The sequence below is a fragment of the Callorhinus ursinus genome, unplaced genomic scaffold (assembly GCF_003265705.2).
Source record: "Callorhinus ursinus isolate GAN/ISIS: 27379988/994484 unplaced genomic scaffold, GSC_fseal_2.0 scaffold1, whole genome shotgun sequence".
NCBI lineage: Eukaryota > Metazoa > Chordata > Mammalia > Carnivora > Otariidae > Callorhinus > Callorhinus ursinus.
In genome coordinates, this window is record NW_027397063.1 from 120694843 (window position 1) to 120766931 (window position 72089).

General features: G+C 40.2%; 1 protein-coding gene and 1 long non-coding RNA gene across 8 annotated transcripts in view; both read left to right on the forward strand.

Annotated features, from left to right (window-relative positions):
• Positions 1-24197: 24197 nt before the first annotated feature.
• Positions 24198-59211, forward strand: LOC141370963 (uncharacterized). The gene is made up of 4 exons (XR_012375496.1): positions 24198-24327; positions 33588-33746; positions 38225-38313; positions 59132-59211. It is a non-coding gene; the product is annotated as an uncharacterized lncRNA (long non-coding RNA).
• A 3989-nt stretch (positions 59212-63200) lies between these two features.
• The window catches only part of PIK3R4 (phosphoinositide-3-kinase regulatory subunit 4), a 93762-nt gene continuing 84873 nt past the window's right edge, over positions 63201-72089 (forward strand). For 3 of the 7 annotated variants that reach the window (XR_012380591.1, XM_073900275.1, XM_073900276.1), the window contains exons 1-2: positions 63201-63739; positions 64539-65315. Coding sequence is in view for 6 of the 7 variants with exons in the window: in XM_073900275.1 (XP_073756376.1) it covers positions 64583-65315 (733 nt within the window). In the remaining variant the exon portion in view is untranslated. Of the gene's footprint in view, positions 63740-64535; positions 65316-72089 lie in introns of all 7 variants that reach the window. The other 4 variants (XM_025882366.2, XM_025882357.2, XM_025882375.2 and 1 more) reach the window with 4 other exon arrangements.

The window sequence follows — 72089 nt, forward strand, 5'->3', positions numbered from 1 at the left end:
TTATTGAATTGTAAGTGTTCCTTGTATATCCTGGATTCAAGTCTCTTACCAGATATATGGTTATCAGAGATATAGGATTTGCAAATATTTTCTTCTAATCTATGCATCATGTTTATTGTTTACTGTGTCCCTTTGCTAAAACATAACCTCCACAAGGCCAGACATCTTTTTCTGTTTTGCTTAATGATGTATCCCCAGTGCCTAGAATGGTGCCTGGCACGTAGCCATTGTTCAATAAATACTTTTTGGTTGAATATATTAATGTGTTTTCAAATAGCAACGGCTGTATGAAGTGGCAGTGATGTTGTTTTCCTACATGGAGAAAGCAGTTCAGAATGTAGTGCTAAAATCATCCTGTCAGATCCAGAGGCCCTAGCCAAACAAGCTCCTAAGCTGCTTGAGTGCTTTTTTCTTACATGTTTAAGAGGTTTCTTTTTTCATCATTTATAAAATAAAGAAAATAATATTTCAGTATTTACTTCATAAGTGACATGCAAGTGAAATGAAATAATGTAAGTGATGTGTGTGATTCAAACTAGATAGAAGTCGATTTCTGTCTCACATAATAACCTTGGACAATCAGGTCTTTCTGTCCCATGAGGTAGGCTCAGGCATCATGTTTCTTCTATCTTGTTCTTCCTCCACCTCCTACAGTGTTGTCCCTTATGTCATTAAGCTATTGCTGCATAACAAACTATCCCAAAACGTAATGACTTAAAACAATTTTTTTTTCCTTATGGTTCTTAAGATCTGCAATTTAATTTGTACCAGGTAGAAGTTTCTCCTACTGGTCTCACTTGGGATCACTCATGAAGATAGAGTCATCTGGTCGCTTGACTGAAGCTGGATTAAAAGGGCCTACTCATGTGTTGGCTGTTAATTGGGCATCTGTCTCCCTGTGGTCTCACATTGTCAAGGAGGCTAACTCAGGCATCTTTACATGGCAGTCACAGGGTTCCAAGAAAGAAAAACTATATGTTGCATGGCACCCTTAAGACCTAGCCCTAGAACTCTGTTATCATCACTTTCCCCATTCTGTTTGCCAAAGAAGACTGAAGGGGTGGAGGAAGAGACTTCACCTTTTGGTGGAAGGAATGGCAAGGTCACATTGCAGAGGAGCATACATATATAGAGGGGATGAACTTGTGGCTATTGCAATCTACCACGCTCCCTTCCCTGTTTGATTGAATCTCTCTCTCTCTCTCTCTCTCTCTCTCTTTTTAAAGATTTTACTTACTTAGTTGAGAGAGAGCACAAGAGCAGGGTGAGGGGCAGAGGGAGAAGCAGACTCCCCGCTGAGCAGGAGCCCAACTTGGGACTCAATCCTGAAATTCCGGTATCACGACCTAAGCCAAAGGCAGACGTTTAACCAACTGAGCCATCCATGCACCCGAAGCTATCTCTTGAGTATCACATTTGTGTTTCAATAGCTCACATGTAATTGCCAGAAGTGAGTTCTGGGGCTACCTTAAGCCACTCTAGACCTACTGAATAAGGAACCCTAGGGGTGGGCTCTGCAATGTATATTTTAACATCAGGTGATTCTGTTGCACCCCAAAGTTTGAGAACCGTGCTCTGTTGCATACTGTGGTGGTGAGCCCAAGTCCCTTCTTGAGGGCCAATGTAGCCAGTTCTCAAGCTGCAGGAAATCTTCACTGCTGACATAGCTGTGTTCCTCACTGGGAATTGCTCTCAACTTCAGGGACCTGCCTCGCCCAAGGTTACACTCCCCACCAGCACATAGTCCATGGCCAATGACTAGCTGATGTAGGGATACAAAAGCCCAACCTCTCGTCTTAAATTGGGACAATTTTTTTTTAAGATTTTATTTATTTATTTGAGACAGAGAGAGAGCCAGAGAGAGAGCATGAGCAGAGGGGAGGGACAGAGGGAGAAGCAGACTCCCCACTGATCATGGAGCCTGAGACAGGGCTCAATCCCATGACCCTGGGATCATGACCTGAGCCGAAGGCAGACATTTAACTGACTGAGCCACCCAGGCGCCCCAAACTGGCACAATTCTAAAGAGCTTTCTCAGCTCCAGAGCTTGCTGTGGATCAGTGGAAGCCTCAGTTATGACCACATTGCAAGTCAGCTTCTTTCTTTCTCCAATCCTACTCTCTTCACTCTATAGATTTAGCTCTTAGGAGCACCTCTAACATAGCTTTTACACACCCAGCTCAGAGCCTATTTCCGAGGAACTAATCCAAGACATATTTGAAATAACATATGCACAAGGATTTATAATAGCAGAAAATCGAAACAAATGGTAGAGGACTGGTTAAATAAACTATGCAGTCTGTGAAGAGAATTATCAACGGGCATGGAAAGGTCCTGAAAAAACAATGATGATAAATACTAATAAGAATATATCACTTACTGTCTACTGGGCACTGTTCTAAGGTCTTCCTGTGTAGGTGGTGTTTCTGTGCCCAGGTGAAGAAGAATAGAGAACAGGTCAAGGAAGTGTTTCCCATGTATATGAAATGGCATATCAGAAGGCCCAGGGGCAAGAGAGGACTTGCAATATTTTAAAAATTAAATATATATATAGTTATAGATATTACAATAAAATATGTTATACAGTATATACCATGGTTTATGTACATAATTTATAATACATATTATAATAGAAGTATATAGTGTGAGTGGTAAAAAGACCAGAGATAAGACTGGAGAGTTAAGATTTAACCAGTAGGAAGAGGTAGCATGATTGGAGCCCAGGGACCAGTTAAGAGGTTGTTACTCTGGTTCCAGCAGGAAGCAACAATGTCTTGGACTAGGAGAGTAATAACAGATTTAGGGAAAAAATTCATGAGATAAAGTTAATCCAGTTCAGTAACTTGGAGCAGAGGTGGGAGAAGGAGGAGAGGCACATTTGGTTTTGTTTGTATGCTAGTGGTGGGGATGCTCTCAGGAATTGGGTTTGAATACATTAAATTGGGGATCCCTAGTACACATTCAAGTGAAGATGTCATATAAACAGTTGGATATAAGTTTTGAATTCAGTCTGAACTGGAGATTGAATTGGCAGTGTATATATGTTATTTAAAGGCATGAGACTAGATGAGCTCATTTAGGAAATTGGTGTTAGTAGAGAAGGCTTCCCTTCTGATCAGTCTAAAGACTGACAGATCAGTCCTGCATATATACACATATATGTTAATAAATGTATATGAATAAATTAAACTCTGTGAGACACCTGTCTTTAAGGGGAAGATGGAAGAGAAGGAACATAAAAGTGATGAAATGGGAGTGTGGAGACAATGAGGAGGATAACCAGGAGAGCACTGCCCTAGGCATTCAGAGAGGCAAATGTTTAAAAGTGATCAGCTGCTGAGGTACCTGGGTGGCACAGTCGGTTAGGTGTCCAGCTCTTGGTTTCAGCTCAGGTAGTGATCTCAGTGTCATGGGATTGAGCCCATGTTGGGCTCCACGCTCACTGTGGCGTCTGCTGAGGACTCTCTCTCCCTCTCCCTCTGCCCCTCACCACTCCAATAAATAAATCTTAAAAAAAATTGTGATCAACTGTTACAGAGAATTATAAACTGGTCCCTTGGGCTTGCCACTTAGGTCATTAGTGACCTCAACAAGAGCAGTTTGGGGTGGTGGAGCCCAGATTGTGATGGATTGAGTAGTGAAAGTGGGGAAAGAAGGTACAAAATGCGGAAGGAAGGAGGGAAGGAGGGAGGGGAAGAAGGAATGAGTAGGGTGTGTGTGGAAAGAAGTCATTTAGAAAGAAATATACAGTATTCAATGACAAATTCCTCATCTAAAATAATGACTCCTGGGGCGCCTGGGTGGCTCAGATGGTTAAGCGTCTGCCTTCGGCTCAGGTCATGATCCCAGGGTCCTGGGATCGAGTCCCGCATCGGGTTCCCTGCTCCTAGGGAGCCTGCTTCTCCCTCTGCCTCTCTCTCTCTCTCTCTGTCTGTCTCTCATGAATAAATAAATAAAATCTTTAAAAAAAAATAAATAAAATAATGACTCCTGGGGCACCTGAGTGGCTCAGTAGTTAAGCATCTGCCTTTGGCTCAGGTCATGATCCCAGGGTCCTGAGATTGAGCCCCACGTGGGGCTCCCCGCTCCGCGGGAAGCCTGCTTCTCCCTCTCCCACTCTCCCTGCTTGTGTTTCCTCTCTCACTGTCTTGCTCTGTCAAATAATATCTTAAAAGATAAATAAATAAATAATAAAATAAAATAAAATAATGACTCTTAAGACTGTAACTGTATGACTTGGAACAAGTTACTTAACCTCTACTTCATCTTGTAGTTGTGAGTATTAAATACTATAATATATTATGAAATGCCCATAATAGTATCTAAGCACACACAAATGGAAATTCTCAAAATAAAATAAAAGCTATCATTATGATTTTTAGCACTACGTAATTATCATGAAATGCCACATTCTCATAAGATAGGAAGTAAGGCTGAAATTGAAATAGATTTTTTTTAATCTCATTAGTGCCAAAAACACATAGACAAATTAAATAAAGATTAGAGAAGAGCCACAGGGGTGAGAATTCATGTCCTTATTACTTGCTGTTATTTGTCATCCTGATTACTGTCAATATTGTTTAACAGGTAGCCTGATCTCTTAGGAATCAGGGTGACTGAATTTCTGACTGGAAGTGAAATAAATGTTCACCCCTGGGAGGTGTTGTTTCTTTCAGCTCCAAAGAACCAGCTGGTGCTATGAAAACATTTAACTGGATTTTTTCCTCCTCCCTCAAAAAAGCTTCTAAAAGAGCTCATTTTCTTTTCATACTGGAACATTTTATTCACAAAAATCTTGTTTTGGTATCATCTTGTCAAGTCATTTATTTATTTATTTATTTATTTATTTAATTTATTTGACAGAGAGAGAGAGAGAGAGAGAGAGAGAGAGAGAGAGAGAACCAGCAGGGGGAGCAGCAGAGGGAGAGGGAGAAGCTGACTCCTGCTGAGCAAAGAGCCCAATGTGGTGCTCAATCCCAGGACCCTGAGATCATGACCTGAGCCGAAGGCAGACGCTTAACGACTGAGCCACCCAGGCGCCCCTGAATTTTTCATTTTACTTAATATTTATTAATTTAAATTTAAAAACTCACACTCAATTAAGTTATTGGAAACTTTTAAGTAAGTTTTGAACGATTGGAGTGTGTAAATTTACTTTTCTTAACTAAATTTTTTATAATATTAATACAGATTAAGAATTTTTAATGGGGACACCTGGGTGGCTCAGTCAGTTAAACATCTAACTTTTTAAAAAAGATTTTATTTTATTTTTTTTAAAAGATTTTATTTATTTATGAGAGAGAGAGAGAGAGCACAAGCAGTGGGGAGTGGCAGAGGAAGAGGGAGAAGCAGACTCCCTGCTAAGCAGGAAGCCAGACGTGGGGCTCAATTCTGGGACTCCAGAATCATGACCTGAGCCAAAGGCAGCCACTTAACTGGATGAGCCTCCCAGGCATCCCTTAAAGATTTTATTTATTTATTTGACAGAGAAAGAGAGGGAGCACACACAAGCAGGGGAAGCAGCAGGCAGAGGGAGAGGGAGAAGCAGGCTCCCCACTGAGCAGGGAGCCTGATGCCGGGCTCAATCCCAGGACCCTGGGATCATGACCTGAGCAGATGCTTAACCAACTGAGCCACCCAGGCGCCCTGCATCTAACTCTTGATTTCAGCCCAGGTCTTGATCTCAGGGTTGTGAGTTCAAGCCCTGCAGTGGGCTCCATGCTGGGCATGGAACCTACATTTATAAAAAAAAAAAAAAAATTTTTTAATGAAAATTTAGCATCTGAATTGAGCTGTTTTGTATGTGTAAAACACAACAGATTTTGAAGACTTGCTACGAAGAAAAGAATATATGGTATCTCAACAATATTTCATATTCATTACATGTTGAAATGATATTCTTTGGGTATATGGTGTTAAATGAAATATATTATTAAAATTAATTTTACCGGGATGCCTGGGTGGCTCAGTCAGAGTTAAGCATCTGCCTTCAGCTCAGGTCATGATCCCAGGGTCCTGGGATCGAGTCCCGCATCAGGCTCCTTGCTCGGCGGGGAGCCTGCTTCTCCCTCTGCCTGCTGCTCGCTCTCTCTCACTCTTGCTCGGTCTCTTTGACAAATAAATAAAATCTTTAAAAAAATAAATTAAATTAAATTAATTTTACCTACTTATTTTCAGTTTTTGTTAAGCTGACTACTGGAAATATTTTAGTTACCTATGTGGCTTGCAGTATGTTTCTATATACAGATTCCAAGCTTCATTGAAATCTATCAAAACTACTAAAGAGTATGTAAAAACAGTTTGACTCTCAATCTATTTAAAGATAGTGGACTTAAAAATTATTGTGCTGGGCACCTGGGTGGCTCAGTTGGTTAAGCGACTGCCTTCGGCTCAGGTCATGATCCTGGAGTCCCTGGATCGAGTCCCTCATCGGGCTCCCTGCTCGGCAGGGAGTCTGCTTCTCCCTCTGACCCTCCCCCCATCTCATGTGCTTTCTCTCTCTCTCATTCTCTCTCTCTCAAATAAATAAATAAAATCTTTAAAAAAAATTATTGTGCTAATCTTGAAGCCTTTTTTAGTAGTGTTGGAGAGCAAGAATTCCTGTTTGCTCAAAGGTCCTTCTAGCTGGACTAAGAATCAAATTGTCATGAGACAGATTAACAGGAGAAAATGAAATTTAATAGGCTTACATATGAGGAATGCACATAGACATGGAAATTCTAAAGACAGTCAGGCAGAATGAGGTATATACGTCATTCTGAACTAAGGAGAATGTAGGGGTCTGGGGTTTCAGAGGAAAGGAATGTGGTGCTTTCCTATTGGATGGGGGCTGGTGGCCTGGGCAGTGAAGGAATTCACTCAAGGCAGAACAAAGGAGACAGAAGTTTATTGAATACACCACAAGGGAGCAGCGGGCAGGACAGCAAAGGAGAGACCACCCACCAGGAGGTGGTGGTGAGGGACTATAGGTATAGGGTGGAATGAGATAGTATGGGAACGTATGGAATTTTCCCTTTTTTGGTAATTGCCTGCTTGTAAGTAGCCCATTGGTTAGTGAGGGCCTATGACCATTTCAAGGGCCTATGACCTCCCTATGACCACGGTACTCACTGTGGGCCCTTTTGCCTTACACAAGTTTCCATTGCTCAGGCCTATCGCCTAAAAGTGGCCTCTATAAGGAATGCGTTTCATAGGGTGATAAGAAGAGCAGATGTATGGTAGTTAGATATTTGCCCTACCGTACAGATGGGTCACTCAAATAAAATTTATCTCTGCTAATAACCCTTATTTTGAGAAAGAGCCTCAAGAGCCTCAATTTAGATTCTTCTATGTAGTTAAGGGAGGGCAAAAGTTTCTCTTGAGCCCACAGGGTCTCAAAAGTGCCTTTGGCTCAAAATAATCCACATGCCGAAGTGACACATTCTGTGGGGATCCTGAACCCCTTCAGTAGTGACTGAATCAGGCACATTTAAAAATAATTGTAGTCAAATATTTGCGAATTTGCCCTAAGAAAATATCAAAATACAGAGGAAATTTTATGCAAGATGAAATTCATGGCAGCTTCATTAGTAATCAGGAAAAATTGAAAATAATTTGTATGTACAATAATAAAAAATGGTTAAGTCATAGAACATTAATCTTAATATCATGAAATTATTAAAAATACTTGTGATGCTCATAGCAACATGTAAAATGTTTATCACCCTGTATTAAATGAATAATACAGTATATAAAATTTGTATTTGTATTCAAATTAGGATAAATTTTAAATTATATATACATATATAGACACGAATTAAAGAGGGATATGAAAAAAGAAAAATAATTGATTTGTTTGGGGTTTTTTAAAGATTTTATTTACTCATTTGACAGAGAGAGACTCAGCGAGAGAGAGAACACGACTAGGGGGAATGGGAGAGGGAGAAGCAGGCTTCCCGCTGAGCAGGGAGCCCGATGCAGGGCTAGATCCCAGGACCCTGGGATCATGACCCGAGCCAAAGGCAGACGCTTAACGGCTGAGCCACCCAGGTGCCCCAATAATCGATTTGTTAGGCTGGTGGAAATGTTTTGTGCCTCCTTAACAAAGGGGGACATTTTTTTGGTATAATTATTATATGATAAACATTATAATTGTTATATTATAAACATTTTAACTCATTATGTTTGTGTAATAAATAAGTATATAGTAAATCAGAAAAAAATGTTAGACTGAATAGAAACCTTTAAAAATTTCTTTTAGCAATTGAAATGTTTCCAGTAAATCACAGTATTTGGATTAAATTAATTGGGTGTTGCCATGTAATTCAGGATAAAGCTTCTTTTCCTTCTAAAAGTGTATTGAGGCCAGATGTTCTTCTCAGGGTCACATTACCCCAGCAAGCTCTTACTTACTATACATCCTGTTGGCGGTTTTAGAAAAAAAGAGATCACAAAGGCGCTTGGAAATGTAATGCTTTGGTTGTTAGAAGGAAGACTGGGTTGAGACTGTCAGCAACATTTGCAAATGTGTGAAAGGCAGCATTCTGCCCAGGGAGGAGAAAGAATATCACCCAGAAGATAATTTTGTGCTAATATAGGGTGACAGCACCATGAGGCTTCCCTCTCTTTTCCTAACCAGATTTTTCATTTTTCTTGTTCCAGTTCATTCTGACAATGATGTGCAGCCTAATTACTTTTTTTGGCATGGCTTTAATTGAGGCCCTTTATCCCTTAAACTCAACATTACATAATTGTTTGCATTTTTTTTCTTTTTAACCCCTTCCAATGACTGCTTTAGTCAGTGAACTTCTACTGATTTTAAAAGCAAAAGGTGTTCATTTTTCTATATTTTGAAATTTAAAGTAACCTTGTCTAAAATCAGTTAATCAGCAAGACTTGAAGGAGGGTTATAAAAAATGTTATTAGCATATGCAAATCATTAATCATTTCTATATTATAATGCATTTGACCCACATCACTTCATAAACCTGGCTTTAGAGGAAAATTAAGTGATTTGTTGGGGGGGGAACACAATTTGAATACTGAAGAAGGACAGTTTGTTTTAATATATTAACCTTGGAATAATTCTCAAGTGACAGGCTTACAGGTGCTGATGTTTATTCTTTCCTTAAATTTACATAATGTGCAGGAATCATTTTTGCACACTAATTATACTCGACATTACTCAAGCTAGACTATTAGTGTTTTAGAGGCAGTTTGGCTTGATGGAAATAAAGCAGGCTTTGGAATGAGAGAATCCTGGATTTTGTTTTTGTTTTTTAAAGATTTTATTTATTTATTTGACAGAGAGAGAGACACAGTGAGAGAGGGAACACAAGCAGGGGAAGTGGGAGAGGGAGAAGCAGGCTTTTCGCTGAGCAGGGAGCCCGACGTGGGGCTCGATCCCAGGACCCTGGGATCATGACCTGAGCCGAAGGCAGACACCCAATGACTGAGCCACCCAGTTGCCCCTGAATCCTGGATTTTGATACAGTCTCTGTTATGTCATGCTTGAGGGCGAATAACTTAACCTCTTCGAACTTTACTTTCTTCATCTTTAAAATATAGGTGATATCACATATCACATGGCACTGTTGCAAGCATTAAATTGGCTAAAGAATGAAAAACACATGAAGTCTACTGGTACATAATAGCTTCTCAATTAATGGTAGCTATAGTGGGCCCTGGCCTCCACTAAGATTGTTACTCTACTTTAGCAAGACATTCTGAAACACCGAAGAGCACCCAGAGAAGAGAAATAAAAATCCGAAAGTAGAAAAGTAGGTAATTCTCAAGCAAGTTTTAAGAAATCAAAGGATTTCAAATTACTTGAAATGAATGGATGACAATTGCAGGTATTATCTAATAGCCCTCTTCAAATACACAAATGCGTGTGATGAGTGTGGGGGGGGGTGAAAGGAGTTCATGTCTTTTCAGCTCCATTCTGAATAAAAGAAAAATAAGTTAGCTTAAATTGCACAAGAATTTAGGCTCAACAAAATGACTACCATTTTAACTGTGAAATGTTAGAACCAATTCTAAGAGAGATTTCAGAATTTCTTGGGTAGACATGGGTGGTTGCCTACACAGTGTCCATCTCCCCTTCCCCTTTTTTAACAGTACCCAGATTTGGGCCACCTGGGTGGCTCAGTCAGTTAAGCGTCTGCCTTTGGCTCAGGTCATGATCTCAGGGTCCTGGGATCAAGCCCCGTGTTGGGCTCCTTGCTCAGCAGGGAGCTTGCTTCTCCCTCTGCTGCTCCCTCTGCTTATGCTCTCTCATTCTCCCTCACATAAATAAATAAAATCTTAAAAAAAAAAAAAAAACAACAGTACCCAGGGTCTCCCTTGCTTATCTATTCCTCCTTCATGCAGCCCAAGAGGTGTTTTTTTTTTTTTTTTTTCCTGAGAGAGCAGGAGCAGAGAGAGCACCAGTGTTGGGGTAGGGGTGAGGGGTGGGAAGATGGGAGGAGGGGCAGAGGGAGAGGGAGAGAGAATCTGAAGCAGGCTCCATGCCCAGCGCAGAGCCAGAAGTGGGGCTCTATCTCACGACCCTGAGATCATGACCTGCACCAAAGTCAAGAGTCGGACACTCAACCAACTGAGCTACCCAGGAGCTCCAAGTCCAAGAGTTTTGAGAAGGGAAGCTCCCTCTTCCCCTAGTTCTAGCGCTGGGTTTGCAGTTGTCGTACGTTAGTGAACACATCCATTGCCCAGGTGGTCATGGGAGTTAAGATACCTGATCAGGGTCAATTTCAGGACTGTTGCTTGAATTACTGGGAAATAAGTTCTCTTTTTAAAGAAGGGTCATTGTGATGTTGAGATGTGAAGCCTGAATCTGTGGCAACCATTTCAGGATTATGAGAGAAGCCAGCCCAGTGGAGAGAGAGGAGAGAGACCAGAAGAAACTAGGACTTTGATGATATTGTAGAGCTGACCAGTCAAACCGTCGCCCACCTGACCTTTGGACTGGCCAGGTGCATGAGCCCAGATCTTTTTCCATTGTTCAAGTGGTTTTCTCTTGTTGCAACAGAGGATATCCTGAATAGACATACATCCATTCTGAAGTTTTATCTCATTTTCAAATATGCTTATGTTTCTTCTCCCCCCAAATGGGTTACAACCATTCTGAGGAGTAGCATTTATGAGTTCTGTTTTGGGTCTCCTGCAGCACCTAATATCACCTTTGTGCAATAAGCCCTCTAGAAATGTTTGTTCACTGAGGATCGTGGCTGACTGGTCGTCTTCAAATCATATTTTATCCTACAAGTCTCAGCAGGTGCACAGAATAGTTTTCAGCTCATTTTCAAACCTTTTTCTCATGATGGGCTATCACTGCCATTATCTTTCAGACTGGGAAAATGGTTTCTCTGAATGAATTTGCTACCTTTTATTTAGCTCTCTGCCACTCCAGTGTTGGCCGGAACATAGACTGTCTCGAAAAAAAAATTAAAGGTTTTAGGGGAATTCTACTAAAACCATCGCAGCAGTTATAGCTCATTTTCAAGAGGTGCTAAATATCTATAGAAATAAAACTTGCAACTCCTAGAACTCTTGGAAAATTAATATTTTAATTCAACTTTATGCATGGCTTGCTATTGCAGTGTTACATAGAATGGAAAAACTGAACCATTACCTAATTTTCCTTCAAATAGCTTGTGATGTTTGCATTTGAAATATGTCTATGGTAGGAAAAATTATGTGTGGCATAAATGTGATTGGTATAGTTCATCACATGCCATGGGCTTCAAAAAGCAGCTTTGAGTGAATGTCAAATCCCGTTCCTATGTGTGAACCTACAATGTCCTGCTATGCCTAGATGTTTGAGCGTCCCTGTCATTATTTTCCTTCTAACAGGTGTTCTTATAAAACTAAAGCCACGGGAAGCCTTCCTTTTTGTCCTTCCAAAAGAAAGCTCATGACCTTTGAAAGCTTTTGCAATTAGTTTATGTACATATGTAATAATAATTTAGCTAACTCTTTTCATTTCTCTGAATCTACTCTGGCATAACAAAAGCCCTCTCCATCATTTCCCATTGAAAAGGACAAACACAATGGAAATCACATTTCCATCCCCCCCCCCACCCCCCCGCCAACTGTGAGGCGCATCTAATTCCAAGTAGAGGTTGTAGCACTCGGGACAGATTACAGAAAATGTCCTGGTTTGTTGGACTCATGATATTCATAGAACTGAAGTTCTTTGTTTTTGCCCAGAATAAATAAAGAGCAAGGGCTGGTAAAGTGCAGGCTTATTGCCAAGTTCCTGACCTTTTAAAGACTTGCAGAGCCTGGGAATGTGTTCTCAGCCTAGTGAGGATTCAAGGCCACAGGGAAAAATCAAACTATCAGGTCTGACTGATTTTTCACCAGGATGTCCATAATCCCTTTCTGAAGCCTTTGGTAAGATACTATACCAATTCTGTTCTTAAACATTTTTCCTAGCTCCCTGTTTGTAATGACCTGCCTGTTGTCCTGCCCACATAACCCCCTCCGCACCGCCCCACCCCCGCCCACACCTGTGGCAGCCTCCATCCTAAATAACAGTTGACATTTACGTAGTGCTGACTATATATGAACCACTCTTCTAACCACTCTACATATGTTAGCTCAGTTATCCTAATAACCCTGTGAAGTACATACTGTTATTAGACCCAATTCACAGATGGGGAAACTGATGCAATAGATCACTCCACTAGCAAGTGGCAGGACCAGGATTTGAACCCGGGCTGACTAGCTCTGGGAGTCTATACTTTTAATGGCTGTGCTCCATAGTCTCACAGCTGACCTCGGTTTGGGATCGAACTGAGCAGCAAACAGGAAAAATTATAGGGCCACATCAGTAACCTGTCAGGCCTGAAGCTCAGACTTTTTTTTTGTTTTTTTGAAGATTTTATTTATTTATTTGACAGAGAGAGACACAGCAAGAGCAGGAACACAAGCAGGGGGAGTGGCAGAGGGAGAAGCGGGCTTCCCCCCCCCCCCCCCCCCCCCGAGGAGGGAGCCTGATGTGGGACTCGATCCCAGGACCCTGGGATCATGACCTGAGCTGAAGGCAGACGCTTAACGACTGAGCCACCCAAGTGCCCCCTGAAGGTCAGACCTGATCTGCTTTGCCTTGAACTTCAGTGTCCATCATCTCTTATTTTCCCCAAGCCATAGTCCCTGCCCAGTATGGCTAATCCTTTGGAACTAATGAGTGGGGTGGAATCCCTAAAACCTGAGGTTGGAGCTGCCCGGTCCTAGCTTGCTAAGCACTCTTTGCTTCCTTCTTGGCCGGTGGACTCCGCTGCTTGCTTTTCTGCCTGTTGCCGATCACAGACCTCTCAGTGCCTGGCTTAGCCCAGTCTTAGCCCAGTGTGTTAGCTGTCTGCCTTTCCCAGGGCCAGCAGGACAGTTCTCCAGACCTCTTTCATGCCTGTGCTGGGGCTGTCTTGACATCCTCCCGTATGTTTTTTTTAATTAACTAATTTATTTATTTTTAAACATTTTATTTATTTATTCATGAGAGACAGAGAGAGAGAGAGAGAGAGGCAGAGGGAGAAGCAGGCTCCCAAGGAGCAGGGAGCCCAACTCAGGACTCGATCCCAGGATCCTGGGATCATGACCTGAGCCGAAGGCAGGCACTTAACCATCTGAGCCACCCAGGTGCCCTCCCGTACTTTTTATGGTTTGTATTGTTTATGGCCTTTGTCACCCTCAAAAGTGACCCACCAGCCTCAATTCTGACCGTTCATCTTGCTGTTTTCCATTTCTCTGAATGAGGGGGTCTTTGTCCCCCTGCCAGCCAATTTTGCTCTTTCTACTTTTCCACCTTTCCTGTGAACCACACCATTTTATGTCTTCTCTCCATTTTGCTTGTTTTCCCAACTCTTTATGATGTCAACTTCTTTGGTTTCTACCATAAACATCCTATTTTCTCTTTGCATATTCTCTTCTAATTCTCTCTGTCTCAATTTTCATTCCTTCTACTGTTATCTGTTTTGGGATCACCAATTTTCTAAGAAAATGAGTCTTTTACCAACTCTCTATATGCTGGAAAAAACTCATATTTTAGAATGATATTTGTCTGACTTGCAAATTTAAGAGCTTCAGTTTCCTCACCTATGAAATAAGGTAGTATTTTCCTACTACCTTACAGAGATATTGTAGGAATGGCATAAGATCATGGAAAGCACGTTGAAGACTACACTTTGAAGACTACATTACACTAAATAAATGCTAGGCTTTTATTTAGTACAAGGAACACCATGGGGTCTTTAAAATATGGAAAGAGTAAGTAGTTTCTACTCTGCACCATAAACCAGCCCAAGAATTAGCCACTTTGTTCCTGTTCTCTAGTCTTTATAGCAGGCATTGATATACAGAGCAGAAAGGACCAAATGCATGAGGAAACAGAAGAGCTTACAGTAGCCATAGGCATTACATATATGGGTCTCTGGAGTCTCAACATCTTCGTCAAATTCTTCAGCAGCCTCGTCAAGTCCCTGCTTTCTTCACCTGAAGGAATAAAACTTCTTAGACTAAGCCAGAGATTGCAAACTGGTGGTTTACTGGTTAAATTTGGTTCTCTACTATACTTTGTTTGACAGAACAATAACCTTTCTTAAAAGTTTCATATGAATGCCTGCAGATAGTATTAGAAGGTGGGTTCTCCCAGGAGCAGTGTCTGAGCCAATGATTTGGGTGTAAATGATTAGTTAAGAAAGTGCTTCTGACAGAAACTGGTAAAGGTCAGGATGCAGAATATGGTAGGGGAGGAAGCCAAATAAGGATATTTCGGGTGGTATCTCAGACTGAGTCCACTGGGAGCACTACCACATAATTGATACTTCCGAGTTTATCCTGCCTAGAGGTAAAGGACGTGGGTTTTTATACCCCTACTCCATGGGCCATGGATGGCCAGGAAGAGGGCAAGCCATACTCTCTAGGCACTTTTCCTGTCTTTCTCGGGGATTAACTCTAGGGCCCAAGAACAAACCTCTAAAGGTCACAAGGGTGAAACACTAGCAGCAAAGGATGTAGGAGCTGGGTGCTGGGCACACAGAGCGGGTAAATGTGATCTAAGTGTTCTAGGTGGGGTACCAACAAGGATCCATTACAAATGGGGTATGTGCTCTCCAGTTTGCCAAAGCCCAGCCATTCCCAATACTTGTCCTTGGCTAGCTGCAGCACCAGGGGTTCTATAATTGAGGGGCTTGAGCATGGCACTGTGGTTGGAAGGGAGTGCTGGGGGCAGGGAACCTGTCTTGAGTCTATGGTTATTTAGTACTTTATACAAAATGGAAAAACTTCAGGTGTCCATATCTGAGAATGGAGAACGTAATGAAATTATGGGAGTTGGTAGTAAAGTCCTCCCTTCCCAAGATCCCCACCCTGTCTTCACCACCCTATTCAGCCACTTCATTTATTTGGCCTGGCCTCCAGAGGCATTTCAGCTTGGTGATTATATAACTTGTGTGATGACAGATTAATGGGATCAGGAATGTCAGATCTGAAAAGGCTTCGAGTTTTGGACACTTCCCTTAACTTTATAGGTTGTGAAAGGCATTCCAAGAAGTCGTGACTCTTTTATTTTTTTAACATGAGACAGTCAACACTTCACCGTAAAGTGGACTTTGTGTTAGATGATTTTGTCCAACTGTAGGCTAATGTAGTGTTCTGAGCACGTTTAAGGGAGACTAGGCTAAGCTCTCAGGCTAGGTGTATTAAATGCATTTTCAACTTTCAAGGAAGAAGTTGTGACTCTTCTATGATCACAGAGCTAGTCATGGGAGAGACTACGGCAGCACCTATGTCTCCTATCTCCTGTGGGATTGCTTATTATGGAGATCAGCTTTATCCAGAACTTCTACATATGGATTGCTAGGCTGAATCCACAGGGAGACCGAGTTGGATGAACTTATTAAGTTGTAGAGTGCCATGTAAACATTTAAGTGTGGTTATGACCTCAAGAAATATATTGTCCTGCAGAAACTGGTAAGTTTTGAGGGGCAGCAGCTACAGGTTATTACACAGAAAATGGAGGGCATTAAATCTAATTCTCTCTATGATGCCTTTCTAATATCTCCTAAATGTGTTTTATATCCTTAATGTTTGCCACAAACTCACCCGTAAAGGTCTGCTTGATTTTAGTTCACTGGAGCTGATGACTGAGGTAGCTTAGGAAATTGGCTTACGCTTCATATTTAAAAAATGTAAGTGATTCCATAATTGTAACCTTCCAAATTGTTCTAAGTATTAGTTTATTGAGGATACATCCCTAGAAACATGGAAATGCCAATTCAATAAGATAATGTCCAGACTAACATTTAGCACTGTGCTTGGCATAAAGAAAGCAGCCAACAAAGTTTTTAAGAAACAGGAAAAATTAAAGAAAGGACTACAGACTTTTGATTCAGATTGGAGTAATATCTTGAGATGCTTTTTGTTTCAATGTTTTCCAACACCTACATGGGAAGCAGGGAACTTGACCTGGCTACTAATTGAGATAGTTCTCAAGAGGAGATCCAGGGAAGTCAGGCTGACGGTTGGACGTTCTTAAAAAGTGAACCCAGGACAAAAGACTGGTGATGAATTAGAACACAAATCTGTGGATTGAAATAATGAGAGGTCAGGTTGACTGATGGGCTGAAGGTGGAGACGGCGCAGGCATCCTGGGAACCTGGGAAGGCATCATAGAGGATCAGAGAAAGAGGCAGAGTAGAGATTGGAGGTGGAGACTCAGCCCTCTCAACTCCAGCTGTTCTGGAGCATGGTGGACCTGCACTGCTCTGGAGAAAAAGCTAAAAACAACAGGCTTCTGGCCTGAAAAATTGAGGATCACACATTTTGAACACCTGGAAGTCAAATTCTGCCTGCAAAACCCAAGGTTGTTCTGGACAGCTATCAGTTAGTCTGGTGTGAAAAGCTCTCTCATCTATCTGTCTTCATGACGGACATCCGATGGAGTCATTTGATTCACATCGAGCTATTTGACAAATGATGGTGGGTATGACATATTTGACTCTTAAACAATACAAGCGCCACCCAGACGGTCTCCCTCCCTTCCCCTTTCAGAAGGCAGTGTTCTCTCAGCTACAGGGACAAGCAGAAGCTTCCATATTCCTAGAGCTTCTCCCAGCATCTACGTCTTTCATTCTGTTTGTTAGCTACTCTCCTCCTTATGTGTGCAAGTGTTGAAATTTCTTTCTTTTCTTTTTTTTAAAGATTTTATCTATTCATTTGAGACAGAGAGGGAGGGAGAGAGAGAGAGAGAGTGATCATGAGCACGGGGGAGAGGCAGAGGGAGAGGGAGAAGCAGACTTCCCGCTGAGCCTAAGACCTGGAGATCACGACCAGAGCAGAAGGCGGACGCTTAACCATCTGAGCCACCCAGGCGCCCAGGGCTGATGTTTCTAAGGTTCAGTGCACATGATGGGCTGAGCTGCCATGAGGATGGGTGGTTAAAGCCTCCCTTTTTTGCCCCATGGATCATTCAGTTGTCCCAAGACCATCACACCAAGCCAAACAAGTAGAGTCAAATTTCATTTATGAAAGGGCTAAGCAATTTTAGCACAAGGTTTTTTGTTTTCTGTTTTTTAAAGATTTTTATTTATTCATTTATTTGAGAGAGAGAGAGAGAGCATGCAAGCACGAGCAGGGGGGAGGGGCAGAGGACAGGGGAGAAGCAAACTCCCCTCTGAGCAGGGAGCCCGACCCGGAACTCAATCCCAGGACCCCGGGATCATGACCTGAGCCAAAGGCAGACGCTTAACCTACTGAGCCACCCAGGCACCCTTAGCACAAGTTTTTAAGGAAGGGAAGTAAAGAGTTAATTTCTCCTTCCCCTGAATGAGGGGAAGAAGTGGCTTCCCTTTTGCAATTTCCAGTATGAGGTACAGACAAACCACCTCCTTTTGTTAATTATACAAAGTACAGACATACCTCCCAAACACAGACATTCTCTTTCTAGGCTGGAAAACAAAACAAAACCCATTCTGAGGAGTAGAAGATTTCTTCAATTAGCACAGAGTCTTGTCCAGCCCTTGGAGCCAATGGGCCCCCTTGACTGTGTGGAAGTGCATTTGATTTCTGCTCTGCTCTGCTCGTATACCTACCAGCATAATAGAGAAGCTGTATTATTGGTTTTCAATGGCTAATTTATTTTTTATAACGTTAAATACTCTGGATTAGGTTAAACCCTTTTGATTCAGGAGGAGGGAGCTATTTTAACTCTTCTTCGCATCTGCAGCACCCTATATGCAAAAAATGTTCCATAAATGTGCCTTATGGTGATAACAAATAAGGGAGACCGACTCAGGTCTTTTCCTATTTTCATGCTTCTCCTTTCGCCATTGCCAGTCTCTTTCTGGAGAGAATTGCAAAATAAGTCAAGATGTCCTAAGGCATCTTTGCTTTCTGTCCTTGCTGCCTCCCAGCATCATTGCAGAGGGGTCTCCTTCTTTAGGCCCTGATGGTCCTATTCCTTTCTAGTAAAACCTGCTCTTGGTTATCTGTAATAAAATTAACGTGTGCTTGGAGAGTTGCCCTTCCAAGGCCTATAGTTAGAACGGAGGTTACCAACTACAATTCCCACTGGAGCAGACAAATGACTTAAACAAGGAGAGGGTGGATAGCTCCTTCTCAGCTCCAGTAACTGTGACAAGAAAGGGCATGCTGACCTGGTATTGCCAGTTCTTTCAATTTTTCAGGAAAAGCTGGAAAGCTCAATTTTATATGAAAGCTCCAAAATTTTTAAGGGAGGCATATAGCATGATACCATTTAGGTAAATTAGACTACAAGCACACGAGCTAGGAGTGGGTTACTCCTAGCTATCTGCCTAATGAAAATGAGTGGATACGTCCATAAAGAACCAAGTATAAGAACGTTCAAAGCAGCTTTACTCATAAAAGCCAAAAATGAGAAACAAGCCAAATGCTCCTTGTTGAATGCTGGTTCCCTAAATTATCACCAAAATCACCTATTTTTGAGATAAACCTGAGTCAAGAATGACTTTGACAAAATCTTTGTAGTATCTCACAGTGGGAAGGGCCAAGGCAAGATAGTTATTGAAATTTTGAAGTCTGCTCTAAGGTGAGTCTTTCAACATAAGGGAGAGGATCTTGGTTAAAAGTAGGTAAGGGTAATGACATACTAGTTTAGGACTGATGGACACCACAAGGCAAAGGGTTTAAATCAACTAGAAGTATGAATTATTGTTCAATGAGTTTCTTTCAGGAAATTCCTGGAATGAACAAAAAAGGGCTTACAATCTTCTTGCACAAGAGTTTACTAAAATAACAAAATCCATGGGACGCCTGGGTGGCTCAGTCGGTTAAGCGATCGAGTCCTGGATCCTGGGATCCTGGGTCCGAGCCCCACATCGGGCCCCTTGCTCAGTGGGGAACCTGCTTCTCCCTCTGCCTGCAGCTCCCCCTGCCTGTGCTCTCTCTCTCTCTGACAAATAAATACAATCTTAAAAAAATAAAATAAAATAATAAAATCCCACTGTTAATGCCATTGGAATAGTAGAGTCATGTTATGTGGACAGTAAGCCGTATGAATGTAAACGGTTTGGGTTCTCACCTGCAACAAGAGAATGAATACCTTGCAGTATATTTATAAAATGAACACTACTCAGCAGTAAAAAATGAATAAGTTACTCCTACATGGATGAATTTTATAGGCATAATGGTGAATGAAAAAAGGCAGATGCAGCAGAGCCCATACTGTACGATATGTTCAAGAACAGGTAGAACTAATCTATAGAGGAAGACCCTGAACGGTGGGACCTGTGAGGGGGAGGGGCAGGTGCTAGTTGTATTGCCTGTCAGTACTGCCTGAGAAGGAGCCCGGGACCTTACAGTGTGTTGGAAATATTCTATGTCTGGGTGGTGGTTACATGGAGATTGAGTTCTATACCTAAGATTAAATTTCTTTATGGACTTTAACATATATGTCTTACCTCAATTAAAAAAAAACACACACGAACACATTCAAAGAAAAAGATACGTATTATACACATGAAAACAGTTGTTCAGGGCTGGGGCAGGGAAAGACTGGGATGTATAAGGATAAAAGGAAATTATGAAAACAAGCAAACAAGAAAGGAACCTTACAAGAATCAAAGATGACAATGCGTCATGAATAGCGATTGTGTAATGATTCACTCAACTTTCTCCTCTTGGGATCCCAAATTATGTGTATTTAAGAGATGATTTTTTAAAAAGATAAAATCAACTATAAAATGTGCATGTATCAAATATTTTGTCTAACTCATTAATGAGGGAACCAGTAAGATGTTACAACCAGTTCAAGAGACAGTTTAACGCACAGAGACTTTCAGGGAATAAAGACTTTTGAAATGCATTTCCAAATAGAGGCAAAACAGATCTACCCACCAAGTGGATCTATTTATTCATCGATCCAACAATCAGTTGCATTTCACTGGACACAATTAACTTGTATTTATCTGGCAAGAATCATTTATATTATCAGTTTTCTTAAAACTAACAGAATTATAAAAAAAAAAGACTAAAGACAGTGAATGGAAGAGTTTACTTGGGCAGGTGAGCTAGAGAGGATAAGCACCATTGAGTCTTTCATACTCTTTCTAAATACATATGTATATATACACACATACATTCCATATATATATGTATATATACACACACATGCACATGAATGTAACACTAGGAGGTCTGAGTAAGACTCATATATAGGTCTGTTTTAGCCCTTGAACCTTAAGTTTTCAAGTGCTGATTTAGAAGGCTAAAATGTTCAGGTCCCAAGGGACTTTAAAGTCTCCTAAATGCCTCAAGTTACAGGAATGGCACTTTCTTGCAGATTCTTGACTACCAGTCAGGGGAAAGGATACATTTTAAGAGGCATCTTCGTCTTCCAAATGTCCAGAAATCATCTCCTACCTCCCAGCTGGTGTGGCTGGCCCTGATTCTACAATCTGGTTTTATTGCATATTTTTATTTTTATTGATTTATTGATTTATTTTTAGTAATCTCTACACCCTACATGGGGCTCGAACCCACAACCCCAAGATCACAAGTCATATGCTCTGCCAACTGACCCAGTCAGGTGCCCCCCATTGCGTATTTTTTAAAAAATACATTATATGAGGGGTGCCTGGGTGGCTCAGTTGTTAAGCGTCTGCCTTCGGTTCAGGTCATGATCCCAGGGTCCTGGGATCGAGCCCCGCATCGGGCTCCCCACTCCACGGGAAGCCTGCTTCTCCTTCTCCCTCTCCCACTCCCCCTGCTTGTGTTCCCTCTCTTGCTGTGTCTCCCTCTGTCAAATAAATAAATAAAATCTTTAAAAAAATACATTATATGAGAGGTGCTCATGTAGATTTTTGATAGAATATCAAGATGTCTTTTTCATGGTCATTTGTCTTGTTAGACTTGTGTCTCAGGCAGTGGGAGAAGATGCAGCCCAGTTCTTGATCACGAGCGAGGAGGAAAGGCGGGGAGCTCTCAATTTCACAAAAGGAACAAAGCTTCATTTATAGCATGCCACTGCACATGATAGAATTTCATGAGTCAGTCGATAAGGATAATTAAACGGTGTAGGTCAAGGACTAGATACAACCATTCAACCTCCTTAAAATCCATTAAGCAAAAGCTTGAGAAACATCATTCGAAAGCAGCAATATTAAATCATTGGTGCATTTTTAAAAGTGCCTTATTGCTGCTAAACAATGTCGAGAGAGTAATAAAAATAAGAGCCCAAATCCTCAGCAATATTACTTTACTTCGAAGTTAATTTTTTCATAAAGTAATAATCTTTTCTTCTCCCCCACTGTGTGAATTCCTTCCTCTTGTGCTTTGTTCCTGTGCTTTCCTCTCCTTGGACTGGCTTCTCTCCTCTTCAAAATCCTTCTTCCAGGAATCATGCCAATTTTTCCCCCACCTTTTTGGCACCGAATCTTTTCAGCACTTTTCATGCATAGTTTCTTCTGGCACTTTTTAACATATCAGCTTTATTGAACTATAATTCACATAAAATAAAATGTACTCATATTGAACCCAAGTTTGTTGGGTTTTGACAAATGTATACACTGCTATCACCATCACCACAATCAAGAAAGAATGTTTCCATCACCTCAAAAAGTTCTCTCATGCCCTTCGCGGTTAATTTCCCCATGCCACCACCACTTTTGTCCCCAGTTACTGCCGGTCACTATAAATTAGTTTTGCCTGTTCCAAAGTTCCACATAAATGGAATCACGCAGTTTGAACTCTTTGGTGCCTGGCTTATGGGGCTCTGCATATCATTCTTGAGATTGATCTAGGTTGTTATGTATATCCCTATTTTGTTCCTTTGATAGCTGTGTTGTATTCCACTGTACAGATAGACCCCAATTAGTTGATCCATTCACCTGCTGTTGGAAATTTGGGCTGTTTCCAATGTTTTGCTACTGTAAATAAAGCTGATATGAACATTTGTGTGCAGTTTTTGTGTGGACATGTATTTTCATTTCTCTTTGGTATATACACACATATATACTCACATGTATATATAAATATATATGTATATATATGCACACACACATACAAATACATATGACTGTACGGTAAATGTATGTTTAACTTTGTAAGAAAACTGCTATTTGTAGTGGTTGTACCATTGTGTATGCTCATACTAGTGGGGTCTGAGACTTTCAGTTCTTTCACATCCTCATCAACACTTGATATTGTCAGATGTAAAATTTTTTTTTAATTTTTATTATATAGCATTTTATTTAAAAAAATCTTTTATTTCACATTAGAAATTCCTACAGAGGGACGCCCGGGTGGCTCAGTCGGTTAAGCAACTGCCTTCGGCTCAGGTCATGATCCCAAGGTCCTAGGATGAGTCCTGCATCGGGCTCCCTGCTCAGTGGGGAGCCTGCTTCTCCCTCTGCCTGCCTCTCCCCCGCTTGTGCTTACTCGTTCTCTCTCTCTCTGACAAATAAATAGAATCTTTAAAAAATAAAAAAAAGGGTGCCTGGGTGGCTCAGATGGTTAAGCATCTGCCTTCGGCTCAGGTCATGATCCCAGGGTTCTGGGATTGGGTCCTGCATTGGGCTCCCTGCTCAGAGGGGATCCTGCTTCTCCCTCTGCCTCTCTCTCTCTCTCTGTCTCTCATGAATAAATAAATAAAAACTTAAAAACATAAATAAATAAAAGAAATTCCTACAATGGGAAAATAATAATTTATTACTTACAGTTTTATATTTGTGGACAGATCATTTTAGGACAAGTAAAATAAACACATTTGAGGATTAAGTTTCAGTTTAGAATCTGTAGTATTTTGAGACATCTCTAAGGGAAACTCTTCCCTACATGGAGCTTCTCCAGGCTCTTCTTCCTGGGATTTAGAAATTAGTAATGTGAAATACCAGTATTTCCTAATTTTAGTTTCCCTAGGACATATAACCATCCGTAACTGGTATCAACTGAATAGAGAGAGAAGTTGTAAAAAATTAAACACTGACTGATTTTCTGCAAAGTCTTTACTTGTGAATTAACAGTCTTTCCCTTCCTCCACCATTCTCAGGACAAAAACAGAAGTTTGATCGGGTATTGATAGTAATAAAGCTGAATTCCCTTCAAGAATTTGATAAACTAAAAGGCAAAACCTCATATATAATATTTAGTTATACTGTGAGTTTTGTGAGAAGCTGGGAGACAACCCCATAAACTCAGCAGAATAAGGTACTCAGTCTCCAAATTTCTTGGATACAATTCCTCTAGAACCTTGTCCTCAGAGACTAAACTCTAAAAAATAACCAGGTGATCAGAGGAGGCCTGTCTTGCCCGTGGGCTTATCTGTTATTTCCTCCTTATTGTGAGTTGAACAGCGTGACCGAGCAGAGGCAAAGAGGTGTATAATCCATTCTCGAAAGTTTGTAAGTCAAAAAGATCAGAGCTTCCAGAGCATGGCAAGAGCTTTGCAGACGCCCACGTCATGAGAGTTGAAATAACAAAGCCCAGTGAGGATGAGAGCAGAGAGTGCCAAAACGCCTGCCCCAGCAGCTTTCTGCAAAGCGTCCCCTTCAACATAGTAACCATTTGTCCAAGGTCCCAGAGCCAGGATTCAAATAAGCAGCTGTAATTAGGCCCAAGAGCAAAACACTGACCACCCTTTCACCAATCCGGTGGAGAGAGGCAGCCTTAGACCCGGAACGGTGGTTTGGTGACAGGTGAATGTGCTGTGTTCTACACCATCCTGGGGGTAGGTTTGTTGTGGAGAAATGCTGAGACATGAGCAGGTCTGGCCACCGGGATTCATGGAGACAGAACTTGGTTCCCTTGTGCACCACACAGGACACACGGCCTCCAGAGACTCACCATCGATCGCTCTTCTGAAGGCTCAAGGTCACCCCCAGATTTAAAAATGTCTGTTACTCTGATTGTGGTCTTCATCTACATTTGTCTGCATGCTAACGATAGCATGTTTTCCTATGCCTGTATCGTCTTTTGCGAAACTCTGGCACTGTTTGCAGTCTTTTTTCTATTTCTCGAACACTACTAGCTTGCTCCTCCTCACCGGCATTGTTTTGCTTTGCATTTGTTTGAAGTTCTTTCCCCAGATTGTCACAACTGACTCCTTCTCATCAGTGAGATCTCATCTCAAATAACACCTCCTCAGAGACGCGCCTTCACTCTTCATCACCTTACCCTGCTTGGTTATTTTTAGAACACTTTTATAACTATCTGCAATTATCTTATTTACATATTTGTTTACTTTCTGTCATTTTTACATCTATCTCCATCAGGATGTAAACACCACAAGAGTGAGTGGGTCTTTGCCTGGTTCATGGTCAAAAAGGAAAATGAAACCATACAATCAAGGACTGGACACAACCAATCAACCTCCTGACCATCCATTAGTTGAGAGCCCAGGAAGCATTATTTAAAAGCTGCAATATTAGATTGTTGGTGCATATTTAAAAGTGCTTTATTGCTGCTGCTAGAACAGTACATGGACCACTGTAAGTGCTCGATAGGTATTTGCTGAACAAATTGCAGTGTAGATTTCACAAAGTGCTCTCCTAAGAGTCCCACTTCAATCATCATTTATTCAACTCACATTTGCTGAAAACTATGGAAAAATGCCAACCATTATGTGGATCTAAAGAAGAATAATTATTCCTACTCCCGACTTGCTTATGATCTTTTTTAAAAAATGAATTCTTATTGCAATATTAATATATGTTAATGATAGAAAGTTAAGTGGTACAGAAGAAAAAGTCACTGTTTCTCCAAGCTCAAGACTTCTTCTCAGAGATAACCATTATTAGTAGTTTCCTTTGTATCCTTCTAGAATGTAGATAATCATACACATGTGTATACACACGTAGACACACACACACACACACCCCAAAATGGCATCATAAGAAAGCATAGTTTTAAGTTGCTTATGATCTTATGGTGGAGACTAGGGTTGCCAGACTTAGCGCATAAAAATATAGGGAGCCTAGTTATCTTTGAATTCCAGACAAATAACAAATAAAAATTTTTAGCATAAGTATGTCCCGAATATTGCATGGGATATACTTCTACTGAAAAATTATTTGTTGCTTAGCTGAAATTCACATTTAACTTGGCACCCTGTGTTTTACCTGACAACCCTGGGTGGATGCAGACGTTCTAAAGGATAAATGACAATATGGTGCTATATTTGTAGTAACAGAAGTCAAGACACAGGTTGAGGGACCACAGAGGAGAGATTGACACCCTCCATCAGGCAAAAACAGGAAAAACAGACATTTGCACAGGGACCCAATATACGAATAGGAGGTTGATAGTTGGAATTAGAGAAAAATGTCAGGAAAGAGCAAATGCAAATGAAAGAGCTGTGGAGAGATTGGGCAGGTTTGGAAACTAGTATGACATTTATTTTTTTTAAAGATTTTATTTATTTATTCATGAGAGACAGAGGGAGAGAGAGAGAGAAGCAGAGGGAGAAGCAGGCTCCCAAGGAGCAGGGAGCCTGATGCGGGACTCGATCCCAGGACCCTGGGATCATGACCTGAGCCGAAGGCAGACACTCAACCATCTGAGCCACCCAGGTGCCCACTAGTATGACGTTTAGTGTCAGAGAGGTTTTAGGGCCCAAGAAATTTGTGGGGATAAAATAGCTGGAATGGGAAGAAGGTAAAGGGCAGGTGGGATCAGATTATGAAAGATTCTCTATACAAGTTAAGAGAAGGGTTATTATTTTAGAGACCAGCATTTGCCAGACTCTTCTTAACTCTGCCTTTAAAAAAAAAATTCTGGAAACCTTTTACAGAAATATATAATCTTGCAAATCCTTTTTGGATTTTTAAAATCAGTTTTATGCTATACTGTAATTGAGTGAACTAAAGCAAAAATATATAACTATGGTATTACAGAGTTTATTTTAAATACACTCCTTAATGTCAGTAATATATGGAGACAAATCTTGACTATTCCCCAATTAACAATGAATGCATGCTGTTTAATTTACTTTTAATTCTGTATTGAGTATGATTTTTCAACTAATAAATTAGGATGTGACATATTATACACAGTGTTTGGCTTTGAGGCCAAGTATATACTAAAGTGTGAAAGTGAAAAGGGCGCCTGGGTGGCTCAGTCGTTAAGCGTCTGCCTTCTGCTCAGGTCATGATCCCAGGGTCCTGGGATCGAGTCCCGCATCAGGCTCCTTGCTCAGCAGGAGACCTGCTTCTCCCTCTCCCACTCCCCCTGCTTATGTTCCTGCTCTCGCTGTGTCTCTCTCTGTCAAATAAATAAATAAAATCTTTAAAAAAAAAAAAAGAAAGTGAAATTTAATTTTGTTCTATATCATCAGAAAGAGGTCAGGTTCTTTTCATGACCTAATGTGTGGAATTCTTGCATTTTTGCAGCTTAAGATATCAACAGATTTGTGTTTATCTTTTAATGTTTTGTTTCTTAATGACAGGACAGGAGACAAGGTTTCAAACTTCTCTTGGTAAATAACACATGGCAGGTATGCAGTATTTACAGTATTTACATCCAGTGAATTAAATTACATTCCGGCCAAAGGGAAAATAATTGCCACTATACTCCCTCTTTTTAATAGTTTTTGTAATTACTTGATGTGCCTTCAAAGCTTTTGATAAGAATCATGCAATTTACAGATCCACTGAAGTTCTACACGAGGCAAATTAGTATTATTATAGTTTTTTCACCCCACCACCTTGTTCTATGGCAATATTTATGTTCTACAGGCTTTTTGTCTTTAACCAATGGTTCATACAGCTTAGTGAATTACAAGGCTAACATCCCTGAAATCACCATTCATATCAGAAGACAGAGACTTTCCTACACATGTTCTGTCCCAGTCTCAACTCATCCTTCCCTCAAGACTAAGCACTGTCTTGACTTTATGATATTTGCTTCCTTATTTTTCCTTACAGTTTTATAGCCCAAGTGTGCTAGACTTGAAACTGAATTCTGTAGTTTTGCGTGTTTTTGTTTTAAGGCTTGATTTCTGAGTCTTAATTTACAGGTTTCCTCTTTATCTCTCTTGTTTTTCTCTTTGCTTATTTGTTCTAGAAACATGATGATCGCTCCTATAGCTGCCCACAGCCTGGGTTTGCTGATTATACTCCCTTTTGAACATGTTCTTCTGCTCTCTGTTATTCCTATAAATCGGTATTTGGATCTTGAGGCTTAGTCAGACTCAGATTTAATATTTTTAGTAAGATCATTTCAGAGTTGGGGTTATATTCTTCATTAGGAGGCACATAATGTCCTATGGTCTCTCTTTTAGGCCCTGAGCCACTATAGATGCTTAATGTTCAGATGACTTAATCTTTAGGGCTTGCAAAAAGTAATATTCCCATTCTCGCATTTCTTCTTCATTTATTTGTTAGAAATCATTTATCAAGAGAAAATGTACCTCATCTGTTATTTGATCATGTAGTATATAGTCCATATAGGAAAGGCAGGTTAAAGAATTCTTTCCTTTTACTTACTAATTTTCAAAATGAATAGCATCTCCAAGGTGACCAGCTAGCTGTGTGTATGTGTGCACGCGTGCGTATGTGATAATGCACTCATGAATGTAAACATTACTGGTGTGTTCAGACCTCCCATAGATATTACCCTCATTCATCCTAAAATTGTCTCATCTTTGGGACAACTCTTCAAGTCGGCTCCCAAGTCCTCAAAAGATATATTTTTGAAGTCTGTTAACAACAAGAATCTGGATGTCAGAAAAGACCACAAAGGAAATAAGAATTTTGCAACCAAAAGGATTTGGTTTGGCTTGCTTTAAGGAATTTTGTTCTGTAGTCTGTGCCTACTGTATTTCACTGGAAATTGAATTTTCTTTAATACTGTTAGTCTCATACCTGTGTGGGTGGCAAGATTTACCAAAGACAAGCACTGTTAGAAGGTGAATCATAGAAACTCTACCCGACTTTAAGAGAAATCAAAGGTTGTCTGACATCCGAACTATCTTTCTTGCTGCGAAATAACCACGACTGGCCTTGAAGAGGAACCACCCTCTCCTCTAGGTGATGCATAGCTGAGCTTTGGCATAATTCACAGTCTCTGGAGCCCTGGTGCTGTCTGGGTCCGTTTATGTCCTCAAGCCTCTTTGCCCTTAATTGCAGCTTCTCTTCCTAGACTCTGTGTTTAACCCCTTTGAAACTGTTTAGTATAGGGAAATGTTTGATTTTTTCAGTGAAATATTTTAAACACACAGAAAAACAAAAAAGAGTAATGTTACAAACATCTGTCACTATCTAAAATTCACAGATTTTATTATTTTGTCATATTTACCTTAGGCCATTTTTAAAAAGAAATACAATATTAAGCATATGGTCCTCTTTGTTCTCTCCACTAGCCCTGCTGACCTCTCTCATTGTAGAAGCAACCACGACTCCAATGTTGATGTATTCTCCTTGCGCATATTTTTATGCTTATGTTTTCTATGTACGTATCTATGAAAAATACTTAGAATTGTTGTATGTTTTCAAAGTGTTTATAAATGTTATCATACCGTACGGCATCTCATCCACTAACTTCCTTTTCTCACTGAACATTTTGTTTTTGGAATCTGTCCATATTGATATATCAAGTTTTTTGACTTTACTGGTACATCGTAGTCCATCATTTGCATATACATGAATATATTTATGTATTCCCTTATTAACGTAAACTGTGTCTCTCGTCTTTCCCTATTGCAACACAATAACATCCTCGAATATGCCTGTGGGAGAGTTTATCTCAGGATATACGATATACATAGAAGCAGAATTTCTGGGGACACAGGGTATCATAAATCTTCAACTTCACTAGATACTGCCAAATTGCTCTCTGATGTGGTTATATATATTAATTTATATGCTCATCAGCAGGGGTTGAAAGTTCCTATTTCCCCATAGTTAGTGTTATCAGACTTAAATTTTTGTCAGTCTGGGCGCCTGGGTGGCTCAGTCATTAAGCGTCTGTCTTCGGCTCAGGTCATGGTCCCGGGGTCCTGGGATCGAGCCCCACATCAGGCTCCCTGCTCGGCGGGAAGCCTGCTTCTCCCTCTCCCACTCCCCCTGCTTGTGTTCCCTCTCTCGCTGTGTCTCTCTCTGTCAAATAAATAAAATCTTAAAAAAAAACTAAATTTTTGTCAATCTGATGGATATGAAATAGAACCTCATTGATGCTTTAATTTTTATTTGCCTGATTACTAATGAAGTTGAATATCTTTTCATATATTTGTTGGCCATTCTTTTTTTTTTTTTTTTTTCTGTGAGTTGTAGGGCAGTGCTCTTGAAACTGTCAGAGGGTGCTGACTGTAATGGGGATATTTGGGGCAGGAGGTACTACACACCGACGGTCCTCAGTATCCTTCTCCTCAATTTATGTTTTTACCTTAAATCCATGAGCCTTCCCTTTCTCCTGTGCTTTTCTTGTGTCAGGTATCCAAGAGAATAATATAAGGCAGATCAACGAGACTAAAGAGGAAAAATAAGAAAATGAGCTCAAGCGTAGACATAAAAAGAAGGAGAACAGAGACCCTGGAATCTGTTTGGACTTACACATTTCGACTTTGGGCTTGCCTTCGTACTCCATAACTTTGCTTTTCAGCATCTCCACTTCTCTCTTTATAGTCTTTGAAGGTATGTCTTCATTGTCTGGTGCTTTGGGTAGATGAACAGATTATTCCCAGAGGCGGACAGTGTTGTGGGGAAGAGTGGGGCTCTGGAATCAGCTACTAGTTTGATTTCTGGTTCTGTCACTTAGTAGCTTCATCCACTTGAAAAAGTTTGTGAACCATCCTAGATTTCCTTTCTTCAAGACAGCAACAGTACCTACTCCGTAGTGTTGTAGTAATGATTTATGGAGTTAATATATGTAAGTACTAAGAACAATGCCTGGGGCACAGTAGGTTCTCAATGCCAGTTATAATTAATCATCGCAAAAAATCACATAAGGAAAAATATACTATATAAACTCAATGTTCTTATCTTGGGTGGAGAACTTGGAAAGTTCAAATGACATTCCTATAAGTAGATGTGATATTTTCCATGAATGATAGACATAGCAGTAACTTTAGGGTGATTTAAGTGAAAATGATTCAAGTGCTAACAGAATTTCGGCTTGGTGTTGGGGAAAAGATGACTGTATTATGAAAACTTTCATTCATTCATTCATTCATTCATCAAGCATTTATTATGACTTATGATGGACCATGAATGAATGCCCTGTACAAGACAATGGGAAAATAAAAAAGTTAAACGATACTTAGTATCTGCCAGTAAGAAGTTGAGTAGGGGAGGGGCACCTGGGTGGCTCAGTAATTTAGGCGTCCAACTCTTGATTTCAGCTCAGGTCATGATCTCAGGGTCCTGAGACTGAGCCCTACCTCAGGCTCTGCACTGGGCGTGGAGCCTGCTTGAGATTCTCTCTCTCTCCATCTCCCTCTGCCCCTCTCTCCCCACTTGCACACGCACTCTCTCTAAAAATAAAGTAAAAAGAAGAATCAGAAGAAGAAGAAGAAGAAGAAGAAGAAGAAGAAGTTGTTGTTGAGTAGGGGAAATAACCACATAAGTAAATCAATTAAGTAAAAAAAAATTTACAAGGGTATAGTGGGAGCATAAAAGAAGGAGTTGCTAATTCTACATGAACATGTTAGGAAAGCTTCTATAGAGAAGCAAGGAAAGAGGAGGGAGACTTCCCCAGTGCCTTTCAAATTCCACAGGTAGCTGCTGTTGGGCTGAACCAGTGGGGAGCTCCGTGGTTACAGGTGGTGTTGGAAGGAGAGCCTGGGAACATAGTCAAGGTAAGAGGGTGCTTGAACCAGGTAGTCTGTGGAGTCATCGCCAGGTCAGAGATGCAAGGTAGTCATTGGGAGGATTCAAAGTCATGGCCAGGATTGTGAAAGCATGGTTCAGGGCAGGGCCAAGGCCTATCTGGCAATAATCAGTGGAGTTGGGGGTACGGCCCAAAGAAACAAGAGGAGGTTTATTGTCCAAGATCGGGCTGGTGATTTAGGCTCTCTCTCTCTTTTTTTTAATATTTTTTAAACTCTTTGTGTTGACTTTTTCTTTCTTTCTTTTTTTTTTTTTTAGATTTTATTTATTTATTTGAGACAGAGAGAATGAGAGAGAGAGAGCACATGAGAGGGGGGAGGGTGGGAGGGAGAGAAGCAGACTCCCCGCTGAGCAGGGAGCCCAATGCTGGACTCGATCCAGGGACTCCAGGATCATGACCTGAGCCGACGGCAGTCGCTTAACCAACTGAGCCACCCAGGCGTGATTTAGGCTCATTTAATCAATAAGCCTCTTTGGCTGTGCCACGTGCCAGCCTTACCTCAAGGAGCCCTGCCAAGTTGAACAGATGTCACCTAATTTGCCATCTCATAAGTCTGGTTTCCTGGTTATTTTCCCATTTTATTCTAGTTCATGTGGGTACTCTCATCCTGAGCACAATTTTTGCTAATAAGTCCTAAAATTTAAAAATCTTAAGAGTCTCATTTCCATTGGGCCTTATTTAGACATTAAAATACCTGAGTTACCTATATTATGTGAAATGGGTCCTGTGGAAATTGTGTTTAGTGGTTTTGATATAAAATTGCATCATCCTGGGGCTCCTGGGTGGCTCAGTCGTTAAGCGTCTGCCTTCGGCTCAGGTCATGATCCCAGGGTCCTGGGATCGAGCCCCGCATTGGGCTCCCTGCTCAGCAGGAAGCCTGCTTCTCCCTCTCCCACTCCCCCTGCTTGTGTTCCCTCTCTCACTGTCTCTCTCTCTGTCAAATAAATAAAATCTTTTTGAAAAAGTTGCATCATCCTATTCAAGGGCTTAATGGAGGATTCCAGGGGAAGGGGACCAAACTGTGATGATTCAATGTGGAGGGTGGCCCAAAAGGAGAGTTGCCTGGAGTCCCAGCTACTGGATTCATGGGCCAGCTTTAAGTGCTAAAAGCATGTCCAGAACTGACATTAATCACCAAAGAAATGCATGCCTGCCTGAGCTGTGGCCACTTGGCAAATAACCCACATTGTATGCCTCGCCTTCTTACTTGTGCTATTAATTTGTTTTCCATGGATCAATGGCTGTAAAGCATGATGAGAATTTTGGCCAGATCAAGAATGATTTATCCATCTCTCCAGCAACGGTCTGCTCACTGGCATTAGCCAGCAGGGCAGTAGCACTTCTGTAACTTGGTTAAAGTTCACAACTGGCGAGAGATAATTAAACCCAGGCACGAAGCTCAGAAGTCTTTGAAAGCTTCTCATAAGGTTACCTTCTACTTCAGGATTTGAGGCTAAATTCCAAAGGTCTTCCTCTGAAAAACTAGAAACTTCCCAAACCGGTGCATTTCAAACAATACTACCAAATAAAACCTCTAGATGGCTTTTTTACCATTAATTCAAAGAACACCTGTCTGTCTCCCTTTATTTCTTCTTAATAAATTACTTTTACCCCTAGACAAAGATACCCTCTGTCACTCTGCCAAGTCCTTACCTACGGCGCTGGATTCACATTAATAGAAGAACACAGATGGATGTTAATTGCTGCCGTAAGAAAGCTTAGCCTTCTTGGATATAAGGAAATGAGCTTCTTTGTACTGTAGGTCTTTCCTGGAACCCACAGTTAGGCATGGCAAAAGTTACCCTGAATCTAAGGTATTGAACTGGGCAGGAAGAATCTTGCTCACACATGAAGAATAGCTTTAAAATTCTATATTTTCAATTTTCTACTTTAGTGGAAAAGGTTAGGAGTGAAGAGAGAAGCCAGCTCAGCCTTTTTAAGTCTCTATGACCTGAGAGATGAAGGTGTGTGTGTGTGTGGGGGGGGGGACACAATGGAAGGACATGGTGTGGTACTTACTGTGTTTGAATAAGAATCCAAAGCAAAGAGGAAGATCTACCTAAATGCCATGCACAGGCATGTGAGGGGGTATGACGGGGAAAATCTTGAGGTATGCTGTTGCCAGTTCCGTGCTTTCCTTTGTCTTCTCTGCAGCAATGCACAGGAAGGTCAACACACTTAAAGGGACAGTGTGGGATGTGTTTCCTTTTATTTCCTTTGTTCATTTGGCTTTCTGTGTTCTGTTATCATCTGTTCCCAAGGTAAGAAGCAGAATTTCATCACTGTTCTTTCATCCACTCTCTTTCTAGTGAACCAAGCACTGGATCAAGCTTTGATGTCCTTGGAAGCCCACTACATCTTCTCCATCTTGGTTTACTGAGGCTTGGCACTGGGGTATGACGCAGGGGATGAGAGCTTGGTGGCCAGCACATGGTGGAGGCACATGGAAGAGGGGTGCCGGAATACAGGTGATGGAGGAGACTATTTCTGTTTTCCAGAAGTGTTCCTAGCGGAGGTCCTCTAGTCTTTAGTATGGTTATAGTGATAGTATGGCTGTAGTCATAGCCGCTACAGATAGGCTCCTAATTGTTGTGGAAGGGAAAGTTCTGGATAGACGTTGCTGGGAATTATATTGAACTGTTATGGTAACTGGATCTGCCTTTAACTGTTAGGAGTGCTGTCTCAGCAGCTGCACAAGTGGAGAATCTCTGAACCCAAATTTTGTGCTCTATTAGATAAATGGTCTAGGAAGTCCAGGAAAGCACACGGAATTTTTTTGAGGTCTTTGAGTAGCATTCTACAAAATAAAAATATAAAGAAGCTACTAGAGTTAGGGATTGTGTTGTTGGCTATTCTATGGAGAGACATGATTTCCTTGATGATCAAAGAGGCAGTAGCTGATACATATGTTGGGGGAGGACAGTGGTGGAGAGGGAACATACTTTTTTTTTTTTTGAGGATAGTCACAAATAGGGTAGTGTTTTTGTTTGGGAAAGGGGAGCAGTCTGAAATGAAGTCCATTGCCAGAATGTCCCCATTTAGATTTAGAGTTGGGCGGGGGGCGCCTGGGTGGCTCAGTTGGTTAAGCATCTGCCTTCTGCTCGGGTCATGATCCCAGGGTCCTGGGATCAAGTCCCACATCGGGCTCCCTACCCAGCAGGGCGTTTGCTTCTCCCTCTCCTTCTGCTGCTCCCCCTGCTTGTGCTCTCTCTCTCTCTTCCTTTCTGTCAAATAAATAAATAAAATCTTAAAAAAAAAGATTTAGAGTTGGAAAACGATGTATTAGATCTTCACATCACCTTGGCCTATTCCTAACTCAAAGTCTCTGATGATTATGGTTAGGTTTTTTTTTTATTATTTTATTTTATTTTATTTTTTAAAAGTAATATCTACACCCAACATAGGGCTCAAACCTATGACCTGGAGATAAAACTTGCACATTCTACCAACGAGCCAGTCAGGTGCTCCAATGGTTACAGTTTTAAATGGAGTCATCTAAGATGGTTTGTGGATGAGAGTCTTTCAGGCTATGAGCAGATCATCCTAGAGACCTTTCAAGCCTTGGCCCTTGGGCCTCCTTAGCAGAGCTCAGGAGCTCTAATAAGACATACAGCATCGGGCACCTGGGTGGCTCAGTTGTTAAGCGTCTGCCTTCGGCTCAGGTCATGATCCCAGGGTCCTGGGATTGAGTCCCGCATCAGGCTCCTTGCTCAGTGGGAAGCCTGCTTCTCCCTCTCCCACTCCCCCTGCTTGTGTTCCTGCTCTCACTGTCTCTCTCTCTATCAAACAAATAAATAAAATCTTTAAAAAAAAAAAAAGACCTATAGCATCTTCTTGGTCAGCTGAAAATTGTGTCTGGATGACTAAAGAGTTCTTATGCCAACAATGTCTCAGGGCCTGGTGGGCTCACAGTGTCATCTATCTTATTTATTATTTATTTATATTTAAATTTTTTTTTTTTTAGTAATCTCTACACCCAGTGTGGGGCTAAAACTCACAACCCCAAGATCAAGAGTCACATGCTTTTCCGACTGAGCCAGCCAGGTTCCCCATCATCTAGTTTAGATTGAGTTTTCTGCCTGGTGGGGCCATAGCAGAGTGGGGAGAAGCCAAGGATTCAACCTCAGGCTCTCAAGAACTTATTTCCTGGTCTGGCCCCACAGTGGACCTATTGTCATCAGCCAAAGTATACTTAGATCAGGGAGTTTCGTGGTGCCAGGATTGGTGAAGAGATAAGATTATCATTTCTGTCCTGTGGTTCTCAAGCCTAGAGAATCAACAGAGTCACCTGGGGAAGCTTGTAAAATTTACAGAATTTGAAGCCTCTGGAACTTGTTTTACAAAAACAAAAAACACTAACCTTTCTCATATGGTTCTTATTATCAGCCAGGTTTAGGAACCACCATATATAATAACTTTCAGATCCAGAATGTTGAACAGAATCCTGTAATTCAGCATATTAATGTTCTTGCAAACCAGGTCATCCAGGGGCCCGGAAGCGCAGGGATCAAAGGGTAATTAAATTGAAGCTGCTGTTATATTTTATACACACTGAGTTTCACATTCATTCTGATACTTATGGAAGCCCTTGTTTTCTGAAGTGCACACTGATGAGAACTTGCCTTGGGATCCATCAGAGCACCCTTGTGATGGGCAGGTGGGTGGGAGGGCAGTCACTGAGCTTCCTGGTCTGAAGATATTTCCCAGTAGTCATCATGACCTGATGTTCCAAGAATCTTCCCGGTGGGATGTACCTGCCACCTTTAATTTCATAAGAATGTATTCTCATTTAAACCTGAGGTCAGAATACAATAAGGTACAGGAAATCCCCAAGCAATTTCCTTCCCCTCTATTAACAGTCCAGGTAGGATCAAATAGGTAGGGAAATGAAAAAAGTGTACAGTGATCAAGGCAGAGGAAGTAATGGCAATGGTGGAGTCAGTGGTCATCTTGGTGACATTGGTGGTGGTCATGATGTAGGATTGCTGGTTATAATTCAGGTAAATGCCCGAGATAGCGGCTATTGCCCAGGGCTGGCTTTTTTGATCTTTTCACATGATGAGTGGTGAGTCAGCTACTTCTAAAAGGCTAAGAACAGAGTGAACAATATAAATCAAACTTTTATAAATTAAATATTTCCAGTTTGACTCACACTATCATTTCAGTGGCATTAAATCTTTTTTTCTGAATGACCTTTCATTGTCAGTGATGGAAGATTTTAGCCTTAAGTCACTCTGCCCTGTTTGCCTCTGTAACACACAGTTACTTTGCAAAGGAACTCCTAAATGAATACTGGAACTCATATTTAAAGAATCATTTTGTAATGAGTAATTGGCATATGTAACAATTTATTAAATGTTTCTATTTTTTATCAGATAAAACTTTTTTATACTGAGGGTTCTAAGAGAAATATACTAATAATCCATGCCTGAGGCTACATAGCTTATGAGGAATAAATTTAAATTTAAAACATTTTAATTTAATATTTTAAAATATTAAAAGACACATTATATATTCCATTTTTTCTTGGGATGTTGACAGATTATTCAGTTAGGAAATGAAAATAAATAGCAAAAATGTGATAATGACATTCTAGTTATTAAAATGACAAAAATAACATTTTGTAGCAACATGAAAATTTTTCTCTCTGAAATTTAAAAGTGCTGAAGACAGGGTACTAGAGAAAAACAGAATGCTTATGAAAGAATAATTTCATTAAAAGCCAATTAAAAATACATTCTCCCACAAACTCTCCAATGCAAATCTCAATAAGAAAATGATTTAATAAACCTATAAACGAATAGTCCAATAATTTAAATTATTCTAACTTTCCTATGCTCCCTTTTAGGTTTTTTTGTTTTGTTTTGTTTGTCATTATCATCATCATCCTGCTATTTTTTGTTGAGCAATACTGTATGCTTGGCAGTACATTGGACATTTTACATATGGGATTCATTTTAATGCTCACAACAGCCTGTGTGATGTCTGTAATTGTCTCCATTTTGTAGACGAAGAAACTGAGGCTCAAAGGTTTTTAAGCAACTGATTCAAGGACACATCGGCAGTGAGTGGTGGAGATAGGAGTGAATCCAAGATCTAAGAACCACTAAGACCAAAATTAAATTCTTAACTACAATGAAATTATTGTCCACAAACATACATATTTTTTACAAGTGTCTGGATTCTAATTTTTTTTTCACTTAACATTTTATCACATTTTTCATGTTTGCTACACAATCTTCATCAACCCAACGTTCTGTGATCATTGGCCATGATCCTCCACTGGGATGCACTGCCCTCTAGTGGAATTCTGTTTATAAAGATCTTTTCACCCTTTCCCCAGTCCCCAGCGTGAAAAGGGATTTTCTATTGCATAAATCTTTATAGTTACTATTTTAATTAATATAAAATATTAAAAGATATTTTTCTATCTTCTTTAATGTGATTATTTCCAATCGGCGGGGGTGGGAAGATAAAGTGAACCCCAGAGGAGTTCAGAAATGCATTCTAAGTAATGAGATAAAAATTCATTGTTCTTGGCATTGAAATCAACATGGCTGCTCTGTTCCCTGAAGTAATAGGATATTTCAAACATCTTCCTTCAAATTACATTAAAGGCTTGAGGAGATGTCAAATTGTGTTAGGACTAACACTGAAAGACAAAGTGGACTCTCCTGGGATCCATAAAGAACTTGAAAATACATTTAAAACATAGGAAATTAAAACAGATCAGCATTTGTTATCCTCTGAGGTCACATTAATTTTTCACTTTTATTTTTCTAATGAGTATCTTTCACTTTTATATCGTTAAAAATCATCATAGTATTAAAATGCATAATTGGGTGGCTTTGGTTTAATTAGGAAGGCCTTGGGTTAATATTGTATTGTTTGGGAGAAAACAACAGGGATAGTTTTTTTATTTTATTTTTTGTTGTTTTTTTTTAAGTGAATTAGGCCATTATTTCTGCTATTGCTGATCAAAAAAGAAGCCCTGAGCAAAATTGCTGATGCTATCGCCTGGAAAATGGCTGACTGGTGAGTTGTAATTGCTTTGTGTGCAGCCAGCAGGGCATACTGTGGTGAGGAGGGGGAAACCTGCCAGTTTCATCTTTATTAGAGAGCTGGCTCTTTAAAATTAGATGTCTTTTTATGCTTAGTGAATGACCAATAGGAAAAAGGATGAGCAGCAAAGCCAGGCTTATGTGGGATGCATGATTCTTAATAAGACAAGAGATGTCCAAGGGTTCTTAAGGAAATTACATTTCTTCATGCCCAACATTAAAATTGTTGATTTCCTTTGAGCTTAGATTTAAAGAGAAAGGAGAGGATGGTCAAAACCTAACAAAAACATTTTTTTAAGACAAATAGTCTAACAAGTAGTGCGCAAGTAAAGTACTCGTACAAAGGGTAGTAAGTCCATGACAAAAATGCCCTTTAAGTGTAGAGGTATAAGATAGGTAAAATCATGGAATATTCATTTAATACACTTATTCACTGTGAGTTTTTTCTTTATATCCAGCTACATTGAGGTGTATTTGACATAAAACATTGTGTAAGTTGGAGGTGTTGATTTGATACATATCCTTTTTTTAAAGATTTATTTCTTTATTTTAGAGCAAAAAGAGCATGTGGGCATGTGCACGCAAATGGGCATGCTCAGGCACATGGGCATTCTCACACATGTGCAGAGGGGAAGGGGCAGAGGGAGAGAAGCAGACTCCCTGCCGAGCGTGGAGCCTGACACAGGGCTGGATCTCAGGACCCTGAGATCATGACCCGTGCTGAAATCAAGAGTTGGATGGGTGACCCACTGAGCCACCCAGGTGCCCCAGTTTGATACATACTCCAAATGAATAGCTCCATAATGTAAGCCAACACCTCCATTACCTTATGTAAATACCATTTCTTTTTGTGGTGAAAACATTTAATATCTATTCTCTTAATAACTTTCTAGCACATAATACAGTTTTGAATTACCTTATTGTACATTAGCTTCCCAAAACTTATTCATCTTATAACCAAGAGTGTGTACCCTTTGACCAACACGTGCCTGCTTCCCCTATCATCCTGCCCCTGGTAACCACCACTCTACTCTCTTTTTTTTTTTTTTTTTTTTTTAGGAGTTCAGCTTCGTTAGACCCCACAAATAAGTATTATCATATAGTAGTAGTCTTTCTCTGACTTACTTCATTTAGCATAATGCCTTCAAGGTCTATCGATGTTGTCAAAATGGCAGGATTTCCTTCTTTTTCATGGCTGAGTAATATTCTATTGTATATTATACCACATTTCTTTATCCATTCACTTGTTAATGGATATTTAGGTTGTTTCCATATCTTGTCTATGGTGAATAATACTTCAGTGAATATGGAGTGCAGATATCTCTTTGAGATCCTGATTTCATTTCCATTGGATATATATACCCAGAAGTGGGATTGTTGGATCACATGGTAGTTCCTTTTTCTTTTCTTTTTTTTTTTTTTTTTGGAACCTCCACACTGTTTTCTTTTCCTTTTTTTTTTTTTTTTAAAGATTTTATTTATTTGTTTGACAGAGAGAGACACAGCGAGAGAGGTAACACAAGCAGGGGGAGTGGGAGAGGGAGAAGCAGGCTTCCCGAGGAGCAGGGAGCCCGATGTGGGGCTCGATCCCAGGACCCTGGGATCATGACCTGAGCCGAAAGCAGACGCTTAACGACTGAGCCACCCAGGCGCCCCTCCACACTGTTTTCCACAGTGGCTTTACCATGACCAAGTTACATTCCCACCAACAGTGAACAAGGGTTTCCTTTCCTACACATCCTCACCAACACTTTTCATCTCTTGTCTTTTTTTATGATAGCCATTTTAATAGGTATGATGTGATAACTCATTGTGGTTTTGATTTGCCTTTCCCCGATGATTGGTGATGTTGAGTACCTTTTCATGTATCTGTTGGCCATCTGTATGTTTTGGAAAAATGTCCATTCAGTTCCTCTGACCGTTTTATAATTGGATTGTTTGTTTTTGCTATTGAAATGTATGAGTTCTTTATATATTTTGATATTTTTAAATATTTACCCCTTATCAGACACATGATTTGCAAATGTTTTCTCCAGTTCTTTAGGGTACTTTTTCATTTTGTTGATTTTTCCTTTGCCATGCAGTAGCTTTTTAGTTTGATATAGTCCTACTTGCTCATTTTGCTTTTGTTGCTTGTATTTTTGTCATATCCAAAAAAACCATTGCAAAGATCAATGCCTTCTATGTTTTCTTCTATGAGTTTTCTGGTTTCAGGTCTATGTTGAAGTTTTAATCCATTTCAAGTTAATTTTTATGAGTGGTGTAAGATCAGTGTCCAATCTCATTCTGCATGTGCTTATCCTGTTTTTCCGTTATTATTTATTGACAAAACAATCCCTTCCCTATTGAGTCCTCTTGGCTCCTTTGTCAAATATTAGTTAACCATACATGCATGGGTTAATTTTTGGGTTCTCTATTCTGTTCCATTGGTATGTATCTACTTTATGCCAGTACCATGCTGTTTTTATTACTATAGCTTTACCAGTATAGTTTGAAATCAGGAAGTTTATGCCTCCAGCTTTGTTCTTCTTTCTCAGAATTGCTTTGGCTATTTGGAGTCTTTTGTGGTCCCACACAAATTTTAGAATTGTTTTTTCTATTTCTGTGACAAATATCACTGGAATTTTGATAGGGATTGCATTGAATCTATAGATGGCTTTTTGTAGTATAGATATTTTAACAATATTAATTCTTCTGATCCACAAACAGGGGGTTCTTCCATTTATTCATGTTCACTGAGAGTTGATATTCAATGTGTCATATTTGGAATCAAGATTTGCCTAAGTAATGACCTTTGCTATTTGTAGACCATAAATAGTACATAATATCAAATATCAAAGTAAATGTTTCAGTTGGAAGACTTCAGGATTTTGGTGTCTTCTATATGTCCCTCTACCTTCTATCTAATTATTCTAAATACTGGTAGGATGTTAATACTCTAAATCAGGATTTCTCAACCTGTGTTGAGGCTAATTCTCTCTGTGTGTGTACATTGTAGGATGCTTAACAGCATCCCTGGCCTCCAACCACTAGATGCCAGTAGCAACCCCTGCCCCACCACCTCATTAGGACAATAAAAAATATCTCTGGACATTGTCAGTATCATCAAAACGCTTGTGGCATGGCTCTTTATTAATGAGGTGGGATAATAGTATAATATGGCAGATTGTGTTTTCCAAAGATCCTTACCCCAATGTAGTATATATACTCCACCCGACTTGGTCTTGTAATATGACCTTGATATGCCTCCATTGAGAGGTGTATGGGTAGGAGATGGGGTCTGTTATATTTTCCCTTGAACCCAGGTGGAACTTTGTAACTGCCTCACCCAGTATAAAGTGGCGGATGTGACATTGTGTCACTGAGGCTAGATTATAAAGGGCAACACAACTTCCCCTTGGCTCTCTCTCTGGAGGCCTGACCTTGGGAACTATCTACTATGTTGTGAGGAAGCCCAGGTCACATGGAGGGGCTTTGAGTGGGTATTACAGCTGACAACTCCAGCTAGGCCTCCATCACAGCCAGCACCCATCTCCAGACTCATGTGAGTTAAAGAACCTTCAGATGATTTCAACCCCCAGCCTTCAAGTCTTTGGCTGAGACCCCAGACTCTGTAGAGACGAGCTCTCCCTGTTTGAATTCCAGATCCACAGAAACCTTAGGAGATAGCAAATTCTTCTTATTTTAAACCACTATGTTTTGTGATAATTTCTTATACAGCCATAGATAATTAAAATATGTAGGTTAAACAGATTCTTAACTATAGAGAACAAACTGATGGTTATCAGAGGGGAGGTGGTTGGGGGGGATGGGTAAAATAGGTGATGGGGATTAAGAGTACATTTACCATGATGAGCACTGAGTAATGTATAGAATTGTTGAATCACTGTATTGCATACCTGAAACTAATATAACACTATATGTTAACTATGTGTATATATATATATATATATGTAAGTTATACAGATCCCTCCCAAATACATGTGTATATATACACACACACTATATTATATATATATACACTATATTATATATATATAATCAGATTCCTCCCAAATATATATATACGCTATATTATATATACTGTATTATAATATATATACACACTATATATAAATAAATGATAAAGAAAGTCTAATATTACCTTATTAGGATTAGGATTAACCTATAATACTGACGTTACACCATCCATCCCCACAACACAGAGGCATTCCAAAAAGAAAGAATTCTCCGTCTTCCCAAGTTCCATTAAAAACAAAGCAAAACATTCAAAACAACCATATCTATACCGCAACTACCAAATTCTTCCCTATACCACCATCTTTATCACTAGTTCACAGAGACATCACAATACCGACTTATAATATGGCAAGTACTGTCAAATTGAATCAATTAACATTTTAGGGGAATTTTCATTCCTACAGGCAAACCACATTCAGCTGCTTAGAAACACATGAACTAAAGGCCATGAGTTTAGTTTTATTTTTTAAGCCACATGGGCATACCCACCTGCTACAAACAGACCTATAAAGGTCAGACTGTAATATAAAAGTCATCCTCCGTTTAATTGCAAACTCTGAATGGCGATGTCCCCTGGAATTAAGTGACTTTAAAATTCTAGAGCAAGATAAATTACTTAGCTTTTTATAGGATTTTATCAGTTAAAGAAGACCTTTCGTGATAAGTAACAGAAAATCCAGCCAACAGCCGGTTAACCAAATGTTTATTTTTCCCACGTAATAAGAAATTTGGAGATTGGGGCCCTTGACATTGGTTCAGAGGCTTGACCGTTATCAGGGCCGGCATTACTGTGATTCTCTTTGCCTTTCCCTTGTGCCTCTTGGATCATGGTCATATTATAAATACTGTAGCTCTGGAGATCCCATCTGTGAGCAAGGCTGGAAGGTCAAAGAGGAAGAGGTAGTGCCAGCAGATTTATTCTTACATGTCTTTGGGCAAAAAAATCCCATGGCCACTCCTAGTGCAAAGGAGACTGGGAAAACATACTTAGCTTTCACAGCCTCTGTGCAAGAGGTAGGCAAGGGAGAAGTTTGTTGGGTGAGCCTGCAGTATCTGAAATTCCTTCAGAAATGACAAGTTATTCTGGTCAAATATTAATAAAAACATTGACTAATAGAATGTATATACATATATAAACTCATCCATCTGGTTATAGCTTATATACATGTACATCTCAGGTTTCAAAACTGGGTGGATTTTTCATTGGCCATTCAATATGTACAGTATGATCCCATTTTTGTGAAAAATAAATACAAACAAATAGGCATTAAAAACAAAGTAGAAGAATAGATACATACTAAAGTATTGGCAGAATTGTGCATCTATGCTTTTCTATAATTTCTCACATTTCTACAATAAAACATATCAACTGTAAGAAGAAAAAGTGATACATATAGAAAATTAGCATTTAAAATTTTCACTTTAAAAAATAAACACCAATGAGAGAGACTCTCGGTTAACATTAGTATATAGTCTTTCAAATGATATAAACACATATTTGAATATTTAATGTGTAAAACTCTTAATACATGTTGATATTATCTCATTTAATCCAAACAGGCATGTTTTAAAGTTACCACAGAGAATCTTCATTTCTCCTGTATTTATTATCTAATGCCCAAAGTTACAGTGTTGAACACAAAAGCAACAATTATATATAAAAAAAATCACTAATGAACAGATTACTGATAAAATCGCTGCCTGGTCAAATATTGCTGTGCACTCAAAAACTGGCACATGTGTGGGGCACCTGGGTGGCTCAGTCGGTTAAGCATCTGCCTTCAACACAGGTCATGGTCCTGGAGTCCTGGGATCAAGTCCCGGGTCAGGCTTCGGGCTCCCTGCTCAGCCGGGAACCTGCTTCTCCCTTTCCCTCTCCCTCTGCTCCTCCTTCCTGCTCATGTTCTCTCCCTCTCTCTCTCCCCCAAATAAATAAATAAAATTCTTAAAAAAAAAAAAAAAAAAACTAGGGCGCCTGGACGGCTCAGTCAGCCTTTGGCTTAGATCATGATCCCAGGGTCCTGGGATCAAGTCCCACATCAGCCTCCCTGCTCTGCGGGAAGCCTGCTTCTCCCTCTCCCACTCCCCCTGCTTGTGTTCCCTCTCTCGCTGTCTCTCTCTCTGTTAAAAAATAAATAAAAAATCTTTGAAAAAAAACCTAGCACATATGCTTATTTAACACATCAGTTATCTTTATGTTTCTCATTTACTACTTTTGACTTAATTGAGAATGTGATCTTAGGTAAGTTGTTTACCTCTCTGTGCCTCCATTTTATCATCTGAAAAATGGGGATGTAAAGGTATCTACTTTGTGGATTTCATGGGCAGTTTATTTATTTATTTATTTATTTATTTTAAAGATTTTATTTATCCGACAGTGAGAGACACAGCGAGAGAAGGAACACAAGCAGGGGGAGTGGGAGAGGGAGAAGCAGGCTTCCCGCGGAGCAGGGAGCCCGATGCGGGGCTCCATCCCAGGACCCTGGGATCATGACCTGAGCTGAAGGCAGATGCTTAACGACTGAGCCGCCCAGGTGCCCCTCATGGGCAGTTTAAATGAATTAATATTTGGTACATTTTAAGCCCTATGCAAGTAGTAGCTTTTATTTTTTTTTCTTTTTCAAGTTTTTATTTAAATTACAGTTAGTTAACATACAGTGTAATATTAGTTTCAGGTGTAGAATTTAGTGATTTATCACTTACATACAACACCCCGGTGCTCATCACAAGTGCCCTCCTAATACCCATCCCCAATTAAACCCAGTGCTGCCCCCCCCAGTAACCCTCAGTTTGTTCTCTATAATTAAGAGTCTTGTTTCCTGGTTTGCCACTCTTTCCCCCCTCCGTGTTCATTTGTTTTGTTTCTTAAATTACAGATATGACTGAAATCATATGGTATTTGTCTTTCTCTGACTGACTTATTTCACTTAACATTATACTCTCTAGCTCCATCCACATTGTTGCAAATGGAAAGATTTCATTCTTTTTCATGGCTGAGTAATATTCCAGTGTGTGTGTGTGTGTGTGTGTGTGTGTGTGTGTGTGTGTGTGTCACTGCTTTTTTTTTTAAAGATTTTATTAATTTGTTTGAGAGAGAGAGAGAGAGCATGAGTGGGGAGAGGGGCAGAGGGAGAGGGAGAGAATCTCAAGCAGACTCCAGGCTAAGGGCAGAGGCCCATGCGGGGCTTGATCTCGTGACTCCAAGATCATGACCAGAGCAGAATTCAAGAGTTCAATGCTTAACTGACTGACCCTCCCAGGCATCCTTATACCACTTCTTTATCCATTCATCAGTTTATGGACATTTGGGTTCTTTCCATAATTGGCTATCATTGATAATGCTGCTATAAACATTGGGGTGCACGTATCCCTTCAAATCAGTATTTTTTTTTTTTATTTGACAGAGAGAGACACAGCGAGAGAGGGAACACAAGCAGGGGGAGTGGGAGAGGGAGAAGCAGGCTTCCCGCGGAGCAGGGAGCCCGATGTGGGGCTCGATCCCATCAGACCTGAGCCGAAGGCGGACGCCTAACGACTGAGCCACCCAGGCATCCCCAAATCAGTATTTTTCTATCCTTTGGACAAATACTTAGTAGTGCAATTGCTGGATTGTAGGGTAGTTCTATTTTTAACTTTTTTTTTTTAAGATTTTATTTATTTATTTGACAGAGAGAGAGTTAATGAGAACAAGAACACAAGAAGGGGGAGTGGGAGAGGGAGAAGCAGGCTTCCCGCCAAGCAAGGAGCCTGATGCGGGGCTCGATCCCAGGGTCCAGGGATCATGACCTGAGCCGAAGTCAGACCCTTAACAACTGAGCCACCCAGGCGCCCCTATTTTTAAATGTTTAAGGAAACTCCATACTGTTTTCCAGAGTGGCTGCACCATTTTGCTTTCCCACCAACAGTGTAAGTGGGTTCCCCTTTCTCCACATCCTCGCCAACACCTGTTGTTTCCTGTATTGTTAATTTTAGCCATTCTGACAGGTGTGAGGTGGTGTCTCATCATGGTTTTGATTTGTATTTCCCTGATGATGAGTGATGTTGAACATTTTTTTAGCCATCTGGATGTCTTCTTTGGAAAAATGTCTGTTCATGTCTTCTGCCCGTTTCTTAACTGGATTATTTGTTTTTTGGGGTGTTCAGTTTTATAAGTTCTTTATAGATTTTGGATACTAACCCTTTATCAGATATATCATTTGCAAATATCTTCTCCCATTCTGTAGGTTGCCTTTTAGTTTTGATGATTGTTTCCTTTACTGTGCAGAATATTTTTATCTTGATGAAGTCCCAATAGTTTAATTTTTTTTGTTTCCCTTGCCTTAGGAGACATATCTAGTAAGAAGTTGCTACCAAAGTCATTACTGCCTTTGTTCTCCTCTAAGATTTTGATGGTTTCCTGTCTCACATTTAGGTCTCTTATCCATTTTGAGTTTATTTTTGTGTGTGGTGTAAGAAAGTGGTCCATTTTCATTCTTCTGCCTGTTTCTGTACAGTTTTTCCCAATGCCATTTGTTGAAGAGACTTTTTTCCATTGGATATTCTTTCCTCCTTTGTCAAAGATTAGTTGACCATATAGTTGTGGGTCCATTTCTGGGTTTTCTATTTTGTTCCATTGATCTATGTGTCTGTTTTTGTGCCAATACCGTACTAAGGACTACAGCTTGGTAATATAGCTTGAAGTCTGGAACTGTGATGCTTCCAACTTTTCTTTTCTTTTTCAAGATGGCTTTGGCTATTCGGGGTCTTTTGTGGTTCCATAAAAATTTTAGGATTATTTGTTCTAGTTTTATGAAAAATGCTGGAGGTATTTTGATAGGGATTGTATTAAATATGTAGATTGCTTTGGAAAGTACAAACATTTTAACAATATTTGTTCTTCCAATCCATGAGTATGGAATGTTTTTCCATTTGTTTGTGTCCTCTTCAATTTCTTTCATCAGTGTTTTAAAGTTTTTAGAATGCAGATTTTTTACCTCTTTGGTTAGGTTTATTCCTAGATATATTATTGGTTTTGGTACAATTATTAATGGGATTGATTCTTTGATTTCTCTTTTTGCTGCTTCATTATTGGAGTATAGAAATGCAATAGATTTTTGTATGTTGATTTTGTATGCTGCAACTTTCCTGAATTTCTGTATCAGTTCTAGCAATTTTTTAATGGAGTCTTTTGGGTTTTCTGTATTGAGTATCATGTTGTCCACAAAATAGTGAAAGTTTGACTTCTTCTTTGCTGATATGGATGCATTTTATTTCTTTTTGTTGTCTGATTGCTGAGGCTAGGACTTCCAGTACTATGTTAAATAACAGTGGCGAGGGGTGCCTGGGTGGCTCAGTTGGTTAAGCATCTGCCTTCAGCATGCGTCATGATCCCAAGGTCCTGGGATCGAGACCCACGTTGGGCTCCCTGCTCAGCAAGGAGTCTGCTTCTCCCTCTCCCTCTGCCCCTCCCACCTGCTTGTGCTCTCTCTCTCTCAAGTAAATAAATGAAATCTTAAAAAAAAAACAGTAGTGAGAGTGGACATCCATGTCTTTTTCCTGATCATAGAGTAAAAGCTCTCAGGTTTTCCCCATTGAGGATGCTATTAGCTATAGGTTTCTTATCTATGGCCTTTATGATGTTGAGGTATATTTCCTCTATCCCTACTTTGTTGAGGGTTTTTATCATAAATGGATGTTGTACTTTGTCAAATGCTTCTTCTGCATCTATTGAGAGGATCATATGGTTCCAGCTTTTCTTTTGTTAATGTGATGTATCACCTTGACTGATCTGTGAATACTGAACCACCCTTGAAGCCCCAGAATATATCCCACTTGATAGCGGTGAATGATTCTTTTAACAAACTGTTGGATATGATGTGCTAGTATTTTGTTGAGAATTTTTGCATTTATGTTCAACAGGGATATTGGCCTGTAGTTCTCTTTTTCAGTGGAGTCTTTGGTTTTGGCATAAGGATAATGCTGGCCTCATAGAATGAGTTTGGAAGTTTTCCTTCCATTTCTATTTTTTGGAACAGTTTGAGAAGAATAGGCATTAACTCTTCTTTATTTATTTATTTTTAAAAAATATTTTATTTATTTATTTGAGAGAGAGAATGAGATAGAGCATGAGAGGGGGGAGGGTCAGAAGGAGAAGCAGACTCCCTGCTCAGCAGGGAGCCCGATGCGGGACTCCAGGATCATGACCTGAGCCAGAGGCAGTCGCTTAACCAACTGAGCCACCCAGGCACCCAGGATTAACTCTTCTTTTTTTTTTTTTTTTTTTTAAAGATTTATTTATTTGAGAGAGTGAGAATGAGAGAGAGAGAGCACATGAGAGGGGGGAGGGTGAGAGGGAGAAGCAGGCTCCCCGCCGAGCAGGGAGCCCGATGCGGGACTCGATCCCGGGACTCTGGGACCATGACCTGAGCCGAAGGCAGTCGCTTAACCAACTGAGCCACCCAGGCACCCTGGGATTAACTCTTCTTTAAATGTCTGGTAGAATTCCCCTGTGAAGCTGTCTGGCCCTGGACTTTGGTTTGTTGGGAGATTTTTGATTACTGATTTAGTTTCTTTGCTGGTTATCGGTCTATTCAGGTTTTCTATTTCTTCCTTTTTCAGTTTTGGTAGTTTACATGTTTCTAGGAATTTATCCATTTCTTCCAGATTGTCTGATTTGTTGGCACATAATTTTTCGTAATATTCTCTTTTAACTGTTTGTATTTCTGTGGTGTTGGTTATTATTTCTCCTCATTTGTGATTTTATTTATTTGGGTCCTTTCTCTTTTCTTTTTGGTTAAGTCTGGCTAGGGGTTTATCAGTTTTATTACTTTTTTCAAAGAATGAACTCCTGGTTTCATCGATCTATCCTACTGTTTTCTTAGTTTCTATATTATTTATTTTTGCTCTAGTCTTTATTATTTCCCTTCTTCTCCTGGCTTTAGGCTTCATTTGTTGTTCTTTTTTTAGCTCCTTTACGTCTAAGTTTAGATTGTTTATTTGATATTTTTCTTGCTTTGTGAGGTAGGCCTGTATCCCTCTTATTACCCCTTTTGCTGCATCCCAAAGGTTTTGGACTGTCATGTTTTCATTTTCATTTGTTTCCATGTATTTTTTAAATTCTTCTTTATTTTCCTGGTTGACCCATTCATTTATTAGTGGCGTGTTGTTTAGCTTCCATGTATTTGTGTTCTTTCCAAATTTTTTCTTGTGATTGACTTCAAGTTTCACAGCATTGTGGTCAGAAAATATGCATGGTATGATCTCAGTCCTCTCGTACTTGTTGAGGCCTGATTTGTGACCTAGTATGTGATCTGTTCTGGAGACTGTGCCATGTGCACTTGAAAAGAATGTATATTCTGCTGCTCTGGGATGAAATGTTCTGACTATATCTGTTAAGTTCATCTGCTCCAGTGTGTCATTCAAATCCATTGTTTCCTTATTGATTTTATGCTTAGATGATCTGTCCATTGCTGTAGGTGGAGTATGAAAATCCCCTACTATTATTGTATTATTATCAAAGAGTTCCTTTATGTTTGTTATTATTTTACATATTTGGGTGCTTCCAAGTTGGGGCATAAATATCTACAGTTGTTAGGTCTTGTTGGATAGTCCCCTTTATTATGATATAGTGCCCTTCTTCATCTCTTGTTACAGTCTTTGGTTTAAAATCTAGTTTGTCTGGCACCTGGGTGGCTCAGTTGGTTGGGCGACTGCCTTCAGCTCAGGTCATGATTCCGGAGTCCTGGAATCGAGTCCCACATTGGGCTCCCTGCTCAGCGGGGAGTCTGCTTCTCCCTCTGATCCTCTTTCTTCTCGTGCTCTCTATCTCTCATTCTCTCTCTCTCAAATAAATAAATAAAATCTTTAAAAAAAAATAAAATCTAGTTTGTCTGGATGCCTGGATGGCTCAGTCGGTTAAGCGTCTATCTTTGGCTCAGGTCAGGGTGCTGGGATCGAGTCCCGCATCGGGCTCCTTGCTCGATGGGGAGCCTGCTTCTCCCTCCACCTGCTCTGCCTGCAGCTCTCCCTGCTTGTGCTCTCTCTCTCTCTGGCAAATAAATAAATAAAATCTTTTAAAAAAAATCTAGTTTGTCTTTCTTTTGATGTCCGTTTGCATGATAGATGTTTCTCCATCCCCTCACTTTCAATCTGTTGGTGTCTTTAGGGCTAACCTGAGTCTCTGGTAGGCAGCATATAGATGGATCTTATTTTTTTTTTTTATCCTTTCTGACACCCTATGTCTTTTGATTGGAGTGTTTAGACCATTTACATTCAGAGTAATTATTGATAGATATGTATTTAGTGCCATTTTATTACTTATTTTGTTATTGTTTCTGGAGATTTTCTCCAGTCCTTTCTGGTCTTTGTCACTTTTGCTCTTTCCTTCCCACTCAAAGGGTCCCCGTTAATATTTCTTTTTTTTTCCTCTTCTCTCTTTAGTATTTCTTATAGGGCTCACAAACTCCTTTAGTTTTTGGTTGTCTAGGAAACTCTTTATCTCTCCTTTTATTCTGAATGACAGCCTCGCTGGATAGAGTATTCTTGGCTGCAGATTTTTCCATTCAGCCTGTTGAATATATCATGCCACTCTCTTCTGGCTTGTCACGTTTCTGTGGAGAGATCTGTAGCTAGCCTTATGGGTCTTCCCTTGTAAGTTAGGGACATGTTCTGTCTTTCTGCTTTTAGGATTTGTTCTTTATCACTATATTTTGCAAATTTAACTACAATATATCTGTTGGCCTGCTTTTGTTGATTTTGATGGGAGTTCCCTGAGCCTCCTGGATATAAATGTCTGTTTCTTTCCCCAGATTAGGGAAGTTTTCAGCTATTATTTCCTCAAATAAACCTTACCTTATCTTCCAGTCAAACCCATAGACCCCTAAAAATCCAGTCTTTGAGCCCCACTGGGTGCAAAAACTCATGAAAATCAGCCCCTCTCATTTTCCCAGCCAGTGGCTTTGGGGAGGTGTTCTCCTCGTGCATGTCCCTGTGCACTCTACTCTTTCTTGCCTCTCACCCGTGACCAGGGCTCCCTCCCCACTGTAACTAACACCCATGATCCGTTTCTCCCCTAAACCATGTCTCTGTACTTCCTGCCTTCCTTGATGCGGCGTCTTGTCTCCCTCTAGTTGTGCAGCTTGTTCTGTCAGTCCTTAGGTCGATTTCTTGGGTATTCAGAATGATTTGATTTTATCTAGCTGTGTTCAAGAGATGAGGCAAGCCTAGGGTCCTCCTACTATGCCACCATCTTAGCTCCCTCCAGTGGTAGCTTTTTTAAATTATTATTATATGCTCAAGTATAAACGTCAAATGGATTTTGGATATATGAGCTCAGGGGCTGAGTAAGGGTTTGAGAGAAAAAAAATTAGCATTATCAGCATACTGATATTTAAAGCCACAGAACTGGAAAAAGTCACCTAAAGAGGGAAGTTAGATGGAGATCAAGTAGCTAGAAAAACAGAGGATGCTCTAAGCATACTATTGAATCAATCCCAACTAGTAGGCACCATATTTACTGAATCATTTACTTAACTCTACAGAAAAACTCTGCTCATGATGCCTATTTAATGTGATAATCAATGTATTTTCTACAAAGATTCAAAGGAAAAAAATCCCACCTTGAAGTTGGTCTAGGGAAAATGTCCCGTTTCCCCCGCCCCCCATATTAATTAGTCTATTTTTCTTATCAGACAATGGGAACTATGTAAATGACAAATTTACTTTTGAGAATTAGTTGCTGCAATTTCAAAGCTAAATTGAAAATTTATTTGAAGTTCAATTCACTAATTCCAAGTACTATTTCTTTGCTCCTTTTAATAACTATTGATGGAGTCCCTGGGTGGCTCAGTTGGTTAAGTGTCTGCCTTCGGCTCAGGTCATGATCCCAGGGTCCTGGGATGGAGCCCCACATCAGGCTCTCTGATCGGCGGGAAGCCTGCTTCTCCCTCTCCCTCTGCTGTTCCACCTGCTTGTGCTCTCTCTCTCTCTGTCAAATAAATAAATGAAATCTTTTTAAAAAATAACTTTTTATTTTTTCCATTTTCATCATCTGATTAATTTTGTAAAGTCAGTTCAAATCCTTTGTCAGAGAGCATTGGTGGAGGAATGGAAGTGGAGAAAAAGTGGCAAAGGAATGGCACTGCTAGATGGATTCTGTTTGCCCTCATCCCCCATCACTCACCATCCCTCTCAGTCCCCCAAGTGGCTTTCTCTTTGTTCCTAATCTGTCCAACTTCTCTCCACCAGAAGGCCTTCACATTTACTCTCTCCTCTGCTTAGAAGACTCTTTCCCCTACTCTTTTTGTAGCCAAAACCTGCTCATCTCTCAAGTCCCAGATTAAGTGCCAATAGTTCAGGAAGTTCTTCCCTGAATGCACCCCCACTCCCCCATTATATAGTCTCACATACCTTGTACTTTTTCTTCATAGCACTAATTATCTTTACAATTATTTGATTTTTCTGGACAACTATCATCATCTTTTTTTTTTTTTAAGATTTTATTTATTTGACAGAGAGACACAGCTAGAGAGAGAACACAAGCAGGGGGAGGGGGAGAGGGAGAAGCAGGCTTTCCGCGGAGCAGGGAGCCAGATGTGGGGCTGGATCCCAGGACCCTGGGACCATGACCTGAGCCGAAGGCAGACGCTTAATGATTGAGCCACCCAGGAGCCCCTATCATCTTCTTTTAAAAACTTTATTTAGCCTTTGCATTCCCATTTATTCAAGAACAAAGTTTCACCTAAGGTTACACATTTGAAGGTAACTGGAGGCTAGCTCTCTCTAGTCTGTCTACCAGTCCTTTATATAGACATGAAATAGCTATAGGTCAGGCCACTTTGGTACTTTTAAATAAGATACAGAGAAGCAATAGCAGAATGAAATAATTACCAATTTTAACAACACTTTCTGCCATGTCTTTCCCTCTGAAATACTCATCCCGTATTTAAATTTCCCCAAATATGTACATAATACCTTTATAGCTTTTTCTAATCCTGGATTGGATTAAGGTTTGTGCATTGTGTTTGAATTTTGTGTCTTTTTAGAGTCTTTTACTCAAGAAAAGTCTCTCCATTTTTTTCAGGGTATTGACTTTTTGAGGAATCCAGGCTACTGTTCCATTATCTGGTTTTGTCAGATTGTTTCCTGATGGTATTGCTTAAATTATTCCTCTATCTCTTTTATTTTTTTATAAGCTGGAAGTTAGGTCCAGAGAAGAGCTATTGAATAAAAATGTAATATGAGCCACTTACATAATTTAAAATTATCTGGTAGCCACATTTTAAAAAAGTAAAAAAAAAAGTTTAACTTTAATATTTATTTATCACAACATATCTAAAATATTATTTTAACATATGGTCGATATTAAAAAGATATCAATGAGACTTTCTTCAACTTTTTTGTGCTAAGTTCTTTAAATCCTGGGGGGTTTTTTGTTTGTTTGTTTGTTTATTTTTTTGTGAGTAAAGCCACAGAAGCTTATTAAGTGAAGATACAGAAAAAGCTCTCAAGAGTGGGAGGGTTCCCGACAGGGTTGCCAATGAGGGCTTTTAGGGTTGGACTTTTATAGAAAGCTAACCAGGGAACTTAAATCCTTTTAACATTTCTACTGATTTCACCACTGAGCAGGGACTAGTAATAACACCTTCAAGGCTTACTTCCTTTTTAGGGTCTGGTTAGTCTTTGTTGGTCACAGGTGATTATCATTAAAAAAAAAAGACACCCACCCCACATGCCTAGTACTGGGTGGTCTGGTTTGTTCCTTATCTCTGGTTTCTCCACACCTTCACATTTTTGGGATTTCTGTGAGCCTGATCAAATAGGCCCCGGTCTATCTCTCCCTACCTAGTCCCGCTTGTCCCTTACTCATTCCTCCCCCTGGAATAATAACCCTAACTGCCCTTAGGGAATGGGACAATGACCACTCTGGCTGCTTCCTGTTGAAATGGGGTGGCGAGCTGTATGGCAGTTAGAATCTATCCAGGGGTCAATCCTAGGGGCTTGTGGTATGGCTCCAGGGGGTCATGGTGGGCAGCAACGGTACATGCATCAGCACATGCAAAAGGATGAACATAAAGTATTAGGCCCAAAATTATGATCACATCCCTTAGATAAGATCCCCAATTACCAATTTTCTCAAATGGATCAGTGGATATCTTGATCTTATTTAATTGATCATAAATGTCCCCTTTTAATTGGGACATTTTGTAGGAGTTAACTGTCATGTTGAAACAACACATGTGAGGAAATTTTTCACACCCCAAAGGGTGTAGCAATAATAGTCTTGAGAAGTCCTTCTCTGACTTCATTTAAATTCTTGGCTGAGTGCATCCAGTGCCTGGGAAGTATCAGTTAGAGTCCTGCTGAGCAAGTATACTGTTTTGCTTATTTTATATTGCAGTTCTAATGTAAGATCTGGAAGTCCTATAGGGAGTTTTGAGGCTCTTTCTACCAGGAGGGCTGTTGGATGCTTGGTTAAAGCCTTTGTTTACAATTGTATGTCAGTAGAGGTGGCTTCTAGGATAAATGACTGTCAGGGAGGAAATCATCAAGAAGCCCTTTTTGTTTGAGGTCCAGCCTTAACACTATCCTTAATTACAAGGAATCACTGGCAAATGGGAGAAGACTTATCTCAGGAGATAAGGGCATCCCCAAGTGCATCATCCAATCTAATCATAAAGAAAGTGAGGCCATCCATTATCTCCATGGGTACGCTCTGGCTTTTATTTTATTTTATTTTTTTAAATAAATAAAAAAGATTTTATTTATTTATTTGACACAGAGAGAGAGATAGTGAGAGAGAGAGAGCACAAGCGGGGTGAGCAGCAGGCAGAGGGAGAGGGAGAAGCAGGCTTCCCGCTGAGCAGGGAGCCCGATGCAGGACTCGATCCCAGGACCCTCGGATCATGACCTGAGTCGAAGACAGACACTTAACCGACTGAGCCAGCCAGGCGCCCCGCTCTGGCTTTTAAAGAGCGATTTTGTCATCCCAGCCACATAGAATTGGTCAAGGTGATAGTGAGTTATACAATTGTTGGGGAATCTATCCCATTTCCCAGTTCAAGTAATCATATGCCCATGGGGTCCTGTTATCCCCACAGAATAACCAGCAAGGAGATTGTCTATATATGAGCTGTTGTGGCAGTTTCTCTGAAGTTTACCTCAGGTTGTCTAGCTTCGGCAAACAACATTCAAAGACAATCAGAACCAAAATTTAGCATCCAGGGGCGCCTGGGTGGCTCAGTCGTTAAGCGTCTGCCTTCGGCTCAGGTCGTGAACCCAGGGTCCTGGGATCGAGTCCTGCATCGGGCTCCCTGCTCGGCGGGAAGCCTGCTTCTCCCTCTCCCACTCCCCTTGGTTGTGTTTCCTCTTTCGCTGTCTCTCTCCCTGTCAAATAGATAAATAAAATAAAATTTAGCATCCACAAAGGTGTATTATTGAAACATAATTTTTCTCTATAATAACCCTATTTCCAGAGATAGCCAAATAAGACTAATTTCTTTGAAAAACAAGTCCAGTTTTAATGGCATAATTACTTACACAAGCTCAGCAAGAATGATCATATAGATATTTTAGAATCTGCTTTGCTGAAACTTTTATAAGGAATCTCTAGTTTTTTTTTAAGATTTTATTTATTTACTTGACAGAGAGAGACACAGAGAGGGAACACAAGCAGGGGGAGTGGCAGAGGGAGAAGCAGGCCTCCCGCAGAGCAGGGAACCTCATGTGGGGCTCGATCCCAGGACCCCGGGACCATGACTTGAGCCGAAGGCAGATGCTTAACGACTGAGCCACCCAGGCTCCCTACACCAAAACTTTTTTAGGTAGCAAATTTGTGAACCAGTTAAGCACAAAGCATATTTACCAACAGACTCAAATATTCTTAGTTTTTTGCCATAAGAACTCAAAATCTTATGTCCAGCAATCAATGCTCTAGCACTTTTCCCATTTGGAAAAGACCTAGATGTCCAATGAATTTATTCCCAAAGTCTTTGAAAGCTATTTTAAGAATTTCATATGAAAACTTTGATGAGACAGACAATCATCATTTTAGTCATCTTTTTGCTAACAAATTGCAACAGAGATAACACGAGCTTATTTGACCTTTGGCAAACCTCGGCAGAATAAAAGTTTCATATTTGATGCTGATAACTTTAAAGACATGTCTGTCTTAATTAAACTAATAAACTTGGGGTGCCTGGGTGTCTCAGTTGGTTAAGCATTTGCCTTCGGCTCGGGTCATGATCCCGGGGTCCTGGGATTGAGCCCTGCATTGGGCTCTCTGCTCAGGGGAGAGTCTGCTCCTCCCTCTCCCTCTGCTGCTTCCCCTGCTTGTGCTTTTCCTCTCTTGTGCTCTCTCTCTCTCTCTCTCGGTCGAATAAATAAATCTAAATAAATAAATAAATAAGTCAATAAACTTAACTTAGTTTAAATACCAAGTTGTGTTCCACCTGGGTCCACTTTTAAAAAGTCAATCAGTTTGGGGCGCCCGGGTGGCTCAGTCGTTAAGCGTCTGCCTTCAGCTCAGGTCATGGTCCCAGGGTCCTGGGATCGAGCCCTGCATCAGACTCCCCGCTCAGCGGGAAGCCTGCTTCTCCCTCTCCCACTCCCCCTGCTTGTGTTCCCTCTCTCACTGTGCCTCTCTCTCTGTCAAATAAATAAATAAAATCTTAAAAAAAAAAGAATTAAGAACATTAAAAAAAAAAAAGTCAATCAGTTTGTTCCCTGTTGTCAATTTTTACCTGAGACACTGGTGGGGAAATCTGAAGTGGGAGTGTATGCAGGTGGTACCCAAGGTACAGAAACAGGAGGGGTGGGGCAGACAGAAGAGGCAAAGTGCTTCCAGAAGACAGAGAAAAAGGGTTCCCAGGGCCAAAGCTCATCCACTTGGACAGATGAGTAAATGCCATATTTTTCCACCAACAACTGGGATTAGGCAGTCCATGTCAGGCTGGAGAGGACAGGGGATTTCCCTGAGACAAGGGGAGTTTCAGCAGCTGCTTGGGAATATTCCTTAAAGTCCCTTCCTGAGGTAGACTAACAACAGTTAGCTCTACCCAAGGAGGGAATTACGTTCCCCCATCCAATTCCTCTAACATCTTGGGTTGAGGAGGGGTCAGGCCAGCGGGAGTAGCTACTCTTACCCATCCATCACCTGATCCTCCTTTTCTCCTCCGGCTTCCCCCCATGCCCCCACAAAATCTGGCTCAATCATAAAGGCTTAGTGAGGTTAACAGTTTAAACTTTGATTCAGTTATGTTCCCTCACCTTATCCCCGGGCGCTTTTTCTGTCCGTATGCCTGAGGTCCCATTTGCATGCATGGCCCTGTTGAGGGGTGCAGACCCCGAGATTTAGCATCATCATAATTTCATATTTCTGTTGTTGGAAAAAGAAAGCCTCAACTATATTATCCATTAAAGTCCCAGCTGCTAATGCAACCAATCGAGGAATTGGCTGGGGGTCTATAATTACCTCCTTAATGCCCAAAGAATTCCAGTAAATGCCCAGGAAACATTGGGCTCCCTCTAACTTATATGAAGAGATAGCTCTAATCCTGCTTGCCAATAACTTGGTTCTTGATCCCTGGGCCGTGATTAAACCTAAACTGTACCTAACAGAAAAACATATGTCTTAGCAGGCAGCAAAAGTGAGGAAAAGATTCTCCTCCTAAACAGTTCTCACGAAAGACATCTTTAAATGAAAAAAACCTTGTATCTACATAGGCAACACTCTTCCTGAAATGAATCCCTAATTAAAAGGGCATAGTGATCACCGGAGATCGAAAGGGCCCTACTATAGGCAAAGTCCCTGAGGTGGGAGAAAGCCATTTAAGAAAAGCCAATGAACAGAAAGCAGAACTGGATAGGGTTAGGTCAACATATCCTTCTTTTGAGGAAGGGGGATTGATCAAACCTTTGTCCAGAAGCCTGTCACCTGAGACTTTAAGACCAGTGGCCACGCTATTCACCTTTAGCTGGCTGACGGGTGCCCGATTTTGTTGTTTGTGAGAAGACGTCACCTAAGGGAGAGACATCTCCCAGGAAAGAAGAGTCCGCTTTTACTCACCCTTCGGTGGAAGTGATCCCGGGTTTCGGCACCAAAATGAAGCGGGAGAGCTAGGTTCTTGTCTCACGGAGTCGAAGAATGAATCTTGAGGACAATGGAGAGTGATTAAAGCGATAGAAGTTTATTAAATGACGATACAGAAAAAGCTCTCAAGGGGCGGGGGGTCCTGACAGGGCTGCCCTAAATCCTGTGTTTTTTATACACTTCTCCATTTTGAGTAGCTGCATTTCAAGTGCTCAATATTCAAATATGGCCCGTGGCTATCATATTGGACAGTGAGGTCTAGAGGCTTGATTGGATTCAGGTTAAACATCCTTGGTAAGAATGCTTCATGGATGATACTATGTACTGTCCATTGCATTATATCAGGAGCCTCATAGTACCTCTGTCCTACTATTAGTGATATTAAGTTTTATCATTTAGGTAAAGGGTTTGCTTGCCAGAATTTTCCACCATAAAAGATTCATTTTCCCCCCTTCCAAATGTAGAAAGTAATCTGTAGCTATTCCTTGGGCACCATGAGTCTATCCACACCCTTTGCCCAATGATTATAGAATCCATTGACAGTCCTTGTAGGAACCAATTATTATGCTGTAATTACAAAATGGTGATTTCTTATAATTCCCTTTGCATCTGTTAGCTGGCCATCTTCTACAAAAAAAGAAAATGTTTACTATTCACTGGAAGGTGTTGTTTACATTAGGAATTTTCCTTTACTCCTTTTCCTTAGGATGCAAGGATTGCAGAGAGTCCACACGGGCACCTCGTAGGACTGGAAGTGCACTGGTGACGTGAGTAGCCAGGAAAGGTAAGGAAGTTTAGAGATCTGGAAGATGAATGGATTGGTTAAGCTAAGACTACTGTCCAGGTAGATATCAACATTTCACTGGCTTAACACATAGGAGTTTACTTTTGCTTATGTAAAAGTTCTATGTGGGTGTTCCTACTTAACAGGTGGTCTTTCTCCAGGCTGTGATTCGGGGACACATGCCCCTATCATCTGGTGGCTCTGGCATTACCTAAGGCCTTGAAGTCCCTGCATCTAGGCTGAAGGAAAAGAGAGAACAGAGAAGGCCATTCACCTCTTAACTGCCTTGACCTGGAAGTGGAATACATAATTTCCACTTATACTTGCTAGAGAGAGCTAGTCAATTAGCCCCTCTTATATGCAAGGGTGGGGTATTCCTCTAGTACAGCTACTTTCCTGAAACGTCTATTTTCTGTAGAAGGGACATTTAGTCATCTCTGCCACAATGTAGCTGAGAGGCCGTTGACTAGAGGATAGAAGTGTGTTTGCTGGCTCTTTCTCCTTTTTACTCCACTAGTGGCAAGTAAATTTTATTTTTTGATTTACTCTCAAAAGGACTAGGTGAGATTCCTTTTAAAAAAAGCCTCCTGGGCAGCCATGATTCCTATTTAAAAACAGGAAAAAAAAAAAAAGAAAGAATGGGAAAGAAAACCATAGAAGTGAGTATAGAAGGCATACTCTATGTATGAAAAATATTTCACGAATTACTTTACAAAATGTACTGGTGGGGAAAAATAGATGTGGGGAAAATGCAAGAGTGATCTAAATTGAGAGAGATTTATCCCATTTCTACACCATAAGCTCTCTATTGAAGAGATGTTTAAAGCACTTACATACATGATATCTAGTATCTGAGATATGGATATAATCCTAAAATACTATCTCTAAATAACTGTGTATGTAGCAATTCTTTTTTTTTAAAGATTTTATTTATTTATTTATTTGAGAGAGATAGAGAAAGAGAGCACAGGTGTGCAGGGGGAGGGGGAGAAGGAGAGGGAGAGAGAGAATCTCAAGCAGACTCCCCACTGAGCACAGAGCCTGATGCAGGGCCAGATCTCATGACCCTGAGATCATGACCTGAGCCGAAATCAAGAGACAGATGCTCAACTGACTGAGCCACCCAGGCACCTCATGTGTGTAGTAATTCTTATAAATATTTTAGACATTCCTAGTCCTAGAACTCATGATCTTGGCCCTAGTGGTCACAAACCTTATAAGGCCACATCTACTGATTCAAATATCTATTGAATGTCTACTGTGTGTCAGATACTATTCTGGTTGCTGAAGATACCTTGGTGAATAAGAATTACACAATCACTCACCTCATGGAGTTGATGGTCAGGTGGGAAAACAGACCTTAAACAAATAATTAGCTCCCCTTCCCCAAATGAAGTGATTTCAGTAATAATAAGTGCTATGAAGAAAAGTTTTGTGTCGATGAGATTATAAAATGGTGGTGGTGGTGGTGGTGGTGGTGGTGGTGGTGGTGGTGGTGGAGAATTTCAGGAAAGACCTTCCAGGAGTACTGGCACTTAATTTGGGACTTGAAAGAAGAGCAAGTTTTGCTACACTGAGTGGGGGAAAGGGTGTTCTAAGTAGAGAAAAGAGTAAATTTGAAGGCCGAGTGGTAGAGAGAAGTTTGACAAGTTAGGAGCAAAGGGAGGCTATTGTGGGGGACTGAGAGGGACAATGAGTAATGCCAGTTACGGTGGGGTGTAGGGGTAGGAGCCAGATCATGCAGGGTTTTGTAGGCCAAGCTAAGGATTTTTAAGTTTAGCCTAACAACAAGAGAGGAGAATCTGGAAGTATGGAAGCATCCTTATGATTACACGATTATAATCTTTATGATTATAGTTGTAATTAAAAAAGATTACTCTAGCAGTAGCTATGTTAGACATGAAAACATTTTACAATAATTAATACAGTACTGGCAGGTGAATTAAATGGCAACTCAATGTACAGAAGAGAAAGTTCAGCAGAAGACCCACCCAAATATATATAGGAAATTTGTATGTGGTAAATATGACATTTCAAAATAAGTGGGGAGAAAATGGATTACTTATTAACATCTTGGGATACCTGAGTATCCTTCTTGAGAAAGAATAAAGTTGGACCTATACTTCAGAAATTTTTTTTTTATACTGCAGAAATTTAAGAACACAAAATGAAGTCATAAAAAACCCAGAAGAAATCATGGGAAAAGTACAAAAAATAATATTGTGGGTGGGGAATGCCTTTTCTGAGTAGGTTTCAAAATCTAGGTATCACAATAATGGTAGCTTGTCCTAGGCCCTGGAGAGATGGCAGTAGATAGCTTCAAGGCACATTTTAGAGGTGGAATCATCAGGATGATGATATTGAATGGGGGTGGATGAAAGAGGGAGAGCGTAGAAAGATGTCTAGGTGACTTAATGACTTCTAAATTTGTAGTTTGAGGAATCCAGTGGGTGGTAATGTGGCCTCCTGAGATGGGGAATAAGGGAGGAGGGATTGCTGCAAGGATGATAAAAAAAAAAATTCAGCTTTGTGTTAAAATACTTTGTGCTTTAAAGGACACAACCAAGAAAATGAAAAGACAACACAGAGAAAAACTATTTACAAACCTGATAGGGGAGTTATGTCCAGAATATATAAAGAACTCTTAAAACTCAATAATGAAAGGACAAATAACCCATGAAAAAATGGGCAAAAGATTTGATAGACATTTCTTTAAAGAAGATACATGAATGGCCAATAAGCACACAAAAAGATGATTAACAATATCATTAGTCATTAGGAAAATGCAGATAAAAACCACAATGAGATATTTTACACCCACTAGGATTGCTATAATCAAAAAGGTAGAAACTAACAATAGTAAATGACCATATGGAGAAAATGGAATCCTCCCATATTGCTGGTAGGAACGTAAAATGGTGCAGTAACTTTAAAAAACAGTTTGGCAGCTTATCAATCTGTTAAACATAGAGCTACCATATGATTCCATAATTTCATTCCTATATGCTTACCCTAGAGAAATAACACATGGCCACACGAAGCTTTCTACAGGAATGTTCATACAGCATTATTCATAATCAAAAAGTAGACACAACGCACCAAATGTCCACCAACTAATGAATGGATAAACAAAATGTGGAATCTTTATACAATAGAATATTTGGCAATAAAAAGAAATTTAAGTATTGATACAAGTTACAAGAGAGATGATCCTCAAAAACATGTGAGGTGAAAACAGTCAAAAAACTACATATTGTATATCATGTATATGAAGTATCCAGAATAGGCAAGTCTATAGAAACAGAATATGGATTAGTAATTACCTAGGGCTGGGACGGGGAGGAGATAGGGAGGGAATAGGAGTGACTGCTTATGATTACAAAATTTTTTTGGGGGGGGTAATGAAAATGTTCCAAAATTAAATTATAGAGATGATTGAACCACTCTGTAAATATATAAAAAGCCATTGATTTTTATGTTTTACTTTATTTTTTAAAGATTTTTTATTATTTATTCGAGACGGAGAGTGAGAGAGCATGAGCAGGGGGAGAGGCAGAGGGAGAAGCTGGCTTCCCGCTGAGCAGGGAGACCGAGGTGGGGCCCGGTCCCAGGACCCCGGATCATGACCTGAGCCGAAGGCAGACGCCCAACCATCTGAGCCACCCAGGCGCCCGATTTGTATGTTTTAAACAGGTGTACTTTACATTATGTAAATTATATCTCTAATAAAGCTCTTAAAAAAATTCAACTCGTGATATATTAACTTTCCTAAATAAACCTGTGAATTCTCTTAAAGAACTCTGTTCTGGGGATGTCAGAAGCCGCAGAGTTTGGGGAACGATAGAAGACCAGGATGGGAAATAAATTGACAGAACATTTTATTTTCTTCCTCCAGGTGCTTCGAATGAGGCCACGCCCTTTCATCGTTCCCTAGCAACCAACTCCCTCGGCACTAGCCCTCTTCCTCAAGCCTTACTCTGTCGTCACTTCCGCTCTGCGACGGGAAGTGAGGTTAGAGCCGGCAGCTTTCCCGGGAGTTTGGCGTTTACTGGTCGGCTTCCGCTGAAGAAGTGGTATTTCCCTGCAGCCTTGCGCTCTATCCCGAGTCCCACCTGCCGGCCTGGTGGTGAGGCTCTGGAGGAGTCTAGAGGTCTTCGAGGGTCCAGAGATACGCGCGAGAGGAAGGTGAGGCCCGGGAACGCATGGTTCCCAGGGCAGAGTAGGGTACTGGCGGGGACAACTCTTGGGGTATATGTGGCATCCCTTCAGCTTGGCTTCGTTTATCTACTGCGGCACCGAGAACTTTTCACTTCTCCCCTGCGGACCACCTTGGTTTCTGGAAATTGGGACTTTTCGGCCTCCCTCCCCCAACGTCCCACCTCCTGCCTTTGAAGGAAGACCCCCAATACAGAAGGCTCGCCCAGGGCTCGCCTGGCTGCTGACTCCCAATCGCGCGCAGACCCTGAAGTGATCCGTCATGACCTCAGTGTGAGCTAGTGACCAACTTGTGACACTTTCCGGAGTCCTAGGGTAAATGTTTATCTGCGCGTATGGTCGTGTGTGTATGAGTGTCCTTTATTTCCTGCAAATTATGAGCTAGGGGAATCCTGGGCTGTGTTTGGCAAGTGTGTGTTTTGGCTTTTCTTTAACTTCTCTGCCAGTGTTTTTTCCTTGTTCTTGCACATCAGACGACTTCATGCCGCCTGTTAGGTGGTAAGAATTAGCACACTGGAATTCCAGCACCCTGGAATTAGGCTGGAAGCGCCCAGAAGTTACTGATTTCTTTTTTTTTTTTTTGGATCTTAGCTTGATCTTTGAGGAGTTCAGTGACCTATTTGATTTAGGCGATTTTTAGTCCGTTTTAAGTTTTTATTTTTAATTATTGTCACTTTTTATTTTTAAGTTTTTAATGTGTTTGTGTCTTACATCCAAGACCACAGGTTCTTCTTGGACAGAGACTGTCATATAGTATTGTTGTGACCCTCATAGCCTCAGGCACAATGCTGAACACATAGTAAAGGCTCATTAATTTTTAAATTTAAATGGCGGAAAATACACATTCTAACATTTTCAGCTTAATATTGAAGGGGTCTCTTTAAAGATAGTTCAGCTCCTGGAAAGGAAAACATAAAATAACAAAGTCTTTTTAGATAGATGTGTTTAAAATTTAGAGGCTGCCTAGAAGACTAGATACAGTGCTTTCAGTGGAAGAGAAATGTGCATCTATCTTTTAGGAAGAGAACATAAATAATGGTGTTTCATTGCTTGTATCTTTTCTTCTCCTCCTCCTCATTCTTTTTATTTTATTTGTCTTTTTTTTTTTAAGTAGGTGTTGTATCCTGACTTACAGACCTAGAGGTGCTTGTTGCCATTATGGGAAATCAGCTTGCCGGCATTGCTCCTTCCCAGATCCTTTCTGTGGAGAGTTATTTCTCAGACATCCATGACTTTGAATATGATAAGAGCCTGGGAAGTACTCGGTTTTTTAAAGTTGCTCGAGCGAAGCACCGAGAAGGCCTGGTGGTTGTGAAGGTCTTTGCAATTCAGGATCCCACATTGCCTTTAACCAGCTATAAACAAGAGCTGGAGGAACTGAAAATCAGGCTTCATTCTGCACAGAACTGTCTACCTTTTCAGAAAGCAGTAGAAAAAGCGTCTGAGAAAGCAGCCATGCTCTTTAGGCAGTATGTGCGGGACAACCTCTATGATCGCATCAGTACCCGTCCATTCTTAAATAACATTGAGAAGCGTTGGATTGCTTTCCAGATCCTAACAGCGGTGGACCAAGCACACAAATCTGGAGTCCGTCATGGGGACATCAAGACTGAGAATGTAATGGTCACCAGTTGGAATTGGGTCCTTCTAACTGATTTCGCCAGTTTTAAGCCCACTTATCTTCCAGAGGACAACCCAGCAGATTTCAACTATTTCTTTGACACTTCTAGGAGGAGAACTTGCTATATTGCTCCTGAACGTTTTGTCGATGGTGGATTGTTTGCCACTGAGTTAGAATATATGAGGGATCCTTCAACTCCACTTGTAGACTTAAATAGTAATCAGAGAACAAGAGGAGAGTTGAAGAGGGCAATGGATATCTTTTCAGCAGGTATTCGAATTGGTCAAATTTGCCAAGGGGGGATGTGCCTATATTTTAACTCTGGAACATTGAAATGTAGCTTTTAGAAAATCCCATATGTTGAAAAATTATTTTCTTCGTATCTCATACACTATTCAGATAGATACAGCAGTTTTTCTTTGGACATGTTTAATTGCCTAGGAAATGTAGAGTGGTTCATTTATTCAAATATTTAAAAAAGATTTGAATTCTTCTGTATGTATCAGACATGTCTTTTTTTGTTTGTTTGTTTTTGAAGTAAACTCTACCCCCAGTGTGGTGCTCAAACTCATGACTCACGATCAAGAGTCGCATGTTCTACCCACTGAGCCAGCCAGGTACCCCAAGGCACTGTCTTAAGTGCTAGAGGTGGATGGACAGTTATGACTCTCTTTTCAAGGTGTTTACATTTAATGGGGAGATAGATATGATATTGAAAAAGGACATTTCAATGCAGAGTGATTTGCTGTGGGGGTGATAAGCACAGGGTGCTGTTATAGGAGTATAGAAATATTTAAGTTAGTCTCCATGGTGTGGGTAGAGAGGCAGTATCAGGAAAGGCCTCTTTATTGGAAAGATCATATAAGTTTTTTAAAGATTTATTTATTTTAAAGAGAGAGTGCTCACTTGTGTGTGCACGAGTTGGGGGAGGGGCAGAGGGAGAGAATCTTCAAGCCAACTCCCCGCTGGGCAGGGAGCTTGACTTTGGGCTTGATCTCAAGACCCAAGAGACATGACTTGAACTGAAACCAAGAGTCAGATGCTTAACTGAGCCCCTGGAAGGATGAAATTTTTTTTAAGATTTTATTTTAATTATTAGAGCACAAGAAGGGGTAGAGTCAGAGGGAGAAGCAGACTCCCTGCTGAGCAGGGAGCCCAATGCGGGACTCGATCCCAGAACTCTGGCTGGGATGAGGACCTGGGCCGAAGGCAGTCACTTAACCAGCTGAGCCACCTAGGTGCCCTGGAAGGATGATTTTTAAATGGAACTAAAAGATGATAGGGAGCTAGCTATGGCAAAGATAGCTTGTTTCAGGCAGAGTGTTGCTTATACAAAGACTTGAAGACCAGAGCATGAGGCACTGATTTATTAGGACACTTTAAGTAGTTTACTCTATCTGGAACATAGAGTGTAGAGTGTGAGGTAAGCATGCCCCAGATGAGAAAGGGTCTGGCATGCCCGTGCTAGCCTACAGGGGCATTATCAGATAAGTATTTTAGATAAACCCTGTAGCATGGAGAGTAGATTGCAGGAGAGCTACCTTGGAGAGGGGAAAACTAGCTAGAAGTAAACTGCTGTAGCCCAGATAAGACGTGACCCTGACAAGCTTAAAGTTGTGATAGAATTGGAGAGGGAGTGGAAAAAAGAATACTTCAGAGGTAAGTAGAATTGTTAGGACTTGGTGATTGATTGGTAGGTGAAATCAAGAACACTCCTTTCACCCTGGCTTGGGAAATTGGGTGGATTGGCAATGATGGTCACTGATGTAGGAGAGATGGGAGGATGAACAGGTAAAGGGGATGGGAAGATGAAGTCTCATTAGATATGTTGAGTTGAAGGTGTCTGGGGGATACCCTGGAGGAGTACAACAGGCAGTTGCTTATAAAGGTTTGGTGCATAGAGGTTTGGGATGGAGTTGGAGATTTGGTAGTTACCAGGAAATAGGTAGTGATTGTAGCCAAGGTAATGGGTTTGTAACCAGTGAGAGTTTGTAGTAAAGTGAATCTTAAGCTTTTTGGGGATCCCCTTAAAGGTTTTGATGAAATCAGTGGCCTTCTCTAGAAGAAAGCACCATACATTAATATACATTATTTCATATACACACACCACTTGAAGCCAGGCCATGGAGTCTAGATTCTTTATGAACTTTTGGGAAGAGAAATGGGCTGAAAATGGTATCCTGAGGAATACCATGTGAACTCTGTATGTATCAGTGCCATTTTTCATGAATTTTGCAAAGGTTGGGTTTAATCTGTAGGTCCACTGCAAAGAAAACGTAAATTGAATGGTATTTTAGATTACTTAGGAAAAGTAACGTAATTAATGAAGAAGTGTATTTCATTGAGGGTAGTGAACAAGAATTGTTACACAGGTTTGTAACCTCTTTTGGTCCATTCAGCTTACTGATCTGTGTCCTGAGATAATACTGAGGGGTGTTTTTTGATAAGCTTAGAGTTAGCTTCCAGGCTGTGAATATAACAAGATTAGAAATGTAATTCATCAGAGTCCCAACTTTATTATCAGTAAATTTATCAAAATTTTTGGCAAACCACTTTTACTTTTAAAATTCCTGTAGCTTAGAAATGTGATCACTTTAATCTCAGGATCATTTATAGGCTTTTTTTTTTTTTTAACTGAGGTATAATTGGCATATAACATTACATCCTTGTGACTTATTTTATAACTGGAAGTTTGTTAGAGTTTTAAAATTTCAAGGGTCAATGAAAAGTTTATCATTTCTGTGTGCATTATAGTTCCATAAACTTGCTCAGCATTTGTTTTTCTAGACTAAGAGTCCTATACTCTGTTGGCTGAAGATAGGCCCTTTAAATTTTTTTGAAAGAGGTGGGTGGTATATGTCCACTTTGTACTGCTCCTAAGATTTGATGTAGGCTCTTTGGGTTTTGAATGTTTCTTTTCTCCACCTTGATGCACATCCATGGTTCCTGGCTGCTAGTTTTGGAGAAGGGTATATATTCTCAGTCTCTGGTCACATAAGTGGGCAGAACCCTTTTCCTGGAGATCTTTCATTCATTGCTTGACAAATATTTGAGTATTATCTGTCAATTATGTATGAGACACTGTGTTGTGTACATGTTGGGAATACAGCTCTGAACAAGACAAGTTTTTGCCCCTAAGGAGCTTATGTTCTAGTGAAGTAGAGAGAGAATAAACAAGTAAACAAGTTAATTTTCATTAGGTGATAAGTGCTGTGATGGAGTTATGACTTTTAAGTGTTATGACAAAGGTTGGTAGGAGACGACTTTAGATAAAATGGTCAGAGAAGACCTCCTCTACGAGAAGGTAACATTTGAGCTGATACCTGAATTATAAGGACTTAGTGTTGATGAAGACGCCTTGAACAATTTGTTCCATAGGGAAATACCACCTAATAACACCTTTTCCAGAAACCATTCTCAAAGTTGCAAGAAAAAAGTCCTATATTCACCTCTGTATTAGTTTGCTAGGGCTGCCATGACAAAATATCTCAGACTTGGTAGCTTAAACAAAATTTATTTTCCCTCCATTCTAGAGGCTGGAAGTCCAAGATCAAGGTGCCAGCAGGCGTGATTTCTCCTGAAGCCACTCTCTTTGGTTTGCAGATGGCCACCTTCTCACTGTGTACTCATAAGGTCTCTTCCTTGGTGCCCCTTAAAAGGACACCAGTCACAGTGGACTTATGACCTTATTTAACTTTAATTACCTTTTTAAAGACCTTGTCACCTGTATTTAGTCAGGTTAAAGGTACTGGGTGTTAGGGCTTAAATATATTAATTTTGGGGAGAGGGAGAGACACAACTCAGTCCATAACAATCCCCATTTAGTTGTAAATAGTCAAATGTAGCTATGTTTCTTTCCGACTTTTTACTTGGAAATTATTTCAAACTTAGAATACTTTAAAAACTTGCAGAAGAGAATCCCCAGATTCACTTGGTTAACATTTTGCTCCACTTGCTTTATCACCTGTACATTTTTTTTGCACCCTGCCCCACCCCCCATGATTTTCCCCTGATTAAGTTACATACATCATGGCCCTTTACTTCTAAATACTTCAGTATATATATCCAAGATCCTATTCTCTTACATAACACATAATTGTATGTTGCAGTTATTAACTGCAGCAAATTTAACATTGATAAAATAATTTACAATTTTAATTCTACTTTGTTTTTGACCCAATAATGTCCCTTACGGCATTTTAACTGCTCCAGGGCGGGACCCAGTCTGGGGTTTGGTATTGCATTTAGTTGTCATGTCTCTTTAGCTTCCTTTGATGTAGAACATCTTCATAGCCATTTTTTGTCATCATGACATTGACATTTTTTGAATACTACCTCTCCCCTTAAATTTTTAAAAATTATTTTTATGCTTTTTATTTTAAATGATAGAAGTTGCAAAAATAGTGAAGAATGCTTCTCCCAGCTTCCCCACTAGTGATATCTTATGTGACCAGTACCACCTCAAAGTCTGGAATTGACATCGGAGCATTATTGTTAACTAGATATAGACCTTACTCAGTTTTCACTGGCTTTTACCTGCATTGTGTGTTTGTGTGTGCTCATGCATGTGCTCATGCACCTCACTCCACCCCTTTGTTTTTTCATAGGATGTACCTCATTTAGGGTTTGTCTGATTTTTCCTTTTGATTCAGATTATTCATTGTCAGTATACCGTATATGTGATGATACATCTTCACAGTATCACATCTAGAGACAAATGATGTTTGTTGATGATGTTAATTTTGATCACCTGGTCAAGGTCTTGCCTGGTTCTACCCTCTATAGTTACCTTTTGTTTTTTTAATCCCTTGCAACTAATAAGCATCCTGTGGGAAGAAACTTAAAGACCATGCAAATACAGAAACATGCAAATACAGACCAGTCATTACAACTTCCTTCTTGATTTGGCATCCATTGCTGATTCTTGCCTGATCCAGTCTTTGATTGCAAATGATGATTTTCCAACTCTAGTACTTCCTCCACAGTCACCAGTAGGCCCTCAGCATTCTGGCATACTCAAGTGTCCTCTCTTTCCCCTCATTTTTTTTTTAATTATTGGTATGGACTTACTAATTCCTGCACACAGCTTGCTGGTATTTTTTGGAGGATTTTTGTGTCTATATTCATCAGGAATATTGGTGTGTGTAGTTTTCTTTTCTTGCGATGTCTTTGTCTGGTTTGGTACCAGGGTAATTTTGAATGAGTTGGAAAGTGTTCCCTCTTCTGTTTCTTTGGGACAACTTGTGAAGGATGGTTAAGTATTTTAACATTTGACAGACTGTGAAGCCTCTGTTAAGGCATCTTGTCTTAGGCTTTTCTTTTGTGGAATGTTTATTATTAATCCAATTTCTTTACTTTATAAGGTCTGTTGAGATTTTGTTTCTTTTTAAATCAGCTTTGGTAATCTGTATCTTTCCAGGAATCTGTCCATTTTATTTAGGTTATCTAATTTGTTGGCATACAGTTGTTCAAAATATAGTTCTTTTTCATTTCTGTAAGGTTGGTAGTGTGTCTCCTTTTTCATACCTTATTTTAGTAGTTTGAGACATCTGTCTTTTTAGTCGGAGTCTGTCAATTTTGTTGAGCTTTTCAAAGCACCAACCTTAGATTTTGTCGATGCTCTCTATTGTGTTCTATTCTGTTTCACAAATTTCCATGCCAGTCTTTATTATTCCTTCCCTTCTGTTTGCTTTGGTTTTAGTTTACTTTTCTTGTTTCTTAAGGTTAAGGTTAAGTTATTGTCCTGCACGCTTTTAAAATATAGGTGTTTATAGTTAACACATTTCCTCTAAACACTGTCCTAGTTGCATCCCATATGTTTTGTATGTTGTGTTTTCATTTTCATTCATCACAAAATATTTTTCTAATTTCCCTTTGATACATTTATTATTTAGGAATGTGTTGTTTAATTTCTACATATTTGTGAATTTTTCAAGCTTCTGTTACTGATCTCTTATTCCATTGTGGTTTGAAGGACATGATTTGTATGATTTCAGTCCTTTTTTAAACTTACTGAGGCTTGTTTTATGGCCTAGCATATGGTCTAACCTGGAGAGTGTTCCATGTGTACCTGCGAAGAATTTGTATTCTGCTGTTGTTGGGTGGAGTGTTCTTTTGATGTCTGTTTAGATCCAGTTGGTTTGTAGTGTTGGTCTGGTCTTCTATTTTCCTTCTTGCTTATGGTGTTTTTTTTTTTTTAAGATTTTATTTATTTATTTGAGAGAGTGAGAATGAGAGAGAGAGAGAGAGCACACATGAGAGGGGGGAGGGTCAGAGGGAGAAGCAGATTCCCCACTGAGCAGGGAGCCCGATGTGGAACTTGATCCCGGGACTCCAGGATCATGACCTGAGCCGAAGGCAGTCGCTTAACCAGCTGAGCCACCCAGGTGCCCGCTTATGGTGTTTTTAATAGCTATTTTAAGTCTTTTATTCTAAAACTTGATACAAATAGGTAGAGATTAATTTAAGAACTTTATTAAGTGTTTATTATGTGTCAGGAACTATTTTAGTTCCTGGAAATTTTTTTAGTGAGCAAAATAGATGAAAATCCCTTCCTTGTGGACTTTACATTCTGGTGGGTATACAAGATGGTAAAGAAAATAAATACATAATATATTTAATTTGGCAGTTGGTGCTGGGCGGAAAAAGAGCAGGGAAAGGGAAAAGGGAACATGCCAGGCAAGAAGTATGGGGTAGTTGTGGTGGTGGGGCTTGCCATTTTAAACTGGTTAGTTTACTAACTGCTAATATCCTAAATGACATTTGATGAAGGACCTGAAGAAGGTGGAGGTATAAATCAGGTGGACATTTTGGGGAGTAGCATTCTAGGTAGAGAGACCAGCAGATGCAGATGCTGTGAACTAAGGTTATTTAAGGATCTTTTTAAGACTTGTGAAATATAGGAGTGCCTGGGTGGCTTAGTTCGTTGAGTGTTTGACTTTTGATTTCAGCTCAGGTCATGATCTCAGAGTCATGAGATCGAGCCCCACATGGGGTTCCACATTGAATCTGGAGCCTGCTTAAGATTCTTTCCCTCTGCCAACC